Below are 72,089 nucleotides of genomic sequence, written 5' to 3'. Positions count from 1 at the left end.
CAATCCATAAAATTAGAAAATAATTCTCCTCAAGATGGAATATATATTCTTCTTAACTGAAGTTTACAAACAACAATTCAAGATTATGTTTGCTTTTGATATTTAAGGCGAGCTTCAGATATATACGAAATTGTAGATAAATGATAAATGATTAACATAAATATCTATCACTGATCCCAATTCATATAATTCAAATAATGCAAATCAATATATTACAAATAAAATAAAAATGCCTCCGGCATTACTCCTCTAGGGAATTGCGCAATAAAGCCCAAACTGAATGGAGAATCTTGATATTCGTACTCAATAAATCAATGTATATAGATATGTTGTAAATTTTTTATTCGTTTTTTGTTATTTATATTTTAATTTTTATTTGATTTATTTATTGTAATAATTTATTAACAAAATATAGATCTGAGTGCCTTTTCCACTCATGTTCATGTTAACATTCTTGCATACTAATTTCCCCTCTGAGTTCACTGAATATACGTCCAATGTCTGCGATATGCAACATTGCATCTAACAATGTAAAGGACCTGTGTAATATAAAAAAGAATGCCGAATATAAATAATATTTTCCCGTCTCTGGGAGGTTGCCTGAGTGGACCAAATATTTGAAATCAAGCTAAAAAGTCTACAAATAATAAAATAGTTGTGAATTTTTAAATAAATTTCACTGCAATAATAGCAGAAGATGATGCACTGTCTAAAGAGCTTTTGTCTGAAACATTATATGTACATATATATACATATATTATATAATATATAAAATAGTATATTATTTTTCTTCTCTTAACGTTCAATTTGATGGGTAATGCGAAGAAATCTGACTCTGCTTATTTTTCAAAGACGTGAGAGTATACTCAAGATACTCTTACGCATTTCCTATGATAGATAATCGTACGTAAATTAACAGCTACAGGGGAATATAGTTGAATGCATGCTGCTCATTTGAGTACATATAAAGCTTAATTGGATTTTCTTGCCATGTCGACGATGCCAAGGTAGGGTCCAGGTGCAGGAGGAAGAGCAGAATGCGGAGCTGGGTACGGCAGCAGAGCCAACCTCTGTCTCTCAGCCAAAAAGAAGAATAAAAAAAATAGCCTCAGGGTTGATTTCAATTTCTATTTTCTTGAATGTTCTCTTATATATTTTTTTTTTGTTTTGTATTGTTTTTTATATGATTATTATTGTGCTTATTACGATTTCCATTTCAGCCGTGTGGCTAGGGGAGTCGCAAGGCAACGCCCACCTTTTTCTTGCATATACTTGAATATAATTGTGATCGGGCTCGTTCCGGTGTCAGCTTTTCCTCAACAGCAACAACAACAGTAGCATATGTTTGTATCTATGTATATAGTATATATACATATATATAGGCACATATAGATGGATATTTATGTGCATAAATAATATGTTCCGGGTCTTTGAATCTATCGCACCTTTTGCATTTAATGCAGTTCCTCTTGCAACAGTTCCCACTTTCCTCCATCCTCGCTGTTCTCTTCCTTTGTGCATATTTTGGGCATTAGGTTATTTCTCCTTTGTGTCTCTAGAACGCTTTGGCTAGTCGGGCACCCACTGAGAAGTTGGGTAGTCTGATTCGATGTGAAGGTATGTGACACAGCTAGGGTATGTTCTGCTTCATATGATTGGTTTATTCTGAACTGATGCCAACGTAAGGATCGATTGATATTACAACTCTCTCAATCAGCATTTACTCTCAGTTGGCGTATTGCCTCTCAGTTGATGTACATATTTAACTGTAATACACTAACTGAATGAATATCTGAAGCAAAGAGCAGGCCTCTTCACAGGATATCTCCTAGTCGTTCACATCCAACCAGATGCGAATTCAGCTGAACCATATCAGGATGGGGGATGCTGTGCGAGAATTGTCCGCGGCTGTAAATTGCGTGACGATATGGAGTTTCTTTTTACGATAGATTTGTGTTTACACTCTCCAGGCTTTCAATAGACTCCGTGTGCATTAGCTACGCGTATTTTTTGTTAAATCGTAATCATTTTTTTCTTTTTGCTTTTAATTGGAAATAGAAAGTACGCTCTCGTTTAATATATTTATACTTTACTTATGATTTGTATCAGGGGCATAGCGAGGTTGTTGATAAGGGACGGGGGCGCTTTACGTCGAGCATTGGCGACGGCATGTAAATTTCAGAAATAAATGAATGCACTGAAGGCATTTATAGCTCTCCCATGTGGCTTGCTAAAATAGATTAAATAATAATAATCAACCAGAAAAACAATTATATATGAGTTGTTGATTTACGATTCATCTTAAACAGATTGACGACTCTGGGGTGTCCCACCTCACACACCTCCCTAGCTATGCCTATCATTTGTTTTGCATTGAATAAGAGGATGTAGAACTAGATTTGTTAATCTGTGTATATAAGGCTTTAAGCCGAGTTGACAGAATAGTTAAACTTTGGGATGAAAACTAACTGAGAGGATCCAATGATTATAATGAGTGAGTGATTAATCCTGTTCAGTCTTTTGCGTCTTTCTCTCTAACAGAGTCCTTAGAGAAGTATGTTAGAGTCGGAGTGCAGTTTCAAATAATACATATGTTGTTGGTCATTTATGTCTCCGACTTTCGACTATAAAATAATTATCTAAAAAATTATTTTCGATTTTTATTTAGGACACCTCTGTACCAGGTGACCGGCGCGGTAGATTGGTGAATATCAGATGATATTTTGAAGCCATGGCGTTGACTTGTCATCCATTTGGGATCTGTATACTCAGTATTTCGTTTTTAATTGAGTGTCTTTAAACCCTGCCTGAACCAATTGAAAATGAGAACTGAGAATAAATTGGTATTAGGTCTTGGCTTAAGTAAGAACAATGTTAACTCTTATATTTGTAACCTGTGCCAAGTGTTTTCTCTCGATGGCTCGGCTAGTTTTTACATTTTGAAACGCGTTTAAACAGTTCCGATCTATCAGAACAAATTTACAAAATGTAAATATGCTTATCATGAGAAAGGAAGAGACTGCGCCATAAGAGGTCTTATCTCAGTCAAAGGAATGATCTACCTTTTCATACCTGTGCTCCCACTTTTGCTCCGGCAATGGCGAATTGCCGCCATTTTGAAGAGCAATTATAGCAACCGCTGCAGGGGCAAGCCAAACTGGTCGTACATTTAATAACAAATACCAATGCAAGAGTAAGAGATATCCTGTAAGTGAATGTGACTTGTGCTGGTATTGATATGCAATTTAGTCTGGCTTCTGCTTATTCTTTAACCCACAACCATTATATATGAACCTGTATGAAACCTGTATATATCATATACGAGTAGCATCGTATCATGCATTATTCATCACAATATTTATTTATTTATTTATTGTTACAAAGAATTGATTCTAAATAACAAGTTTTAAGCCAGAGCGACGAAGGCCTTCAGGCAACATCACAATATACATATATCAGAATTATATGCTTGAGGCGGATAATCTCGGAATTGAGAGAATTGTATATAAAATTTTGCATTTGCCGATCGTACACCTCCTTTATTTCAGCTATAAGGAAGCTTAACTCTACATTCGGTCTATTCTCATGCAGTAAATACAGGGTATTTGGAAACTCGGAATGCATTCACACTTTGTGCAACATCAAATATGCGGTAATAAAAATTAAGCTGATGTTGAATTTGAAATTCAGATGCCAGTGTCGACGGCGACTTAGCCAATTATTATTAGTTGCCAGCAATAACAGCGGCAACAAGTTGCAGTTGCAAAAAACGACACAGAAAGAGAGAGAGAAAGAGAGAGAGAGAGAGAGAGAGGGAGAGGGAGAGGGAGATGGGGAGAGTAGCTCTGACGACCAACAGTGAACAGAGCAAAAAAGCTAATAGGACCGCATTCATTAAATCCATTTAATGTACAGAGCGGCAAATTATTGCGCTAAAAGAAAGAAAAAAGAAAAACAGAAAAAAGAAACAAAAACAAGAACAGAAAAAGAAAAAGCAGAAAAAATATACAGCGTACCATAATTGCAGTTGGCTGAACACCCCAAACTCCGATGACGGCCATTAAAATGGCCAACAAATTTGCCTCGGCCGAGGGATGGGTTAGCGGCCTGAATGCTGCCTGGCACTGGCACTGGCACCATGTAAAGTGGCCCGAAACGAAACGCAGAGCCAAGCAACTGCAAAATGCAAGAAAAAGAAAAAACATATAAAATGAAAACCGGTAGCAAAACCAGAGAGGAAGAAAAAAAGGAGTCGTAACAAGTCCAGCTCCACCTTTAGCTCCAACTCGAGGCTTCTCTCAAACCAGGCCAGGTTTTACTCTCTCTCTGCTTTAATTACTTTCGTGGAAAACACGCGCGCCATTTTGCTGCTGCTGCTGCAGCAGTAGTAGTAGAAGTAGTAGTAGTAGTAGTTGTTGTTGTTGTTATTACCAACCATCGTGGGCTTTTCCAGCACCAGCAAACTGTAATTTTCGTGGAAATGTTACTTCTCTTTTGGAATCGTCAAACAATTTGCAAGCCGCATGCAACAATATCTTCCTCTGATTCGTTGTTGCTGCCCCTCGCAGCCGTCAGCTATATGTGATCATTAATGAAATGCGCCAACTATGGAGCAGCAGCAGGAAGTCCGACCACGCAATGCCCCATTGCAGGTGTAATGGCAGCTAAATGGGAGCTTCATCGAATTTCCCATAATTCATGGCTTGCCGCCGTCAAAAGATGTCATTGGAATCCGGTTACACTCGTAGCGTATCGTAACTGATCATTGGGGCAGGTCCTCCCATCAAAGAGATCTACTAAGGAATGTCGAGTGTGGCATCTAACTCGTACACCTTTACTAGAAACAGAATTAGGACCGTCCTTGGCTCACACCACTTACCTAGTCCAATTCTATGGGGCAGGGCCAGCCCTGGCCTCGACCAAGTAAATTGTCGGTTTGCATGTTGAGACCACATTTTCCACACCTTTAATTCACACTGTGCGCCATTGGCTGGCAGAGCAAATGACCGAGTGTCGCCTCTGGTCCTGCAGACTGGACATCCGACAGCCGATGTCGACATCGATCTCTAATGGAACTCATTTCTTCTACTGTAGCTCTTTCACTTGATTACAAGTAGCTAATTGAATAAGCATCGGTATTTTCACAGTCCTTAAAAAATGTCTGCCGGTGGACACAACTTTAAAATAATCTATGGGTTTATAAAAATCGTCATTAATGTTCATGTCTTCATCTAAAATATTTACATTTTGTTCGATTAGGAATTTAAGCATTCGCATATTATCGATGATAATAATGAGAATAACAACAGAGAGATGTATTGAATAATAGTTTACTATATTGCTTATACAATATATATGGAAAATGTATCTTTGTAACTACCACGCCTTTAGTAGGAATGTTGGGAAAATATTGATAGTTTACATATTCAATATTTCAAGTTCCTTGCTTCAATAGAATCGAAAAGGTGTCAATTGAAATACAGATAGACGTACGAACGGATGGACATTGCACAAAATCAATATACTTTAGGAGCAGGGTATTATTGTAATAGTAATATTAATAATAATAGTAATAATATCTATGCCAGCCATGTCGCCACTCTAGACGATGCGAGCTTGCGAATAAACCTACTCCCTCTGGGACTGCGTTACACCTTCGAAATGGGCGTTATCTTTCATTAGCTTTCAAGGTCGAGACCTTGCATGTACTTCAACAGCGCTCGGCCCGCATGTTAGTTCCATGACAGTCTCTACTTCTACTTTCCACTGTAAAATGTGAAAACAGAAAAAGGCTTTGGAGAAACTATGGTTGAAGTTTATAGAGGATAATATAATATTCGCCACGTCCATCCTTTCCTCTTCACGCTGAATTCAGTAAAATAGAGTGTGCATTGCGGAGCCTATTGCATTTTGTTAATTCAGTTTTCCCAATTTTCTGTACTTACTCTCAAAAGTAACCGTTCCTTGTAAAACAGAAGGATCTCTTACTATCTCATGTCTCTAGAGAATACTTTTCATTGCTATAATTTTCACTGTTCATCTGCTGTTCCTTTTATGCATTGCATCATATTCCTTAAGCGATCCCAGCCAACTCAGAGAGCCTGTTGATAGCTGAAGCTGTCAATAAAGATTGGCATTAAAATCCTATCTATGAATATCATTTCAGTAACATTTGTGATTACAGAATTTTTATTATTAAAGCTATGCATGATTATAATAATAATTAAATAATTTTTATTATTAATTGATATATATTTATAATGCTTCATATACATAATATACTAGAAATGATTTCAGTATGAGAAATAATTTTTGCATTTTGTATATTTCATGAATTTCTAAGGATTATTGATCAAATTAAAGTTCAGTTGGTGTTGGCATTGTTAGTTCTCTGGGGCTACTCTGCCCCACAGTCACATGCGAAAATTCACTTGTAATGCGTTGACATTATTATTCAGTTGCGCAGAAGTAAATTGTGGAGTGTGCGGAGCTGAAATTTGAAATGGAAATTGGACGGCAGTTAGAACTGTTGGCGCACCCGTTAGACCAGAAGGAAAATGGAGAATTCAAACGAAACGAAATAAACCTGCCATTAGCCTGGCTCTAATTGGGCTTATTATACTATAAGCAGCTGGTTTTTGTTGTATTTCTTATTTCTACATACATACATATATGCATACTCTCCGCTCTGGCTCGAATTGAGGCATTTCGCGTTGGGCTGACATCAAGTAGCGATGCTACGGCCCATGTTATAGTCAAAATGGCAGCGAAAGAGAGGGGGCTAGAGGAGCTAGATCAGAAAGACAGAGAGAGAGAGAGAGAGCAAGCAAGAGAAAGAGAGAGGGAGAGCAAGCCAGAGAAAAAAATTTTGAAACGCAACAGCGCACAGCGTTTTGCGATTGGAGAGTAGAAGGCGAAAACGACCCCGCGTACTGGGCCAAACAATGGACAACGCCTTCAACGTGACTGATTGCCACATGGCACGGAAGCAGCGACGCTGATGACGGCGACGGCGACGGCGACGACGATGGCAACGGCAACGGCAACGGCAACAGCGACTTGGCAAACTCAAGCTTCAGTCGTCGCGTCGCCATTGCGCAGTCGCCGTCTACGTCGAAGCCAGCGCAATGGCCGCCAAAGCTGTTTCTCCTGTTGTTGTTGTTCCTCTTGTTACTGTTGCTGTTGCTGTTGTGTTGTTTACCATTTTGTGCGTGTGTCTGTGTGTTTTATTTGCTGGTAGCATGCAAACCCAGCGAGCCACTCCCCGCAGCAGCAATCTTTCACTTGCCGCGACCCATTGTTAGGCCTGCAACCGCAAACTGGTTGAGCTCGCTCGCATCTCCATATCTGGCTGCTGGCTGCGATGCGACTGCCTCGACGACTTCTGCTGTTACACTTCAAGCAGCAGCCATTGCGACTGTTAACAGCGCTGCTGGCAACACCAAAGATGCTGCTGCACACTGCACTCTGCACTTTGGCATGCACAGACTAGCCCATGCAGTTTGATTGCAGATTGATTGGAGCAGCTGGAGTGCTTATTGTATATTGATTAATTTTACTCATTAGCTGTGGTAGATTTAATTGAAATAAATCCTTTTTATAGCAAGGATTTAATATTATGATTATTCAGATTTCAATTGACTGACAATGTTATTAGAAATATAGAAAATATTCGAAAAATAGAGACTAGAGTTTCGATTATCTCTTTATTGGCAAAGACATCATTTATCAGTCAATGAGCTAGGAGTAAAACCAAAATGTAGAATCGCAACGAAGATAGCCTAGAATTGATCAGTTTGATCGTCGCAGCCCCAGCTAAGAGCGCATTCGAGCCAAGTCGCAGTCAATTAATGAACTATTAAATTTAGAATGTTACTCAATAAAAAGATAAGTATCAATATCTACTAGAAGCTAACTGCTGTATGCCATATGAGTTGAATTCAATTATATGTAAAGATCATGTTCGAACAGTTTATTAGCACATGTTATACCTACATATATAGAGTGCTACCTAGGGAAATGAATCGATATATACCATATATATATTCCACTTACTATCCATGATGTTTTAATTCGAATGTGTTTTATTTCCTGTTTTTGATCCTGTATAAAATATTTATGTTCCAGTGCATCATCTTTTCTTTTAGATCTATTTAGAACATTTTCTTCTATGATGTCCTATATGGAAAGATTCTATATAGATCTCAGATTTAAAACTTCTATTAGAATATATTTCTTTATATTTTTTATTATAGAAAATATTCCTTATGTATATTCTGTCTTTGTTTATTGTAGCTAACCCGAGGAATTGCCATTCGACGTCATTTACAAATTATAATTATTTCTGGTCTCTTTAAGATAGAACTCTTCTTTATATAGATAGAACATATTTGTTGTCATAGAATTAGTACTAATTTATAGCTTTCTAATGAAAGTGTATATGAGCTAAGGCAATGGAGCAACTATTCCAACATAAACTTATCAGTAATATAAATTTAAATATGAGATGTATTCCAGATATGATCAGTCGAACAGACATTCTATCATACATACTTAAACTTAATAATTTGTATATAAAATGTCCTTTAGTTCCCTATTACCTAATCTAATAAGGAGAAGAGTATCTGCGGGTCGTGATGATGTGCTCGTAATTTTGCTATGGCTGTTGTTATTTACATTTTTGGTTAATTCGCGCGGTTGTTACTGCCGTTGGTCGTGATTGCAAGCTGCAGGCGCTTTTCTGCTGTGCCGAGGGTTCGAATCGTTCAGGCTAGCAGCAGAAGAAAAAAAATTATTATTAGGTGTATCTTATCGACAGGAAGCGATCATCGCACATTCGCATTGGCCACGCTCGCTTCGACCAGCTTCCGAATCTCAAGCAGTCTCTCTCCGTTCCACTGCCAACAGTCGAGTCGAGCTGGACAACCCTTCATCACGGCTGCTGCTGCTGCTGCACTTGCTCCACCAGTTCAGTTTTGACTTTTTCAGATTGGCATTTGCAGTTGCTTATTAAATGCATTTTGTTGTGTTATTAGGCTCCGGCATTCGTGGAAATTGTTACCTACTGCAACTGGTTTTATTTCTCTTTCTTTTTTTTTTTTTTTTTTTTTTTTTTTTTTTGCTGCGCATATTCTTGCTGGTCGCATTTGCTACTGCAGCTACGGCTTCTGTGCTGCACTCATAGCAAACATACGCCAGCAATTTGGCCGGCCAGTTTCGTGCTGCATTAGGCACAGATAAAGCTGCACCACAGCTCGGGGATGTGGCTGCACGTATTTGCCATATTCATAGTCATTTCCCCATGTCAAGAGCCACTTGCTATCTATTTATGTCGATTTCTATTTGTTCTTATGCTGCCAACTCAAAAGTTGTGCTATTTGACCACATTTGAGAGAGCTTGGCTTGAAAATGAAATGCATTTCGATAGGAATGCGGAATACTAAGACCAATACTCGCATAACTTTGATAGTTTATTAATGATTTGCACTTTTCATATCACCTCAATCAAGCCTTCACTTGAAGTTTACCTTAATCCAATATTTGCCTAGGCCCTCTGTCTCTCTCTCCCATTTCAAAGATTCTGTCAGCAAGAATAATGCCAGTTAGTATATGGTTTCCAATATACATCAATACCACAACCATTCCTTGCAATGTTCTCATCTCCTTGAAATTTTCGACATTTAATACTCTATAAATGACAAATCAGTTTAGTTTCAAGTCTCGCTCTTCTTCTTTGTATTCAGTGCCAACGAATTGTGATTTGCGAAATGTTATCTTGGTTTATTAATATCAATAACAAATTTTAAATCTCTGGTTCTATATTTCGAGTTGATTTAAGCAATGGGCTCAGTGTATAAAGAATTCATTTCGCTCATAGTCTCATTTTTGCAGACAAATGAACTATAGATACCGCTAGCCCATAAAGAGCACCAAATAATGATTTTCGTGGCTGTAAAGGCGCTTAGACAGTTCTATAAAAGCTAGCGGAATATTCTCACTCCAACGGCCATAGTTCTGTCTATTTACGTACTCACAGAACTAAAAATCGACTTTATTATGTTGCAAGCAATAAAATGGACGAAATGTAAGATAAGTTTGAATAACAGATAAATTATTTGGATGAAAATAGCAACGATTTATTAGCGTTGCTCCGGTGTAAGTCTTTATATGTAAACATAGTGAATTATCAACGCTTCAAATATATTTAATACAAAACAAAGACAATGTCAGCTATTTCAATGAGTCAATTAAGTTCGAAAATTTATTTTTACAAGATCTTTGAGATAGTTAAAAAATAATTCGATGCGAATTATCTACTCTTGAAACTTACTGCAGTCTTCCCATGCTCATTGCATGCTTGTTGTACAAGAAACGTTCCGAAATTGTAATTTTTGTTGTTTTATTAACTTATAAGCGGTTTTGATCTGCGCAATAGGAGGCTGAAATCGCAGTTAAAACTATATATCATCCTCGAAACAGAGCACACCTATCTATATTTTCTATTTAATAAAATGATAATATTTTGATTATATATAGAATTGCGCTCATGAGATCGAGCGTGAAATTAGAGAAAGAGCGAGAGAGAGAGAGAGAGAGTATGCGACAGAGACCAGAGTCAAGACGCGCACGCGCTGAGCCTTCGCATAGATCGATCGATTCAAAGTAGCCAACAGTGATGCAATATTTGTGTGGATGGCTCAAGATGCTTAATTAAATTATAGGCCAACTGGCAATTGTATCCGTAGGGGAATTCTTGCAGAGAGCAAGGCAAGCAGAGCATTATTCGATGCGCAGCAGCTGCAGAGAGAACTGGGTGCCAGCGCGAACCAGGTCGCTGCAGGATGTGTGAAAGCCGATACTCGCGCATTGTTTTGATAATTATACGGTGCGCCGGGAGATGACGAGATTGTGATGAGGCAGATTGCGCATTGGCTATTGGGCATGTGCCGAGGCCATCATCCATCAAGGACTAGAAATTGACTTCCGCTCGCCAGGAGCGCAGACGCACAAAGCTTTGGCACCCCGTGCAGGATGCTTTGATTATTCGGCTGATGGCAGCGCTTCCGGGGCTTGGCCTATAATTATATTAGTGCGTTCTCGTTGTTGCAGGCGTCAAAAGGGTGCTATATGCGACGTCCTGCCCGAGTCCTGTGCGCAGCCGTAATTACAGCGAGAGAGAGAGAGAGAGAGAGAGCAAGCGAGAGCTGAGTCCTAGCGCAAGGGAGAGAGTAAACCTTTGAGCCTTTGCTAGCTCGCTTGCGCCCCTTACGCTGTGATTCGTTTTGTTTTGTTTTTTTTTCCTTTTTATAGGTAATTTTTGCACACTTCCGGTTTGACATGTGACAGGCAACGCGTTCGTCCTATATTCAACAGTACGGGGCACGCATTCAGGCACACACACACACACACACATGCACACACGGGGGCGTTGCACGCCCGCCCGTCGAATGAATCGCTGCACAAATGCAAACGCGCGCAAGAAATAGGCCGGCTGCCAGGCCGACAGCCAGGCAGCTAGCCAGCCAGCCAGCCACTGGGCGTTCACCAGCTGGTCCTGGATTCGGAGTCCGGGGTTTGGCACCTCGTCATCGCCAGTGGCTTCTGCCATGATCATTCGTGCTCGCGCTCGCTGCCACGCCCGTCCCGCCTCTGAGGACGCCTTCGCCAAATGTGCTTTGTGTTTGCTCTCAATGTAAGCGTGTGTGTGTGTGTGTGTGTAAGCGTGGATAAACATTCATAGCACTCCTCGTTCATTCACTCTACATTACATTCAAATTCATGAGGCTGACCAAGCGTTTACTTAATGTTCCGGGAATGTGTCAACGTCAACTAATCACGTTCCGAGTCCATATATAATCCTTTTTCTCCTTTCACACTCACACACACACGCGCACACACACAAACTAAGATTCATAATCATAATACGATTTCGGGCAGGATGGGGCGTGCACCAACTGCTTACCATCTAGTAATTGTGTGGGCGCTTGGTCTCTGATGCGCTTATTATATGGATATGAAAATAGAGCTAAGTTGAAGGAGTGTCGGGCAACCGGGAAGCGGAACTCAAACTGGATTATCATTTGCACTTCAGAAACACAATTGCAAGGATCAAATTCAATTTGACAAAATATTTTTCTAGTATCTGTGTAAGCCTTTCATAAAACTGTCAATCAGAGAGCAGACCAACTGAATGAATGAACTGAATGATGATCGAGGCCTGATCCTTGATCCATAATGCTAGTTGATTCGAATGCGAATTAAAGTACAGAAAATCATTTTAATAGTGTGGATTGTATGGAAAATGCCTCATTTATCATGTGTTAGCTATTCCATCTGTTGGAAACACAAAATATATCATATAAATTTATGATTTATATAATACATAATATTGTATACCAATAGACACATTTCTGCTCACTTTTCAAGATCATGAGATTAGATAAAATATATATCATGTATTGGAAAAACATATTTTTAATATGAAATAACCTTGCAGTAAAAAGAATTCGGCTTAAAAAAAGTTCAATCAATTGATCATCGCACTACAAGACGTTTAATTGGTTTTCCATCTTCAAGAATGCCAAACTAAAATACGTCATCAAAGACTCTTCTATAAAACAAAACACTAAGTACTCATGTCCATGGTATATAGTTCATTATCTCATTTCGACTATATCCATCATTCTTTCATCAAGCTTAGACTAATCTACACTCGCATATTTTAAAACATTGCCTGTTTTTGAGGTTTTTTGAGGTCCTAAAGTTTCTTATTGAAATGAAATCCAAACTATATAGTAAATATATATTCGATAATCGAGCAGGATTTTCATAATTCAATTGTAGTAAATTCGTTTCTTGTTAGTTTAAATGAGAATGTAGATCTATTATAATAAAAACCTGATAAATTTTATATTTTGCCTATAATAAATCAAAAATTGTGTAAGAATCTGTAAGGTTATCTCCTCTTAAGCAGTTCCCTAACCTTAACAGTTGCTAGGCTGTTAAAACTTTGTGGTTAATTTTGTAAAAATACCTTATGTAAAATTGTAGATAAAGGAATAATGTATATATATGTATATATAAAGTATATGTATGTTTATATATAGCTTACATATCACAAACATGCTGTGCAGCTCTGCCGACAGCCTCATGTTAAGTTGTCTTTCAATTAAGTACTGAGCCGAACAATTGGCAAGGCAAAATAATGAGATGATGATGTTGAGGATCCAATTGCACGTAGATCATGATCAGGTGCGTGTGCAGGGAGGCAGAACAGACGCATTAACCCCTTTGCTAGCTACGCAGAGTCGAGTCGCCCGGTTTGCCGATCTGCCCTTTGTGGCAGCAATGTGCGTGACTGGTTCCCAAAGATGCCCATAATATATACCATATACATATGCATAAACATTCATGTATGTGAGTGTGTGCACATATATTGATTGAAGGGAACTGGGACTGGGCTGTGGGTCTGGCGATGCAATGCCAATTGCGTCGGTCATGCCGTGACACATTTTCTATGTCTATGACAAACTCTGCTGACGTGCAATTATGGCTGAAACAATAGACACGCATGCGAGCGAGTGTCTCGAGCTGGAGAGGACCAAGTGCCAGCTAGGTAAACACAATGTTTTCCGCTTATACCCTGTAGCCATTGGCAGAGGTAAGCTGAAGTGGGCATGACTCTGCTCAGCATACCCCCCTCACTCTCTTTCACACTCTGTTTCTGTCTCTGTCTCTCTCGTTGTGCGTTAAGATGAGCAACTTGAAGTGCCCAAGGACAGGGTATCTTTTGGCTGGGCATTCTCGAGCGGCGCACTGCATTTCCATTACACTATTACATTTCATTTCATATTCAATTTGCAGCTACGAATGCACGCCAACTATGACAAATGCTTTTCGTTTCTGTTCTCGTTTTTTACTACAGCCAACCGCAAAGCGGAAGGCAAAGAGTGAAGACGGAGATGAAGTCTGTAAGCCATGACGGCGGCAGCACAGATGGCTGATAGATTTGCACCTCTTGGCCCGATAGCAATCGCTTAGCAGCACGCGCAGCCCAAGACCTGGCCAACGGCGAGCGAGCGCCCAGTGAGTGCCATGGCGCTGGTGGGGGGCCAGCGGGTCGGCCACATGCCAGACGAGCAGCTGCTGGCCAATCATCGGGCGCAGGTCGCACGATGGGCAGCCACAACAAACAACCGTTGGCTGGGGCCGTGCTCGACTCTATCGACTCTGGATTGAGCCTGGCGTTGGGGGCGTGGGTTATACGGGGCGCCTCTTTTCCTCTCCCTCACTCCCTCTCTCTCCCTCTCTCTCTCCCGTTGCCTGTCTCAAACTATGCGTATCCATCAGCAGCTGAAAGAAAAAAATTTAAGAGAAACAAACTTGAAAAAATGTGTTATTAACTTAACCGCGTAATTGCAGCAACAACAACAATGTTGACCAGGCGCTGCATAGAAAGGGTATATGTGGGCGTGGCAGCCGTTCCGTTGACAGTTTTTAGTAGAAGCCATTTTTGTTGGCTTTTGCTTGCTTTTTTTTTTTGTGTTTATATTTTGTTGTTGTATATTGTTATTGGATTCATGGCTATTTATTCATGGCTCATAACATATACTTAAACCCTGTTCATTGTCTCATTCGCATTTTTCATTTTTCATTTCTCATTTACCATTTGATTATTATAATCATGTATGCTATTATAGCCACATATACCCACTGTAAGTAAATAGAAATGGGTATCACACAGAGAGAGCCAGATATATAAGTACATATAAGTATATTAATTAGCATGTGTTCTCCTTCTATCCATCTGCTTGGTATGTCGATTATCCTCTTTTTCGATCGGGAGCAATTGGTATATGCTGATTATGTGAGTACAGGGTATCTGGTAGCCGTACACCTCTGTTCTGTTCAACTAGTGAAATATCTACACAGCACGCACGTTCGTACAGAGAGCATCATTTGTTGAACATGGCAACTGGCAAAACACAATTTTGTCATAAGCATATAATAAAAGTATTTATTATTAGTAACTAGCTAATAATACTCTGGCTTGATGTCAAGTTTGGTCTATTTAACTTAAATACAGGGCCTGCACTTCAATCTCCAGACAAATATGCATGCTCCAGTCGGGTGGGCTGCACTGGGTCAGAACGTTTCCAGCTACATGTTCTTATTATATCATCTGTCGAGGCGGAGTTTCGCTTGTAATCAGCGAGAGATGTTTGATTTGTTATGTTAGATTCGTTCAATTATATAATTCGGATAATTCATTCAGGTTCTTTGCATGTGTTATGTGAGCAACTAGATTTGCTGGCGGATGATCATAAAGAGGCGAGTTCTTTCGGCAACTGTGACATATCTCAACAATGAAGGCTTTGTCTATTTAGCTTATTATTTATTGATTGTAAGCTATGATAGTTCTGAGGAAAAGTTCTACAAACTCTCACAAATTAAGGAACGAATGGCCAAGATGCATATACATTAGATGCATATACATTAGAGAATTGTCATATATTTAAAATGAAGACTTTCATTCTCAAAAGAACTTAAAACCTTTTTCGTACAGACTTTGACATATGTACATATACAAATGTAATTAGATGGTATTATTTGTGTAATATAAACGAAATATCTAGACGTTTGTAAAGTAGTGACCTAACATTCCTGATACGAAGTTTTGTATGTTTCTAATTTAGAGCAGCAAACTGTAAAATACACAGTTATTTGTCTTGGGCACTCAAGTCGATTGAGAATTATAGATGTTTAGCAACTTAAATAATAATACAATATGTCTCCTAAGACACACTATTTCCTCTATCTTAAACAGATTCGATTTGGTTGGAATTTATTTATATAAATATTCAACATGAATTAGACAAATTAAAAAATAAAAATTGAAAATTTCTTTATTTATCAGTAAGCATTATCAATAAGCAATATACGTTTTTTCATAATTAATTTAAATACACACATATGTAAGTATGTATATGTCTTATTTTAAGATATATCAGAATCGGCCTGAGGTAACATTCAAATTTTAAATTAAATTATTTTTTTCAATTTATTTGATTATTAATTCAATTCCTTTGGTAAGTCCAAGACTAGTTTCAGTCAATTTATGATTACTTTCCCCCCAATTCATTGGTAATAGTAACAAATAAACTTCAATGAGCTGAGATGAGCTCATCGTCGATCGATTGCTGATGTCGGGTATTTCTAGAAGAGACAAATTTAATATTTATTATTTTATTATTTAAACTATAGAAAATGTCTTTTGTAATAATATTTCTTACATTTTAATAAAAGAGTCACATATTTAGGTTAATTTCAGGTTAATTTCATATTAAAGTAGTTTTTTTTTTGTTTTCCTTTAAAACGTTTCTTTGAAGTTTACCGCTGCAGCCTTTGTAATTCAGCTTCCGTTTAATATTGTTCTTAGTCTATATAGACTCCCAGTCACATACACATGTCTATATATTCTACATAATTGTGCAGCAATTTGTCTAGGATACCGATACGATACTTTGCGTTAGTCGCAGAGTCCACAGCTCGGCTCGTCATAATAAAGACCTGTAGGAAGTTGTCAATAAAAAAGAAAAACGCAAACTGCCGCATCGGGAAACAAAGCCGATGTGAAGAGAGATAGAGAGAGAGAGAGAGAGAAAGAGATAGTCACCATTTGCCAAGTCCATTGCATAAAACGTGCCATAAATTGGAAAAATTGCAATAACAATGAACAAAGTCAACAGTGGCCACAGGATTCAGGCAGGCCGCCGGCAGCAATTGTGAACAGGATAAAAATGTGCCTCATACATGTAGCCGAATTGGAAATATGAAAACCAATGAGAGAGTGAGAGGGGAAGATATGGAGGAAAAAAACACATAACAGTCAAGCATTGAATGTTGCATAAAAGTTATTGTTTGGCCAAGTAATGGATACGCTCTCAATGGGAGAGTCGGTGGCAAGGCGAGTGAATAGAGAGATGGACAACTCCCGGGCAGGGGCATTCACACAATAACAATAACACGCATAAATGTCAACTTCATGTAACTGACAAACGGCTCTGGGGATGCGGTTGGCCTTTGCCAGTTGTTCGGCTGTTTGTTGTCCGTTGTGCTGATCCTTGGTGAGGGCACAGCATGCGACACAATTTATCAATTAAATAATTTTGCCAGCTTACGGACTCTCCGTCCCAAGAAGAATGTTGCCAACTTCCCAAACGAGCCCTTCAATTACGTACTGCGCGCTGACAAATTCCCTACAATTCCCCTTACCCTGTCCCGCACCCTGCCGCTACTCGTGCTGCTGCGGAGCTGCGGAGCGACCCTCGTTGCCGATCGGAGCCCTCGGTAAGCCCGGCGAACAAATACCGCTCATAAATCCTAGCTAATGATTATAATAGTTGTCAGTTTTTCATACTCATTGTCGCTTTCGAAATTTGCTGATCGATTGATCGCCGAATGCTCACATGGATACCAACAGCCGCATGCCATGATGCCACACAATATCTCTGCCATGTGTGCTGATGTCCTTCAGCCGATTGTTTGTCTGGCTAACCACAAAGCATCTCGGCAGGCTGGCCATCAGGCTGGCAGGACGTCAGGCTGACTGGCCTTTGTTTCAATCAGAAAATTCCAATAAAAAGTAGACTTCATTCAGATGTATAAATTTACGATCATAGCTGTTATAAAATTCTTGTAAAATTATTTTGAATAAAAGAGTGGAACTGCTTTCAGGAATTAAATGCATCATATGTATATAAATTAGTTGTTTATTTACTCTATGTTAAATAATTTCGATACTAAGCCCTCCACAAGAATATATTAAATAACGTTAAAGCTGGTTCGAAAATTGGAACTTTGCTGTCTACTAAAACGAATGCGAAGAGACCCATGTCTGAGAGGTGGAAGCGGTGCTGAGTAGTGCAGAAGATGCTCAGAGCTAGCAGAAAACTTCTACGGACTCTTGACTAAAGACATGATAAACAAACAATCCGCAACATATCACTAAGCACTGTATTTCAATCCAAGATATTAGCCAAAACACTCAACAAGATCTTTCAAGGCTCACACTTACGACAAAGCTTCAGGGTATACCCTGAACCCATTGAAAATGGGAAATCAGGGTATAATGGTTTTGTGAAAAGTATGTAACAGGCAGAAGGAATCATCGCAGACCCCATAAAGTATATATATTCTTAATCAGGACGACGAGCTGAGTCGATATAGCCCTGTCCGTCTGTCCGTCCGTATGAGCAAAAGGATCTCAGAAGATATAAGAGCTAGAGAGCTGAAATTTGGCATGCATACTCGTGTATACCATAGGCAGTACAAGTTTATCATATTTTTTCGATGTCATCCGATAATTTTTTTAGAGAATAATCGAAAAATCGACATTGTTTTTCAGCCTAATTTGAACACTTTTAGACCTGGAGACTTCAAATTTGCGTTGTATATAAAGTTAATAGATACAAAGATTTTGTAATTTACAGATTTTGGATACCACGCCCCATTAGAGACTTGTGCTTTGGAATGTACACACATTTTAGCCATATAATTACGCTCTAAAAGTTTCATTAAGATCGTATGTCTACAAAAGAAATTATTCAAAAAATAAATTCGTATAATATTGCCCATATTGGAGCGCAGCCTAAGCGCTGTCGCTGCTAACTGCACAGTCAGCAGAGCGCGTGCGTATAAGTGCATGTATATGTATGTGTGCATAAAAGAAGTCCAGAATGAGTCGAGCAGTCTCGACTGGAGCCTTCTTACTTGTTTTATGTTCATGTTAATGTGGAATCCTTTACAGCTGCTGAAATCTTCGTTTATACGCACACGCGCGTTGCATATCAGCAGCAAAAAAGAAAACATTTATTTTGAATAGAAAAAGTATATAAATTAAAGGTTTCCTCTCCTAGACATAAATTGTAAAATGAATTCTTTGGTTGGAAATTAAGCGACATTTCCATAAAACACTCCAACACAATATTGTATGAAATGATAATTTCACAAATATTATATCACAGTTTCTGTCTTCTTATTAGACAACATCCAACAGCCATGGTGGATCAGCTTTAAGAAGAAGCAATGTCCTTTCTTGAATGCTGCCCAACTCAATAAAATTCCATCTACTTAATCGATTAGAAATAAACTTGATTGACACGTGCCAAAGAGAAAGAGAGAGAAACAGTGAAAGAGGGAGAGAGCGATAGAGAGAGAGCTTGTTAGTCAAGTTGGTTATTCTCGCTAAAAAGTGAGACGGTCCAGCCTGCGGACAGACAAACAGTTGTAAAGCACTTGGCCAAGGGAAAACAATGCAAATGCTGTCGCCGCATGTGGTCCTTGCCGAGATCGAGTCGATCGAGTCGCTCACACAAAGCCGAGCGAACAATAAAGTCGAAAACTCTAAATTGAAAATCGCGCCTGATGTGTTTGTGCGTTAATTTGGCGACGCTGTTTTTAAACTTTTTAATTGATTGACAATTTTCACATTTATCGCTCAAATAAACAGAGCCGAGTCGAGGACAATTACGACTTTTTGTTTTACCTCTGCAATGCATATTGTTTATGTTTTTTTTTTCTCTCTCTCTTTTACTTTGTCAACAATTCATTCGCAGGCGAATTCATCTGAATGACGCCCCAGATTTAGCACGCATCACTGCATCCTTTCACATTCGGCCCGAGCAGCCTGGCCGGCCCTGACGCTAACTATTGTAGATATTATTCGTAATTCGATTTAATATTAAAAAGGCTTATATATTTGTTATTTCTCAACATGAGTCTGGCAGGCGAGCAGCTCTCTGTATATGTCTTCCATTTCCTTAAGATGCTTAAAATTGAACAATAAGTAAATTGGGAATTCTCTTGTATTATCAGGGTAAAGTAGCTGTAGCTGGTCGATGAACATAGTTAAGTTTCTCTAGAGACTCAGTACGTAAATGATGATGAATTATAATTATTTATATTGATAAGTTATGTGCAAAGTATTAAAAAGAACACAATTAATCGATATTTGAGTTGCAGAACAGTGCTTATATTTATGTAATATTATAATATTCAATAATCTACAATGGGACATAGAACTGTGGAGGAGGCTGCTTTATACAAATATTATATTTCCGGGAATTCGTAATGTTTACACTTTCTCACTTATTAACATATACGAGTATTCCAAAAACAACTATAGACAAAGACAACTCATCTCACATCATAATTCATGAATGTATTTAACTCATAAAGATAGTCAACTCAAAACAGCGTTAAAATGCTGTGGTTGTTCTTATTAAAGAGTGAGAAGCAGTATGCGCTCTTCACTTATGTATAGTTTACTCTGATATTAAATATTAGAGATTGTTATTCATTCAAAAATCATATTTTTTTCTTCTTCCATCAATACTAAGTTGGACTTTGACTTTTACAATCTGAGATCGAATTTCTTCCTGTCAACAGAGTTCATATAGAGCATTGAGTGGATGAGAAGATGTGAAAGAAGATTTTTGTCAGTGGGAACGGGAGGGAATTTTAGATGAGATAAATAAAAATAGATTGCATTGATATATTGTTGATGTATTTGTATATCGCAAAATGAATTCAAAATTTAATAAATATGTAATTCGATATGATAATAATTATTGAATACTTTTTTTATGTTGTTTCCCATACTTAGAACGAACTCTATGGATGAGTCTTTGAAAATATTGGTGCTATTTATGCAATACTTGATGGGATGAACTATATTAGAGTACCTAAATGTGATAATATAAAACTATTATTCAAATAGCTCTATTAGACAGATATTTATCCACTCATTGAGTCAAATAATAATTAAATAGGTAACCCTAAATATAATATGTATATTAATACAAATATTCAAGTATTAATGAAAATAAGATTGAAAGTATTGAAGGTACATATAAATGATTTGATTTCGTAGAACATATTGTTTAATCACATTTAGCTAATACATACATAAATCCCAGAAATACAATAAAATACCGATAATTCGATATGACAAGGGGATCAGCTTTTTTTTCGATTTACACAGAAATTCAAATTATCGAGAATTATTCACAAGGAATATCTTTCAAGGAATTATAATATTTTTTTTTTCGATTTATAGTGATTTAGCGATTTAGCGGTGTACAAATTATCGAGACTCAACTGTAGTTAATGAAAATATCATTAAAGACTAAGTGCTCACCGAAGTAGAACTAGGACAAGGACCAGATACCGCTCAAGACGTACTTAAAATCCATCAAATATTCTCTTGTGGACTTCCTCATAAAATGTTTGCGTGCAAGGAATTAATATTATCTTCCATAGCTATTAAAAACATATTTAATAAATTACTGTCTAGATCTGGTTGTCTTAAATATAAAAAGTGTTCTGCGCTCTGTAAATATATCATCAAATTAAAATACTTTTTTTCGCATATCATATGTATACAGAACTGTCTCTTGCCACAGAATCTCATTTTCATTAAGTTTTCAAAAAGAGCCCAACATATTGTCAATAAATCTGACGCCGTAATTTCTCAAGCTCTGCCAGCAAAATGAAAAAGAGTCTTTTGGTTTTGCGGAGTGGAGTGCGCAAAAGCCGCAGAGACATATTGAAAATTATGTTAATGTGAGATAGATTTTCAGATAAACCAGATCAAGTTATATTATGTGTACAAAAGTTATCTTTTCTCTAAGTTAAGGATGCACTGTACTTACTCGAAATGTTGATAATTGAGTGCAGGGTATCTCTAGGTCGAGCTTGTTGTTGTAGTCCATGTCTCACTTAACGTTTCGGTTTTAAGTGTCCTTGCATAGCGAGAGCAACCCGTGGCGCTTCATTCAAAGGAACTCCCGCTGCGCATTTTAATCTCATTAACTGTGGCCCTTCTTGCTTTCGTTGTTGTTGTTGCTGTTGTTGTGGTTGTTGCTGCTGTTGTGGTTGTTGTTATTGAGCACAATACATTGTTGTAGTTCCACCAAAAAGCAAATTGCATTTCTCATCCTGGGGCTATTGCCAGTGCCAGTGCCCTTGCCATTGGAGCTAGCATCGTGTCGCGTGCGCGCTAGATTTATTGGTTTTCCCCTCAATTGTTTAATTAAACTAAAAAAGCAATTGAAATCGAGAACTGCGCAATAGTTTGAGAGACACTGAATTTCATTACGACGAGTAGAAGCTACACAAACTGAACTTATCTTTTAACTTGAATTAGCAAAAACTACTCACATATCTTTAATCTTTGGTCGTTGTTCCTAAAAAAAGAACTGAAAATCGATGGATGTGGCCTAGACTACGTTGTATTTATTATTAGTATTACTACAATATTATTTTGTATAATTCTTACATAATATCCCTGATTTTGCACAGACTGCTTGACATGATTATTTATATGAATTATGAACATACATATATCTTATTTTATTTTTATTCTTATTAATGTGGGATTCTTATTAATGATGATGGGATAAGTAGAAGATAAAGATATGTTTATTCTAGTAGGACGTCTCAATAACTCCAGCTGACTTTTGTGAGTATGCTTCGTTTGCAGGAGATTCTTGAGCCTTGTTACCCTATGCTCTTATCAATAATCTTGCATAATCTACAGCACTGTATCCCAGCTCAAATGCTCAACTGCATGGATGTGATAACTTCCTCTCTTAACTGTTAACCTGATTAAAATTAACATTAACAACCAACGTTAACTAACTTGTGGAGTTATGTGGATAGATAATTAGAAAAATGTATGAATGAATCCCACTCGAGACCTACATATTTAGAGACATTTAATTAATCTGAAACCTGTGTTAAACTCTTTGATTTTTTTTTATTTAAGAATGTATTCCTACTTAGACTACAGAATATTTCCAGTTTGTTAATTTTGTACTAAAAGCATTCTTCATTAAATATAGAAATCGAAGCCGATTATACACTTATTGAAAGCAACTGAATAAATATGCAGCCACTTTTCAATACGCCCAAGACGTATGTATATATTGCGTTATTGTTTGGATAATTGCTCTATTTGCAGAGAATTGAGGGACCCTTAGAGCTGGCCGAAAGGGGGAATACATATGTACGAATACGTCCTGTTTCTACTTTTAATAATACGAACTGCTGTTCGAATCGTATGCGGCTAAGTGGAGCGACATGTTGGGAATTGTTTTCTAAGTTCGGTTTGTGGTGCATTTGCATGTGGCGCTACGCTTAATAAGTTCGTTAACAAGTCTTCAAATGGCAAATACATATGTATTATTACAAGTTAATGTTTAATTTGAATTGTCTAACCTATTATTTGGGCCAGAAAGGGTTCAGCGCACATACAATGTGTGTCTGAGTGAGTGTGTGTGTGCATATGCAATGAGTAGAACAATTTTCAAACTTTTCAATATGATAACTAAATAATTATGCGACAAATGTAACTGAAAACTCAGAGCTGAGAACTCTGAAATAAAGGTGGCCAGAATCGAATGGCAATCGAACCCTTTTTTCGGGAGGCGCTATTCAAATGCCAGTTAATTGTAGAGCCAACTGGCAGCCGCTGCACGAGGCTGCACGCAATACCCAATTCTGTCCACGCCTTGCCACGCATATCTCGACCATCCACGCTACCTCGGCCGTAGATCGATAGATGGATGGATGGATGGCTGGCCAAAATCGAAATTACATTTAATTACTTACGACAGCCTGGTGGCTGGTTGCTGGTGGTACGATAACACAACGATCTGGATCTAAGGCTGCCAACTGACAGGACATGCCGTGCCAAGCCAAGCCAAGCCAAGCCAAGCCGAGACGAGACGAGCCGAGCCCAGCTATGCATGCATGCAGTCGAAAGAGTTAAGGTGCGGCTGGCAGTCAGCTAGTTCCTTAACCTCAGAGCAGCAGCCTCAAGGACCAGAAAGGACACACTTGTCAGTGCAGCGTCAAGTATCCCTAGACAATTACCTTCATTCTTGTACAGACTCACACACACACACACACACTGACATATACACACTCACGAAAGCGGAAAGACGTGACAGAGGCCGAGATGATTATCTGCTAGAGTTAAATTCGATACCGTCTATTAGCCTCGTTATTATCCCTTTGGCTGGCAGCATTTGAAGTGGTATCGTGTGTCTCAAAGCGCGCCAGCACCAGCAGAGTCCTTGCTTGGGTGCTGCGGCAAACAATGAACCTGTCCGCGTCCTGTGCGCACCATTGATTGTCGATCATCGCTGGTTAGGCTGTTAGGCTGTTGGGCTTCGGCCATGCGGCCGGCTCCCACGCTGCGCCAATAGTTTCCATAGCACTTTGTGCCCATTGATGAAATGGGAGACGAACAGGGAGACGCGCCAGACAGACAGGAAGCGCTGCACAGGGTGTTCGCTGTTCATTGTGTTCGCATTGTGCGGCTTATCATTCATCAGTTGAACATTAGATGCCAATGCCAATCGCAATGCCAATGCCAATAGCAGTACCAATACTGATGCCTATGCCTATGCGAGTGCTCTGTCTAAGGTTGTCATCCAATATCCGTTTACAGTTTCAAGTGATGCAAGTGCTACAAATGTGACGGGATCTGGTTCAACTCTGCTGCCACCTGTGCTGCGATTGTGTTCGGTCGCCCGTATCCCGGTGGCTGAATGTTTATCAGATTTCCTGCACACTCGCCAGTTCTCACAATTAGCTCTTTAGCCAGTTCCAATTATCAAACGACGCCCTCCGTTTGCGCCACGCCCACCTGTCAACATGCCATTTGACTTGTCCACGGCGAAAGCTAAGTACAAAGTAAGCACAACAAATTCAAATCAACAAAAATGGAAAAAATTGAGCACATACAAATATTAAAAATTCATTCCAAATGATAGAGCCCCATATTAATGCCAGCTTGTCTCCAGGTTTATAATTAATATTTTTAAAATGAAACGCATTACAATTAATTCCCTTGAATTTTTTGTTTTCTCTTTTTTTTCTATACCGTGAGTCCCACTGCAAATGGGAATTGAGAGTATATTGGTTTGGTCGAATGTGTCTAACAAGCAGAAGACAGCGTGGAAAAAAAATATAAAGTATATATATTTTATGATCAGGATGATGAGTTGAATCCGTCTATCCATCTTTTTATCTGTCTGCCTGGTTTTCCATCCGTCTGCCATCAGCCCATTTGCCAGCCCGCCCTTCAGTACAAGCTTATCATTTAGTTTTCGATAACTCATCCCAGTTCCCAAATATAAATAAAAATCGATCAGCTTACATCGTTGTTTGAGCATAACTGGAATATCAAAACAGCACCAGTCTTAATACTTTCTATGTAGATCCGAATAATGAATATAGAGGGTCTGTATTTTTCGGATTGTTGATACCTCTCCATGCTAACACCAAATTCGCAAACGTATTTCGTATTTCAAATTCTGAAATCTTGAATACAGAAAAATACATATTTATAAACGAAGCATAGAATATGCAGGGTTCAAGGTATCTCCTAGTCAGGCACTACCGACTAGAGCACTCTTACTTACTTTTATTTTTTCGTGTTCTGTACCTAGTTATGCTCCTTGTAACCCTCCCTTGCACCACAGTTTGCGGTTGAACACTGCTGTCGTGTAGATTATTAAAAAAGAAAAAGAAAAAACGAAAAAAAACGACAGTGCTACTCCAGTAACAAGTGCTACAGTTCTTGGCTAATAGCAGAGCAGCTCAACAACAAGTTCGCCTCAGAATATACATATGACTTGCGGTTAGCCGAACCTTGAAAAGTCACTGAAAAGATTATGAGATAAGACTGAGATATGCTGTGAGCAGGGCTAAGCTGAGCAACCCAATCTCAGCCTCAGCCAGCTGACAACAGAAACCGCAACGTCTCACAGCAAGGAGCAGCCTTCGTATAGCGAACAGGTCCTGGGAGTCAGAAGGCATTTGCACACAGCCATATCAATTATTTACACTTAACAGTTGCTAACAAGGCTCTCGGCAATGCTGAAAAGAAAAATATATATCTATGTAAAGTCAAATGGGTGAATAATTACAAGCCCATTCCATTTGACATATATACCGTACAGATAACGTGGCCCTTCACTCCTTGTATTCTATTCTATTCTATTTAGCTGAGTCGAGCCTTGGGAACTAGAACTGACTGTGGCTAGATGCAGACACAAACTAACAACTGCAGTTGGAATCGATCTGGACTTCAACTTTATCCATCGATCTACTTTAAACTGCTCCGAGTAAATCCCATCTAAATTTGCTTAGACAGCATTCGGTCCCATCCAGTCGTTGAGAGCAGAGCGTATAATCGCTGTAATGAAAGTCATTTGTCTGAATTCATTGAGTTGGAATAATTTCACAAAAGACAGCAAGACTCGAGACTCTCATCCTTCTTCTGCCTGCGGCGTTCGCCCTGTGCCTGCCAATTTACACTGTTGTCGGCTAGTTTAAAATTTTCCACACGCGTCGCTCGTAATTCGAGTGAAACTGCGAGGAAAGGGCAGCGACTGCCAACCGTGCAACGGATTTAAAGTAGCCTTCCTCAACTTCATTTGATTTCCACACTCCCAATGTTGCAGGAAACCAAACATATAGCGATGACGTTTGCGTTAGACAGAGATGAGTAGAGCTGTTCAGGAGTGTCTGTCTATACATTTATATTAATATATCCTGACTGCTAAGGTCTATGTTAAGATTGCAAGATAAAGATTTCGCATAGTTCACATCATTTTACTATGAGCAAAAAGCTGGTCTCCCTAACTTCTACATGACATAAAATTTTTTGTATCAATATATCAGACAGTTGTTCTTGAACATACAAAATAACATGACAATTACTAAATTTTGCACAGTGTAAAATTCCTTTCCCTCGTATGCTACGTTGCTTAGGCATTTATATATAGGTATTAGACCCAGTAAAAACATTGTAGTCATATGAAATACAGTGAGAAATAAGTTGAATAAAATAATTCATTGCTGTTTAAATACAAATACATTCATGTCATATGGCCTATAGAATATAGTCTATAAAGTCTATGAAGTCTACAAAGTCTATAGTTAGGATCTATCTAGATCCAGAGAAAGTCTGTAAAAAGAGCCTATAAAGAGAATCTAGAGCGAGAGTGCACAAAAAATCTAAGGAGACAGAATTTTCTAAGAGATAGTTCACAAAGAGAGTTTATAGAGAGTTTATGGTGAGTGTGTATAGAGAATACATGTAGAGAGGGTGTACAATTAGTGTCCAAAGATTCTGAAGAGGGAAAGCACAAAAGATAATGTAAGGAATCTCTCTATATATCATTAGACATGTTGCTTAACTGAATCTAATATTGGCTTCACGTTAAGACAGCAACAATTGATTTTCATTGATTTACAGAGTAATAAGAATTCAAAATGAACATTGTAAGCAATCAATAACCCCAAAACACTCAGAAACTCATTAGAACATCCAAATTTATAACAAAGTGCACAACACTTACGAATACATACATTTATATTTGAAGGAAAACTTGAACTAAGTTCGCTTCAGGCCGGCGATGTCGCATATCGACTACTTGTGAGATATACAATTGCACAGCTAAATGCCATTGGCCAATTATGTCGAAGGATAATATAATACAATATTTGTGAGTGGGCTAAGTACAGTGGGCATGAGAATTAGTTGAACAATTGTCATATTTTTGAGCAGCTAATCAATGCCTTCGGTCCTTTTAATGGCCACTTACAACTTAAATTTACATTTGTCATGATACGGTTCATGGCCAGAAAGGGTTCTCCTGCTCTCCAAGTGGCATTTAGACTTCATTTCAATGGCATTGCCCAGTTGTTGTCGTCGTCGTCGCTGTTGTTGTTGTTGTTGTACGAGTGGCCGAACTGCCTGTGTCATTGGCTACACCTTGTAATTAACTTTAATGATTTAATTTGAAAATAATCGCCGATTGACTATGAGCATTAGATATTTCGATTTTATTGTTCGATTCGCCTTCTAATCGAGTGCCGCATATGCAGCTAATTTAAACGGCCCTCATGCCTCCAGCTCCTTCTGTCCAGCTAATCGGTCAGTATCTTGAACTCATAATACATACGACTCGACTTGAATGGATACCCATATATTGTACATACTCATATTGTAATTGTTGTAATGCTTGTGTGCATGAACAGTCGATTCTATTATGTCATGTCTATATACATACATACATATCTATTTATAATATTTGTAACTCTCTCCCTCTTTCTCTACCTTGCTGTCTAGCCACCTTGTGACGAAGATCGGGAGTTACTAAAATTTACTATAAGATATAATTATTTAACATATTTATAATTATGAAAATAGATTGCATATCTGGCAATCAAAATGCTTTCCTTATGAAAACCGAAGCACAACTGACTTAGACTTAGACACACCTTGAGCTCTGCATAGAAACTGAAAGCAATCTAAACTTCTCTGTTCATTATACTTTTCCCCATGAGTGATTGTTTAGCCTCTAATTCAGCCTTCTATAAAATATAAATTAACAAGAATCATTTTCCGAATAGAATTTAAGGTTTTTAAAATAGTTTACAGTATGTTAACTTGACTCTGTATACGAGATAATTATAGAACGGAAATATCGATCCTATACTATGTTTCTCCCCTTTCCTTTTAGTTTTATTAAGTTAATCTACAACAAAATCTGTAAAAATAAGTATGAATACTCTAGTCAGGAAGGATAATACCCTAACCTTATATATATATATAAGATATATTAGATATCCTAAGCCCTGCGCAAAGCTCGTATTGCCATCTGTTTACTCGGAATCGAAATCCCAATTATTATGTTTTTCGGTATTTCAGCTGCGTTTGAAAGAGTTAGATATAATTGTCGATAATTATCGATAAAGAGGTAGTGGAATGAGCATAAATCCTAAGCTTGTCTATCGGTAAAGTACGCAGAGTTTACACTCCAAATTAAGCTCGCTCAGATACAAAATATATATAATTATTGGAATCTGTCGGTTATGTCTTCTGATTTTGCATGGGCTCAGGTGGAATTAAGTAATTTATTTATATAAACTTGAAATTCCTTGTAACTAATGCCTATTCCACTTCATAATAGGGATATTCCAAAATTTTATTGTTAAGACATGATTATATTACAGCATCTTAGCCTAAGTTGACTCATACAGGCACTCACAAAACAATATTTAAGTAGATGTTAATATAAATAAATTTATATGTAAATATATACCTACATATATGTACTTACTCTGTCTCAAGACGGCAATACTTCTGTCAGTTACATATTTGAGATGCTTTTCACCAGAGAATAAAATTGATCCATTTGAAATATGTATGTATGAAAGAGAAAGAGAGAGAGAGAGAGAGAGAGAGAGATGGAGAGGGTATAAACCAAAAAGCGGATGGAATTTGAGCATAAAGCAAGGAAGAACTAAAAAATGCCGTGAATGCGGGGTAAATAAATCACTGCCATAAATTAGTTGGCTTTTAATTACGATTATTATGCTGATAATAGACCGCATTTAACGCGCGATAAACATAAATAATCGTGTCAAATGCAAACAGATGTGGAAATCCCGACAAGAGACAAGCGAGAGACAACTCAGCGACAAACGACAAGCAGCAACAACAACAACAGATTACGCGCACTCATTCAGCAGCAGATTCCAAATTTTTGGTGCTGCTTAATGAAAACAATGTGTGAACAAGGAGGAAGCACCCGCAGAGCCAGAGGCGAGCAGCCATTAAGAAATTTTTGAAGTGCCAGCGACACCCCTGTCACTCCAGCGCCCCAAGCGACACATAGTGTTGACACTGGAGCGACGGGCGAGGAGGGAGCGAGGGAGTGAAGGAGGAAAGGAGGCAGCAGCTGGTGGAGCAGCATAACTAACAGCTACCAATTCCAAGTCTCCCACACTCTGGCAGATCTGTCGAGCGCCTGATTAGCGGCGCCTAACGCCACTTAAATGATATATGAAAATCATAATGATACACAAACAAACACACAGTATATACATATTTACATATATACATTTTATATACTCATCTGAGCTTTCTCAGATTTAGTTGAAGAGCTTCGAGTGCTGAGCGTTTTACACTGTTGGCAAACAGGATTTAGCATCCAAGCATATGCTGCTCCTTTTGAGCGCCCATTTATCATCTACAATGTCCAGTGCCATTGACGCTCTCTGTGTATGTGTGTCTGTGTGGTTGGGGTGGGGTGGGGTGCGTCTGGGCATGAGTGCGGCAAGCCGATGCCAAACGCATGCCGCCTCTGCTTCTGTGTTTGCTGTTTGTGCTGTGTACTATTATAATTTTTATTTACAACTTTCATGACGTTCTTTTGAAATTCGACCATACAAATGGTGCTCCAGCACAGCAGGAGCAGGACTCGACAGCCGTTGAGTGGGACTCGTACATCTTTCACTTGACACCCGAGCGAGACAGTAATTTACTCACTGTGTGCGCTGTAAGAGCTTTAAAGTATCTGAAAACAACTTGAATTATTTTCACATTAGTTTTCAAAATTTTCTTTTTTTTCTCTTTTGATTATATTAAGCTGACGAGCGTCAACCTCTGTATAAAGCCAGTGAGTTATTATTAGTAAGTATAATCAGAGTGGATCAGATATATATCTCAGAAAAATTCCTATTTCAGTTTTAATGTGCTATGAATAAAAGGACGGAGAATGATTAAAATAACAGTACTCCAAAGACTTTAAGGGATTTCGTAATCGTGCAGTCGAAGCTAAAGCTTTTTAAATTGTTTTCTTCTCTTTAGCTAACATTGAAAGAAATATATATTTATTAATATTATTAATTATTGAATAGATCTGAAATAGGTATTTGTTATTGTAGACAAAGGTGATAAATGGCATGATCGAAAATAATTTTATTGAGCAAAAGAGAGTGGCAAAAAAATAGAAAATGTGAATGAGAGTGATATTGAGGAAGCTGGACAGGGAAAAAGAGGGTAAATAGTACGAGAGAGACAGGAAAAAACACATTAATGAATTGAGGAAAACAATGAAGGAGAATGAAATTTACATAGAAAGAGAGAGATAGAGAGAGAGAAGGAAAATGAGAAATCCAGAATGAGAGAGATTGAAAAATAGAGTTATTGAGAACTAGAAAAGAGAGAAAAGAAAAAAGTTGAAGGCAGGAAATGAAAAATATCAATGCTCTTCTAATCGACATCGTGCAAGTATAGTCTATATCTCCATATGCACTAAAGCTATCTAGTATTGACCACTTCTAGATCCACTTATTTAGTACACCATCTAAATGCAAGCTGTCAATTAATTGAGATTTGCACTATGGAACTGCGTTGGTCTACCAATACAAGAAAAAATGCGGTTATGTGTATAAATTCTATTGTGGGAAATAATCTGTAGTCAACTGGGTTCTCCCTGTTGTATTTAAGGGGATTCATGTGTCATCAAGTATTTAACCTTTGACATACCGAGAGATAACCGTTATTTGTTGTTATTTATTATTTATGTATTTATGTATTTACGGTCGGGCATTTTCAATTCATTTGTCACCCGCCACCAGCCACCCACCTCACCAGCCACCCAATCCGCCCACACTACCAACGCCATTGAACGCCCCCTCGGGACAGACAACACACACAGAACATAACAGCCGAAAAATAAATGCGCAGCTTAATCTACTCATAAGAGAAGCAAAGGAAAAAGCAAACCAAATCAAAAACAATCTGCACATACTTCAATTTCAATCTGCCCTTACCCCAATTTCCCGGCGACCCACTCATCCTTGATGGCATTTGAGCATTTGAGCATTGAGCTGACGTCGACCCCAGGCAACAAATCCACGGTAATAAAATTTAAATCACCCAAATAGCAGCCGGGCCCCCATAAGTAACTGGCGTAACCAAAGCAAATAGCGTAAACCGTAAAGCGTTTTTCTACCCGTCGCCTTTTTTCTACGTTTAAGTCGTTAACGACAAGGTTGGGCAGGCCGCCTCCGTTGACGCCCACAATGCAGCATTCCGACCGTCAAATGTTAAATAAACTGTCAGCCCACCCACCCAGCGGCCAAAACATCCAGCCCAGCAACCACCCGCAATCCACATGGCTCAGATCGGAAGTGTACGGCCCAGCATCCCCCCATGCAATGCATCCCCCTGCGCTCGCACGTACGTATACGAAGCCCGTTATCCCGGGCTGCTGCTGGCAAATTGATATTCATTGAGCCCGAGTCCAAGGGACAACAACACCATCAACAACAGCAAATGGTCATAACTGAAAGTTTTGTTACATTTATTTTTAATAAAATTTTGTAATTTTTTTTAATTTATTTTAAATATTTAATTTACATTTTGTTGTTTGTTGACAAAAAAAAAAAGTATTATCTATATATATGGATACATATATATGTATATATAACTGCATACGTGTGCACGTATGCACACTCACATACATTCGCGCATACATACACACATATACAGCTTAAAGTTGCTAAGTAAGTTTGATCTCGCTAAAGAGTTAAAAACTAGTCAAGCCCTAATTGTTTTTTGTTTTTGTTTCCTCCATTCACGTATACATATATGAAATGTAAGTGTAGTTAAATTCAAATACAAAAAAAAAAAAAAAAAAAACACATTTAGTTGCAAAATTGTAATGCACTAGCGTCTTAAATATAGTATGCATAGTTCGTATATGTATATTCATATTTTAAGTGGATAAAAAAAAGTAGTTTTTATTTAACAATTATTAAGATAATGCATATAGCGGGAGAAGAAGCACTGGCCACGCCTCCTAGCGCCTCCTTCACACTTGTCATGCATATTTAGCGTTCGATTGAAGCAAATCATTATTGTTTAGATTTACAATTTTGGTTTATTATCCTTAGTTTTAGAAATAATCGCTTTTGTTTTGTTTCTTTTTTTGTTTGTTATTTTTCCTTTCTTTTTCTTTTTGTTTTTCTTTTTTGTTTTTGCATAATTGGACTAGAAATATTATTTTAATAATATATAAGTTTAAACTATTTTTTGAATTGCTCACATAATGTTCAACAAATAATAATAATAATAATAATTGTTTACCTTTCATTGAAATCAGATTAGTTTTCATTATTCTTTCGATTCTTCAATTTTCAATTCTAGCTTGTCATTGTGTTAAGCATATTATATGTATATATATATATATGTATATATATAACTTTTGTAAACGCTGAGCATATTAATAAATCCATTTCTCTTAATAATTGTTTACCTAAGAACTATGAAAAAAAAAACTCTTTTTTGTAGCATACTTTATATCAATAGCAATAATTTTATGATTGTAAATTTGAGGATCGTTTGATATATATATGAAACTATATTCGTATAGACATCTAGAAATACATTAAATACATATATACAATAGGATATAAGCAGGACTTTAAGATATATATATATATATATATATATTATTTCATTTTTATTTTAAGAATTAGCAATTTGTGTGTGTGTTTTTTTTTAGTTGGTTTTCTTTTGTTAATTAAGATAGCGGAAACTTGTATTTAGCATTTCTAAGCCTTTTATGTACACGTAATATTTATTAAAACATACTAAAAAAAAAATTGCTTAGCTTTTATTTATATTTTTGTTTAAAAAAAAAATGCGAAATCCACAAAATAATTATTTTTACGAGTGCGTGTGTGTGTCATTATTGTATTAGTGTGTCGAGTGCTGTGCCACGCCCACTAATTATAGATGCGCCCAATGGTGGTGCACATTGAACTGCGTCCAGGAACCCATTTCTGTTCAATTGGTAAACAAAAAGGGTCCCAGCGATCCTCAAACCATCGGCGGCTTGATGTCTACCAGGGCGCTGTGGTCCAGACGCTGATCCAGACCGGGACTGGGTGCCGATGCGCCCACCAGGTGATGGTGATGGTGGTGCAGATGGGCATGTGGATGGGACTGCTGCTGCGAGAACTGTTGCTGCTGCTGCTGCTGCTGCTGTTGCTGCTGCTGTTGTTGCTGCTGCTGCTGCTGTTGCTGCTGCTGCTGTTGCTGTTGCTGCTGCTGGTGCGCCGACTGATGCGAATGCTGCTGATGCTGTTGCTGCTGATGTTGATGCAGCATCACCGGCGAGCCGCCCGCGGCGACCATCTGGTGCGGCGTGGCCAGGTGCAGACCGCCGCCCAGCAGGCTGCTGGACGTGCTGGAGGCGCTATGCGCATGCAGCGAGGTCGGGGTGCCGGGATGGCTGCCAGCTCGATTGCCGCCGGCACCGGAGCCAGAGCTGCCGTTGCCGGAGCCGGAGCTGGCGGAGCCACCCCCGCCGCCACCACCTGCGCCCGTCTGTTGGCCACTGGACGCGCCGCCCAACCCGTTCGACTCACCCGACTGATTGGCTGCCTCCTCAGAGTCGCTGCACGACTCCGAGGAGCCCTTTTTAATGCCATTCGGCGCCGTGCCATTGTGCGTCTTTACGTGCTTGGCCAGATGGTCGCTGCGCATAAAACGCTTGTTGCACACGGGGCAAGCAAAGCGCTTCTCGCCGGTATGTGTCCTCAAATGCCGCTGCAGCTCGTCGGAGCGCGTGAAGCGCTTGCCGCAGAACAGCCAGTTGCACACAAAGGGACGCTCGCCGGTGTGCCATCGCAGATGCGCCTTCAGATGCGACGTCTTACCGTACACCTTGCCGCAACCCGGAATATGGCAGGAGTGGATGTTCTTCTTGCGCAAGTGAACGCCGGCCGGGCCCAGGCGCTCCGCCTCCTGGCAGTTCGGGCAGTCGCAGGTCGCGCGGCCCGCGTACCGTCGCTGCGAGCGCGGAGAGGGCGTGGACGGGGTCGAGGCCTGCGGCGAGGCGGCCGTGGCCGCCGCCGACGGCGAGCTGTGCGGCAGCGAGAAGCCGCCCACCCCCTGCCCGGGCAGCATGCTCTTGTACGTGTCCTGCAGCAAGTGCTGGCCGGAGCCCAGCAGATGGGCCGTGTTCGACAGCGAGTGCGAGAGCGCCGAGCTGTAATCCGTGCCAGCGGCCGCGGCGCTCGCATAGTTGGCCATGGTCGAGTGCATGCCCGCCGCCGCTGCGCTGCCCATGTCCAGCCAGCTGCCGGCAGCGGCAGCGCTGTGCATGTCCCACCAGCCCGAGTTGACGCTGGCTGCCTCGGCGGCCTTGTGGGCGGACGCAGTCACCGCGTTGAAGGGCCAGTCGTACGGGTGGCGCGAGTAGACCGACCCGAACGCAGCGCCCTCCACCTTGCCCAACAGCCCCTGGTGCATGTGATGATTGTCGGCCACCATGCTGCCGGACGACGTGGACGTGTTGGGAAAGTACAGGTCGCTGCCGTATGCAGACGCCGAGGTGCCCACGGCCGCGCAGGACGAGGCGAGCGGACGACTGTAAGGATATATGCTGAAATTACTCACAAGTTGTATAAAGCATGCCGTTGTCTAGCCAACGCACAGTGGTCCACAAGCCGCCAGAACGCTAGCTGAGCAAAGGCCGCACGCAAGCGGACCCTCGAATTGCATGAAGAGGAGAGGAGGAGCCAGTCAGTCTGGATCCGGGCTCACTCTTCGGTGTGCTTGCTCATCCTTGGCTCAGCCAGATTCATAGGCATTGGACCACTGTGCGCCGTCGTGCTGCTTACCTAGCTGTGATGTTTACCATAGTGCTGCTGTTAGCACTGGACGAGAGGCTGCGCGATGTTTGCCCGCCGCTGCCTCCGCCACCGCCGCCTCCTCCGCCGCTGCCGCTGCCACTGGAGCTGGACGAGCTTGCCGCCGAGATGGCGCAGGGCGAGTGCTGGCCAACGCTGCTGCTGCCGCTGAGGCTAGATGCACCACCGCCGCCGGGTGCGTTGCTGCTACCTGCTGCCGGTGAATTGGGACTCTTCTTCCAGGGATGGAAACCCTTGCCGACGGCCGCATCGGCCAGCGGCGGCGGTGATTTGTTCGACAGCTTGTTGCACTGGGCGGCCAGCATGGCCAGCGGAGTGCCGCGCAGACTAGGATGATCCTAAAAAGAGCGTGAAGAAATTGGGGTACCGTCATTAAGTTGGGTTCAATGCAGTTGCCATGGGAACGGCTCAACTTCCTCTTTAGTTTTCTTAATTAACAAGCGCGTCTTTCGCTCGAATCTGAAAATTGTTTGAATTCTAATTAGTTATGCTCAATTTCATATCCTGTGTTGCGGCTCCTTTTCAGCCAGCACATCAACAGAGACGGGCAAGATTCCCAATCAGAAGGAAGCCAAAAACAAAAACAGAAATCCAAAAACCGTTTTAATGCCACCGACGCAACGTCGGCCCACGAAATTAATTCGCAACGTAAATCATATCGGAGATTTCACATTTTAAATGCCCGTTAAAAGTCCGCGCCTTTACGAGCTGCATTTCTCAGTAGGGTTCAGCGGAATTCCAGAAGCTCTGTAACCGGAATCATTCACGACATTATGTATATCAGCGTTTCAGGGGAAGTGCTCAAGACGTTTAAGGTCTTGGCTTTTATAGCTTTTAACTAACTTTAGTTACACACACACACTCTCACACACACACACGCACACGCACACGGACACAACATGTGCTGTGATTTCATTTAGTTGACTTTGACTTCCGCACAGCTGGGTCTCTCTCTCCCCCTCCCGCGCTCTCTGAAGAACAATAGGATCTCATTTGTGATCCTGGCTTTGTTCAACCTGCCCAGAACGAATTGCTGCTGTTGGCCTTGTCTAGCGATGCGGCAACATCCCCTGGGCACTTGTGCATCTATCTGGCTAACACTTCCAATTACTGTCCCTAGCTGTAGCCAAAATTGCAGTGTGATTGACGACGGTCAAGGATCAGCTCAGCCTTACCTGCCCAGTCTCAATCTGTTGGACGACGGCGGCTTATCCTTTCGCTGATCCTCGTCACACACATTTCGCCTGGCAGCTTCAGCATCTGTTTGATGCCCCCACCCGAAATTGTCAACAGAGCCGCCACAAATGTGATCGACTCGCGAAACTCAGCCGAATCCGCTTTGTCCACCCAGTAGTCAAGTGGCTGCCTGGCAGCCTGCCTGTCTGTCTAAGAGCATTAAGTCTGTGTTTTACAGTTCAGCTGTACCGTTGCTTAGCGGCCAATTTAGCGGCTAAGATTAGCTGTAGGAGGAGAAACAGCTAAGGCGGCAGCTAGCTAGCCGTGGCAGGCCGCAATCAGGCTGGCGCAGATTGAGGCCGCGGAAGCTGCTATTTGTCGAATAATTGCCGGGGTCGCCCAGCTACCCACAGGGAGCGCACTCGGGTTCATAGCCAACTGCAAATCGATAGCCGGCCCAGGCCGTTTCCGCATTGCTGCTGGCTGAGATTTCAGGCAGAGAGCGCCGATTGGGCGATTGGGGGATTGGGCGACTGTGCATTTCTGGTAGCCGGGTCGAAACTTGTTGTGGCACGTTTATAGCGATGTCGCTGTGGCTGCTATCGCCGCGCAATATGTCAGAGAGGTGCCACTGCCCCGCTGGCAGTATAATGATATTGGGGCCAGTCCAGTCACCGTGCAAGAGCACAGAATGAATGGTGGAAAGGATGAGCCGTGCAGTCAAAACAGAAAGCCATCGTCGCGACGTTGGCCACCGAACTACTTTGGCCCCGAATCCGAGCAGAGCCAGAGCCAGAGCCAAAGCCAAAGCCAGGCCAGGCCTAACCCGCACCGGAGCCAACATAATTGGAGCAATTTCAACGTCGTGCAACTGCGCACATGGCTCCCTGCAGAGTGCAGAGTGAGCTCGAGTGTGTGGCAAGAAAATTATACAAAATGATATCGGGCAGGCAGTAAGCCAGTAAGTCAGTTAGTTAGTTAGTTAGCTAATCAGTTAGCCAGTCAATCAAGTCTCTGCAAATTTAAATGCTAGATGATTTGATTCATCGATTAGCACAGCAGCTAAAAGCCAAGTCAGAGTTTGTCCGACCAGGTGACTGCTCTGTACCCGATAAGACATTGGACTAAGTTACTTGCTTTATGGGAAAAGGTCAGCTTTGAGTCTGACAACATCCAGCTCCAATGCTCGAATATAGAAGAACTGACAGTCAGGCAGCTCACTTGCTCTTCTACTGTTAGTGGTATGGTGCTGTAAGTGAGAAGTCCCATGGAACTCAATTCAAATAGAAGAAATCATATCACGAGTTAGCTATAAGTAGCACTCGATGAGAACTACGCTCTATAGATTAAATAACATCTAGGATATTCACTGATTCACTGTTTAAGTTACTGTTACTGTTACCTACCTCCACCTCTACCGCTCGAAGGTAGTACTCCGCTCTAGAGCTTGAATGAAGTTATCCTCTTCCGGGAGCACTAACAAGAAAGTCCTCTTTAGGCCAATTAGACTTGAAGTAATAACTGTCTCTTTCACTTAAAGCCAATGCAGAATGCCAAACTCACGTGAGCCCGGTGCCTGCCAAGGAGCTACACCTACGCTTCATCACTGTCCACCCTCTATTGTTTGGCACGGTAAACAACAAGTGCCCCAATTCGAATCGCTTACAATATTTAACAATTTGTTTAGCATTTGTGCGCCATAGGGGGCGCCATTGGCGCCAGGCTTTCGTTCCGCGGCCATCCAACATGACCAAATTAGCGCGGCGAGCCACTGCAACGCCCCACGGCTTGACTGTGGACAGAGTTGTGGATGTGGATGTGGCCGTGGCTGTGGCTATGGCTGTGGCTGTGGCTGTGGCTGTAAAGGTGAATGCGGCTGCAGGGGAAAAGGGCTTAGGCCGATCGGAACCGTACTTAACCGGGCCAAATTGAAAGGAGACAGACCTATACCTATAGATACACAAACACATATGCAGCAAACACAAAATGAATAATAAATTGTTTTTCAACTTGATGTTGTTGGGCCATAATAACAACAACAACAACAACAACAACAACAACAGCAACAGCAACAATGAGCTGTCCATTATCTCGGCTCTCGCTCCCTCTCAGTTACTGACGGTCCCTCCTCCACTTAGTTTCTCCACTAGCCCTCTGACTGCGACATCAAAGAGAAGCGCGTCTGCCCACAACGAATTTAGATTTTTGTTCTTTTTTTGTCCATGTTTTCATTTTTACTACCGCTGCAGTTTGTTGCGCTCGTTACTCTGCAGTTGGTCTAAGTGCGCCATCTCTCTCCCACTCGCACCGCTCTCTCTGCTGCTCGTTGCCCGCCACTCACACCGCTGTAAATCATTAGCAGCGACACCTGCTGTGAAAATTATGACACCGCCTCCGATTGATGTAGCCAACTTATTGCCGGCTATCGCACAAAAGGTGCTGAACCTGCAGCGCCGTCGTTGATAGCGCCTGCTGTGATCAGTTTCCCGGTTCCGACGGTTCCGACGGCTCCGACGGTTCCAGTTGCCAGATTCACCGATCCCCGCCACCTGCTGCGCCAGCCAAATTTGTTTAGCTCGCGCCTCTCCATGCTCGCCTTTGAGGTTCCGTTCGGGAGCCCTAAGGGTCAAATGACATTTAACTATTTTAATTAGCCACTTCATATGCCGACCACCTGAGATAAGGCCGGCCGCAGCGGGCACCCAAGTGAAGTGACAATTGCCCTGATTACCAGCTAAGAATCAAGATAAGGAGCATCTACAATAATTGATGGGCCTCTAAGCGATAGGACCATCCACGTGTCTGGCCCAATTCGAGCTGAGCTTGCGCTCTGAAAGAGGCAAAGGCAAGTCTACTGGCCAAGTTAGACCAAAGTTTCTGTGTCTTTGTTGCTCCTCGGCCAACTTTTACTATCCTGTCGCAATCGAATGCCATATTTCAAGTCGCAAAGACGCGCACCTTGTTGCTAGCCAATCAATAGAGCTGAGCCGTGTGTTCAATGCGCCATAATTTAAATGATTTACCCGGGCCATAAACAGTCTCAAAGCTGGCCAGCTGTCCAACTGTCCAACTGTCCAACTGGCCAATTGGACGACTGAGCAACTGGAAAGTGCAGTAAACGCCACTCGTCTCTAATCGAAACAGGTCGTTAATTTGGGCGAATGTTCGCGGCCGTAACGGCGCCAATTGTCTAAATAAAATAACAGCAAACAGTAAAACTTGAAATTGTGGCAGTGCGCAGACATGAGAACGGGCTAACGTCGGGCTACTCGAATACGCGACTCGCAGAGCGGATGAGGCTTAACTGGTGTGCGCACCGGGAACAGGAATGGGAATGGGAATGGGAATGGCAATTGGAGCCTACAGACAGGGATTGGCGGTCGGGGTTCATAGGCAATTAAAAAGTTCATTGGTTTTATTCAGCAGGATAGGCTGGCTGCTTGGCTGGCTTGCCTTGGTTTGACTTGAGTTGAGCTGGCTCGGCGGCTAACCAGAAGCACGAACATTGCTATCCGCCTGCCCCTGGGGGCAGGCTGTGAAGGACGCGACAGGCTCCTTTCGAGCCTTTGCCATTAGCATGTAAAGTGTAAACTAATGGCTTTAATTTTGGTCGGCTGGACAGCAGCGTGGGAAAAGCAGAGCAACTTGCCCGACTGCATGAAGCATGGAGCATGGAGGATGGGGCAAGCTGACGATGAGGCATATCGAAGTGCTGCAGCGCTTAACTTCTATCTAAGAAGTTTATTAAAAAGAATCGCACAGAAGTTGCCTGGCCCGTCCAGGCCACGGACAGGACAGAACAGGACAGAACAGGACTGGACAGGCGGCGGCAGTAAGCTCAGCGCGAATCAGGCAAATATTAAGTAGCCTCTGCGGCTGGGCCGGGCTGGGCCGTTGGCTTGCCAACTTTGTCTGAGGGCCGCAGCGTAGTCCTAAGTTCCTTGGAACTGGTCCAGGCTGCGACGGCTCCTCTCGCCATAAGTAAGCCATACGCAAAAACTCATTAACAATGACGCAGCCGCCGCAAACGGGCCTCAAAAATAACAATAACAGCAACAGCAACAGCAACAGCCACAGCCACAGCAACTAAGGCAACAAAAATTAATGGAGTTTCATCATAATTTTTTGTTTTTTTTTCATATATATTTTGTGTTGTTGTTTTGTTGTTTTTTATCTGCCAGCCAAAAACGACCCATTTTGTTGTTGAGGCTGCTGTTTTTATTATTTATTATTTTTGCGAAATCTTAAAATGCGAAGCCGACTTGAGTTAGTCTGGGGCAAAGATAATTACAGCTATGGCATGGGCTCAATATTCGCTGCACACACACACACACACACACACACTCACACACAGCTGTAGCTGGGCAGCGTGTTATAGCCATAGCCCGAATTGATGAAGTGCATTAAAGTGTCTTTATAGTGCGGCAACAACTTTAACCCGAGCCCGAACATGAACCCGAATTAAAATCTGAACCCGATCCCGATTCCGATCCCTATGAACCATCGCATTAATATGTGCCTTTAATTTAGAGGATGCGGCGCACTCTATTGCCAGTGCCACCCGCCTCCCCCTCGGCCAGAGGACATTGGCCAAATGGCGCTGTCTTAAATGTCATGATTAACTGACCGCTCATTAAGGCCATATGATAGAGATAGTCTCCTTCATCCTGATGTGGGGTGTGCCTTAGAGCCGGAGATCAACCCTCAATGGGGTCAAATTTAATGTCTCTCATATTGCAATTAATTTGAACTCTTGGCCGGCGCGAAGTGGGTGGCTCGTGGCGCTGATTGAGCGCTGTCTGCAAGTAATTGGGGTTGCTTCCACTTTTCAATTATGCGCCGCAGTCGCAGAGGCGTGAGTGGCAATCGCTGCACAGCCAAGCTGACTTTATGGCCAACGCATTTTACGGTTACTCACTCTGATTTCCCCATCGAATTGCGCTCTAACTGCGTAGCTGCGAGTAAGAGACCTGTGGAGAGCTGTGGAGAGCTGTGGAGAGCTGTGGAGAGCTGCCGAGAGTGCATGAGACAGAGCACAGTCAAAGAGATTGGATGAGAGTCACCATTCGTAATGCATTCTCATCTTAATATTCGTTTATCTGTTTATTTATTACTTATATTTCATTTACTTCCTATATACAACATTGTACCATTCTATTTGCTGGCAACAGCACCGACCATAGATGGGTTCTCTATAGATTTCGGAAGAGTTTTCAACTCTCTTCTTTGACCTCGGTACTATTTCACTGAATGTTAAGGGCGAAGGGCTAGAAGAGCTTAACTGGACTAGAAGAGAGTGACCTATGCCGTTATGTTGAGCCTCTTCAGTTATCCGAAAATTATATTAAGTCCGATAATACTAAATTAAACTAAATTGCCTTGGTTTATGAGCAACGAAATTCAGTTTCGTAATGTCTTAAACCATTTAAAGTTATAATGATAATAATTTTTCATGATTTACTTCACATTCGATTTATGTACTCTTAGGTGTTAATAAACTGTGATCAAATAAAATTCCTATTTAATGAAACCAACGACAAAGCAATAGCAATAGCAATGGTCTTGTGCATTGATCTCCACACACATCTCCACCTCATCCTCTCTGGAGTGGATAAAACTGGAACGAATTCTAATGAAATTCCTGCACAATGATCTGCAGGGCGACTGCACTCCAGAATGTATATCCCGTTGAGTCTTAATCTGGAGCATATTTGTATACTACCAAAAATACACTGCAAAGCAATAACGACCCGATATGAAACTTATTTGGCAAGCCCTTGAAATATTCGCAACTTTGTAGAAAGTTCAACAAATTTTGATTAATTACCAAAAAAATTTTGCGCCCTCCGTCGCAGACTTTATCGGCTTTTGGGCCAAGTTGTAATGCACTTAGAGCCTGCTTAAAAGTCATAATCATTGGATGTCCATCAAATGTGGTGCAGAGGAGGAGCTGCTCAGGCAGCGCAGCTCAGACGGCAACAAATTCATCGAGTCATTAGCTAACAACAAAAACAACAAAAGCAATTTGGCAATTTAGCCCCTTAAATAAAAAATGTTTTAGTTGCTCGTTGTTGACTGTTGGCTGTTGGCTGTTGGTTGCTGGTAGTTGGTTGTTGGCTGTTGCAGGTGTTGTTGTTATTGCGCATTTAAGGCCTCAAGTGCTGGCTGAAGCGCTGCTGAAAGCCGAAGGGAGAAGCCGCCCCATGCCAAGCTCTTGGCAACTACCCCGCAGGCTCGCGAGCCAAGGCCAATAATTAAGTTGAAGTAAACGGGTTTATTAGGCAGCCAATAATTGAATTGGTTATTAGGTGGCAACAATTGTCACTCATCTAAAGGCAAAGATGCTTACACACACAAATGTAGAATATACTACATACATCGAAATGGAAGACATTCGAGATATTTGAATATTCCCTCAGCTCATTTGACGCCGCCAGCTCCAGCGTGAAATTGAGCCTCACAGAGAAGCTTCTTAAACCAGTTGCTGTATTGTATTATGCATGTATATATGTATCTTCCTCTTCTTCTTCTTCTTCTTCTTCTGCTTCGGCTTTTGCTTCTCTTTCTTTTACTACTTCTTTGTATTCACATATGCTATAGCATAATTATCAACTTTAATATTATTCTTTATTTATGCATCTATGCGTTGCTTTAATTGCCGCAATTAAATTAAAAAAGAAGAAAAACGAAGAAGAAGAAGCAGCAGCAGAAAAAATTGTAGTTATGTTCGGCTCGCTGCTGTTGCATGTGGCCCAATGTCTGGCAGAGTGATCGCCCGCCTAATACCCTGTACCCACAGCTTGGGCACCCAAATCTATCAGCGATTCCCACACCATTTACAAGTGTGTCTTCGCGCCTGCAATTAGCCTAGGCCGCGCTCACAAATGCATGAACTGGGCCTCTTTAATGATCGCAGCTATTTCTCAGCGAGACTGGCGGCATTCCTCTCTCTTCTCTGCCTCTCTGCCTCTCTGCTTCTCTGCTTTGGCACCTGGCGAAGAGTTACCTCTTTATATCCCATTTCAGCTGATTTCTATCTGTCCATCGATCCATCGCCTCTTCGTGGCTAACAAGAGCGAGACCAACTCGAAAAAAAAGAGCTCTTTTTTTGCTTTTGCCATTTTATCATCGGCGCATGCTAAGCAAGTTAACATTTCTGAAACTTTTTAAATGAAAGCTTAATTTTAACAAATATTTACACAAACAGATAAAAATCTTTTGCTCATTTTGTTTATAGTACGAACAAATTTATACGTCGCCGCAAGCTGTCGATGCTCATGTCGATGATCAGGCAATCATGATCATGACTGCGACTGGTTCTTGAACTGAAACCGAAACTGAGACGTTGCCGTAGCAGGAGACGGAGCGGGAGAGAGCGAGAGACCTGGGACTTGCACGGGGGCTGACACTATATAGAGGTGAAGCTGCTTGAGAGCGGACAGAGCCACTTTCTTAGACAACTCGACAAGTTAGTCAAGTCAAGCCAAGTCGAGTCGAGTCAAGTCGAGTCGTTGCGAGTCAAGACAAGTCAAGTCGACTCGAATCACTCAATACTCAAGTCGTAGCAGCTTTATTGAGTTCGTCATCCATGTGGCTAACACACACACACGCACACGCACACACACACACGCACACACATACACATCCATGTGTAGGTGTCCAGAGCTGTATGTCTTTATTATCATAATGAGGCTGATTGAATGCAAGTTGATATCGATATTTATGGCGCGCCAATGTGTATATTGGCTCTGAGCGTATGGGAATTCTCGCAAAGCACTTTACAATGTCGCATTGATGGATTGCTAAACGAGAATAAAGCTGGTTTATTCACTTATTAGTGGCAGCAATTACCGCAGGGGTGCTGAAAGCTGTTTAGCTCAGAGGCGAAAGCTGTTGTTGCAAAAAAACTTTCTACAATCAGTGGGAAGCGGCATGGAAAAGGGTCGCAACTGCAATATAATATAATCAAAAATTAATAAAAGTATAATAACATGCTGCATAGCCAGGAATCGGGGCGAGTTTTACAGTCTTCAACGATGGCTCAGCCATAGCTAGTCAATCATTTCTAGTGTTGACTGTACAGCGCTCGGCAAATGGCCATTTGGGCGGCTGCACACGCGGCGCAATGAGGCCAAATGATTCAATTGGCGCAGTAGGAGCGGAAGGTCAGAGCCGCATCGGCTCTGAATATGAGCGAGGCGTAATGAAAGGAGAGGCAGGAGGTAGCTGCCAAATGGCAGCGCATTTGATGGATGGCATGGGATCGAAATCGCTCGATGGGATTGGACGGGGATGTTCTCAGCCGCTGAGAAGCTGTGAGAAGGTAGTGCAGGCCGGAGCAGAGCAGAGCAGAGCAGAGCAGAGCAGGGTAGGCAGCCAGGCAGCGAAGCAGTTTAAGTTAAGCTGAGTTCCGGCGTCCTACCCTCGGCCAAATGTGCAACTTTGTAGCAAATTAGCAACTATCCCAAAACATGAGCAAACACACAAATGGAGAGCCCTTTGTTGAATAAAAAGTGCCGTTGCGATTATCACCGCAGGATGTCCAGGGTGGCCAGGTACCAGCCGGCGAGCGGAAAAGAGATGGCAACAGTGTAGTGCAAAAAACGAGATCAGCCAGCACTCTCGACACCGTATATGCATAAATAGAATAAATCCTCAGCCATAAGATCATCCGCTTTGCGCGCACAATGCCCGAAATCCTTTAATGCGCCAGCCAAGCAGCGCCTGCTAAATAAACACAGCATTGTGCCGGGCGATTGGCCAAGAGCGCTGCTCTAAATCTGCTGCCTAATGAGCGATTTCGGTCAAGTACCTCATACAGGCCGGAGCCTCGACAAACATGCCACACAATGGCCATTATCCCCTGCCACTTGACCAGCCGTGGCCAGCAGAATGGCAACAATAGCCGACATGGTCTTAAATAAACAACCAAACTGCGCTGGCATAGTTGCATGGGCCTAAAACAACAGCAACAACAGCAGCAGGAGCAGAGACAACAAACAGGCATGAGTCGAAAATTCCTAGCCGCAATTCTGGCAAATTTCGATTTTCGTACATATTTATACACATATATATACATATTTATATGCATATGTATATGTATATGTATATGTATATGTATATGTATGTATATCCTCAACAAGCCGAAAATCGTTAAACGTTTTTCACTTCAATCTCCAGTGGCGCAGGCAGGCGCAGACGCACTTAAAAGCTAGTTTCCTGACACGCCCCCTATATCATACATCGGAATTGGCGGGCCGACTGGAGTGGCTTACTATATACTATATCGCCGACCCCACTGCAGCCGAGTCCCGTTATCATTAAAGCCACGCGAAAGTGTTCTAATTGTAAAACTTTTGCCATGCCAGCCGAGCTGAGGCGAGGTAAGGCGAGGTGAGGTGGGGACTGGCTCTTGTTATTGCAGTAAGGCTGGCTGACTGGCTGACTGGCTGACAGTCAGTCCGCAACCGCGTGTTTGTGGTAATTGCAAATTGCTGTGGCATGCAGCTGCAGCCCCTCGACCAAGTCAACGAAAATCCCCCACCAAGCGGGCTACGGCGCGGTGTATAGCTCGGCTTTCGCGTTTCGAGTTGGGCTTTAAATTAAAAGTGACAAGTATTTACTAAGCGATAGGTCTGTCCAAAAACTCACATATGCATGCACGGCACGATCGCCTACGAGTCTTCAAGTCGATGCAGCCCTATTGCACGGGCTGAAGGGGTATTGAACGGCTTGCGTTTTGGGGCCACAACAGAATGGCCAATTCATTTGTCCGATCGTTGCGTGACTGCAGCCATAATACATATCCATAAATCAGGCGCAATAATATCGCCGCATTGTTGCTTTATTCGCTCCTATTTACCCGGAGTTATTAAAATAAATCTGCAGCCGGCGCAGGCTGCGATTATGCAGCTAATCACATTTTAGCCCGCTTCGTGTCATTGCCATATAAATGCGTATCACATTTGTCACACTGTCACGCCCCGGCCTGTCGCCACAGCAAAACATTGTGCATCATTGTGCTAAACGTGCGACAATGTGTGTTCAGCCAACAGTAGCCAATCCGCCATCCACAATCGGCAATCGACGCGGATTCGCGGGAAACAGGCGAGGATCGAAGGCGTCGTCTGCAGCAGCCGAATGTGTTTATAATTGGATATTCAAATCAACGCAGAGCCGGGCTTAACTTGCTGATAAATTGCAGAACGCTGCATCATAAAACCAGTAACTGATATTACTACTGCTGCTGCGGTTGCTGCTGTCACTGCCACTGCCACTAGCGCAGCAGCAGCGGCAGCAGCAGAAGCAGCAAGAGAGACAACACAACAGACACTTTGACTGTCCGTCCGGCTGTCTGCGCACATGCCTACCTCGAGCTTATTTGATTTGGCCACATGAATATATGGGACTTATGGCCCAGCTCGCAGCTTGAACTGGATCTCGGACTCTCGACTTGGGCAACGCGCCCCGCTGCGCGCTATCCAGTTGCTTTGGTCAATACACAAAACGCTGTGGATTTTGTTTTGTTGCTCTGCTGCTGTCTGTGTGTCTCAGTCTCAGTCTCAGTCTCAGTCTCTGTCTCTGGCTTGGGCCCGCTGGTGCTGCGACTGGGGCCTCTTTTGCATATTCATTTAGAGTGGTAGTCGGCAGAACACCAGTAGCCAATTACCTGGCAGTTAAGGTTGCACCAATTCGTTTAATAATAAATAATTAAACACATGCATATGTGCATACAAAGCCTCAGCGCTGAGCCAAGTGGCCGGCCGGCCGGCCGAAAGGGGAGCTCGATCGGCTTGAGTTGTTCAACTTTATAGCCAATTCACAAAGTAATCAAAGAGTGTATATTGCTTACATAAACTAAACACGAGATAAATGCCATAAATTGTCAAATCTCATTTTCATTTTTGGCACTCTGCACAGTGTATTGCCCAGTCGATGTTAGTCGTCCACTCGTAGCCATGCATGCTTGTCTCATTTGATGTTTATGTGCACACTGACCACCAAAAAGCAATGCTCGACGCCAGCTGTTGAATTTGATTAATGGCCGTGTGACAAAGCAAGAGCTGTGTGTCTATTAATTATATTTATAGTTTTTTTTTTTTCTCTCTATTTCAAATTTTCAATATTTGTTCAGTGAACGATTATAAAAAAAAAGGTATTTACTTTATAAATATACATAGATAATTAAAAATAGCGTGCTAAAAATTTAAATGCAACTAAATTAAAGGTAATATAAAGCAGCGACAATATGAATTATTATAGAATATTTAAGTTTAATATTTAATTTTCATATTTAACTGTCAATTATATTTCACTTATTGATTAAATAAGCAATTATTAAAATATATAAATTAATTCATTTTGATTGAATTCAAATTATTATTCGAGAATACAATTTATAATTGTTTAATATACATATTTGTATATATTATATACACATGTGTTTATTTTGAAATAACTAGCAGTAAGAGCAACATGCAATTTGAAATTTGAAATTTTGAAAAACAAACAAAAATTATTTGTTTTTATTTTTATTTATTTATGTTATATAAATATATTTAATCCATTTGAAATTTAAGAAGAAAATATAAATAAATACATATGTATATCTGAATACAAATTAAAATTAAAATTTAGCTAAGTAAAATATATTATATGCATTTTACATCATATAATAAATGAGACATAAAATTCTTATTCCATCGTGTTGCCAGTTTATGATGATAGTCATCATATTATAACACATTTATATCTCCAATTCTTTTAATTAAGATCATTATTTAAATGAATTGTGCACAGCCTAAAGAGGACCATTCTTATTATCTATGTATTGATGAGAATGTGTGTGATATATTATCGAGTATATCGATAAAGAACATAAGAGTGGTGCCAGATAAAATTTAGCTAGCAGAAAGAATAATCGGTTATATCAATCAGCTCTATTAAAAAATCTCATTTAGAATTAAATTGGAATTTTCCTTAAGTCAATATTTGTTCTACACTCGAGCAACTGATAAAAGCCGTCTTCATGATTTCGATTCAAATTGAAATGAAAGCCGACAGTGATTAATAAATCAAGCTGCTGCTGAAGAAGATCACAAATTGACGCTTGCCTCTCCTCTGTCCACAGCTGACGACCTTCCCCAGCAGCCGGTGGCACCGTCAAGAAATCAGCATAAGTCGTTAGCTGGCCATTGGGAAATGCTAAGCAAGGGAGTTATGAATGCTGTTTAATGACTCAATGAATTAAAAATGTGTGTTTGCCATATTGTTTCGCGGAGTGTGACTATCTATTGCCATTGTGGCTGGCGATTGGCGTTTGGCGTTTGCCTTTTGGTGTTTGGTGTCGCTATTGTTGTTTTATTGAGCATTTAATGGCTTATTAACAAAACGCAAAAGCACGGCAAACAGCAAACGGCAAACGGCAAACGGCGATAGACAGACAACATCAATTAGCTGGTTGCGGCAAGCACATTAAGATAGATGGATGTATATTTTTATGGAAAGTGCAAAACAAGCCATAAAAAGGCGCCATCAATGATAATTTCTGATTGAATTCCGTACACGACAGCCGCCAGCACGAAAAGCCGAAAATTGCCCATAAAACATTGTATGAACGAGTCTAAAGGGCGCTGGCTAAGCACTTGCACAGACTAGCAGATACCCTAGGAAATGGTGCACAGATCGACGATTCATTCCACTCCACTACGGGCCGCATATACTACCTGTCTTGCTGGACTAGCTCAGGTATGTCCAGTGTGTAAATCTTGAAAATCGTGTCAAGCATTGCATTGCAGTTAGCCATTTTTGATGACTAGCCCTCAGTGTTGGCTAGGCCATCTGGAGCTGGGGCCGATAATGATTGTGAGGGCGATCGCGAGCCGCAGAACTACGTCATACTTCGGCCGAAAAGTCATCGTTTGCAGTGCTTTCTATGCTCAGCACTTTATAGTTGTTTTATGTTTTTTTTTTTTTTTTTTTTTTTTAGGCGCAAAGTGGAAAATTACAACCTGCACACACGGCAAAGCTTATGTAAGCAGAGCCCAGAGGCCTGGGACCCAGCCAACGACTTAAGATCCGAAACTCGAAACTCGATGCTCGAAACTGGAGAGCGACAAGCAGCCAGCCGAACCGTTTGCCGGGCCCCAAAAATTACTGACAGTGTTCCAGACCACAGCAGCGAGCAGAGGAAGAAGATGGGGCAGCAGCAGAAGAAGCTGTAGAAGAACGTTTAGGTTTTCATTTTGGGCTGCAAATGCCGGCCCAAACTCGCTGCATCAGCCAATCTGCAGGCCATGTTCTCTGACGGCTCTAACGAATGTGGGAAGATCGCTGGCGACGAGTTCAGAAATACTCTTCACATTTCTATACACTGTGCTACAAAGTGAGGATATTGGCTGAGGATAAAGAGGATTGACATATGGATACATATAAAGAAGTATCTATTGATAGACAGAGATAGCTTAAGGTTCAATATGAAGTCTTTGGTCGCAGACTCATCTAAAGCCCCTCTTTACCCTGAACTTGGCTTACACTCTTAGGCCAAACCTCTAGACTTGGTCGAGTCAGAGTCCGTAAGCAGCTGCAATTGCGATTGCCGTCAGCGCTGATTGCCAGCCAAATTTGTCATGTCAACATGAGCACAGCAGCGATTGCTGTCAGACGCACTTGACAAACAGCATGGCGGGTCAGAGGTTTTCCTGCGATTTTCCTCAATGGCGAGCCGATGGAGTAAACGCTCTGCGCTGGAATTTAATTCATTGGATACAAATTGCTGCTGCAGTAGCAACTGCTGCTGCTGCTGCTGCTCTTGTTGCTGTTGTTGCTTTTGTTGTTGTGGCTCTTTGTTGCATGCAATTGAATTTTTTCAAACAAGCAGCAACAGTAGCAACAACAACGACAATTTTCACGTACAGATTTAAATTGAGAAATAGTTATGTGGCAGTCGCAGCGACATGCCCATCAGGAACTATAACCGCAGCGACAGCAGCAGCAGCAGCAGCAGCAGCAGCAACTTGGCAGCAACTGCTTCACTTGGCTTGCAGCCAATAGTGGGCGTTGCACAACATTTCGTTACGTTTCAATTGCATTTGCTGCATATATTGTCGCCATCATTTGAAAATAGCGCGCATAAATGTGTACACATTGATAGATTCTGGCATGCTAGCAATGCTGCTGCCTACAACAACATCATCGGCGGCAGCAGCGGCAGCGGCAGCGGCAGCAATGGCAACTGCAACGGCTGCCACGTTGCAACAGCAACAACAACGCCCACTTTTGCCCCCCACTCATGGCAATTTTTGTCGTTACCAAAGTGCCTTTAAAATGAAATTGAAACTGAAACGAGTTTTGATGTTGTTGCTGTTGCTGTTGCCGTTGCCGTTGCTGTTGCTGTTGCTCTTGGCTCGCTGCATTATATGTAGTTGCCTTGCAGCTTTAGTCCAGCTTCGTGCCGTGGCAAATCAATCAATTTACGGGCTATCTTGGCATATTTCTGCTGTTGTTGCTGTTGTTGTTGTTGCTGTTGCTGATGCTGGGGATAATCGGTGCGCTTCATCAGGCTGCAAACATGAAACATGAACATCATCAACGCCATTTCAACGCGCGCCTTGTGCTAAAAACGAAACCTAATTTCGGGCGTAAGACTTAACTTGAATCGAGCGCAGTCAACTGCGGCTCCAAGCTCAATGTTGCGACTTGTGCACAAGGACAACGTGACCCAAAAAAAAAAAAAAAAAAAAAAAAAGCAGCAGAAAAAAAAGCATATAAAATGCTAAAGTATACGCTCGCCTGGTGGTAATCACTGCACATACATCTCAACCAGCAGGCGTAACAGCAACAAGAGCAACGGCAACGGCAACGGCAACGGCAACATCGGCATCGGCAACAGCAACACCAAAGGCAAGACGACTCATGTATTGTGCTGTTGCAGCCATGTCGCTGGAGTCTCGCCTTGCTTGATGCACGAATCGCTTGCAGCCAGCAAAAATGTTGCTGCTGTTGTTGTTGTTGTTGTTGCTGGCGTTGATAATGCGCCCAGCCTGACCTTATGACTACGCTCAGGCATTAGATTTTAACTTGCCAAGTCATGCACTTGCTGTTGCTGTTGCTGTTGCTGTTGCTGCTGCTGCTGCTGATGAACCGAAAATGTGGCATATTTGCGCAGGGGATTTGCAACGGCTAGAGAAGTTGTAGACAAAGTGAATTGTTCCAACAAATCTTTATCAAAATTCAATTGATAAAATAACAAATTCAATTAGATTCCCCACAGAGAAACGGGGAGAGAGAGACAGACAGAGAGTGAGTAAGTGAGACAAAGAGAGCGTGTGGCATGCAGCATGCAATTTTGACTAGCTATGAATAATGAGTCGCGCATGCAAAGCGGCAGCTACCAAGCGCTTTTGCATGCATTTGTCAATTTAGCATGTCATCAAACATCCTTTCAATTTTGTTTGACAAGAGCCGCCGCCGCAGACGCAGCAGACGCAGCGCTGAGCAAATGTCATGCCACATGTCTGGCCGGCAGCCATTTGCATGCCTCGCTAGTGTGCAACGCAGCGTTGCAACTGCAAACAGCAGCAAGCTGCATGCAGCAAGCAGCAGGCGGCATGCAACCCCAGCGACAGCAGCCGAGCCAAAAGCAAACGCGTCGGCGTTGAGGATCGCTTCACTTGTCAGCGCGACGGACTCAAAGAGCGCATTATTAAATGATTTTAACGACTTCATTTAGTGTTTAACATAATATTTACAACTGTCATCGCTGCAGCCAGAGCAATATATATTGCTACTTCACGGATTTCTGCTGCTGCTGGTCCTGCTGTGCATGTTGCTGTTGCTGTTGCTGTTGCGTCAAGTGACAAAGCGTTGAAAGCTATAAACCGTAAAGTGGGTCACAACATTTTTGTTGCTCATTGATGAGTTACTTGAACGGAAATCGGAAGTTGAGCTGCATGTTAAACAATGATAAATGCTGAATGGATATATTATATAGGAGTGGGAGTGGCATCAATACTGAGTAGGAGTACAAGTGGAAGAAGTAGAGGTAGAAGTAGAAGTAGAAGTAGAAGTAGAAGTAGAAGTAGAAGTAGAAGTAGAAGTAGAAGTAGAAGTAGAAGTAGAAGTAGAAGTAGAAGTGAAGTAGAAGTAAAAGTAGAAGTAGAAGTAGAAGTAGAAGTAGAGTATAAGTATAAGTATAAGTATAAGTATAAGTATAAGTATAAGTATAAGTATAAGTATAAGTATAAGTATAAGTATAAAGTATAAGTATAAGTATAAGTATAAGTATAAGTAGAAGTAGAAGTAGAAGTAGAAGTAGAAGTAGAAGTAGAAGTATAAGTATAAGTATAAGTATAAGTATAAGTATAAGTATAAGTATAAGTATAAGTATAAGTATAAGTATAAGTATAAGTATAAGTATAAGTATAAGTATAAGTATAAGTATAAGTATAAGTATAAGTATAAGTATAAGTATAAGTATAAGTATAAGTATAAGTATAAGTATAAGTATAAGTATAAGTATAAGTATAAGTATAAGCATAAGTATAAGTATAAGTAGAAGTAGAAGTATAAGTAGAAGTAGAAGTAGAAGTAGAAGTAGAAGTAGAAGTAGAAGTAGAAGTAGAAGTAAAAGTAAAAGTAGAAGTGAAGTGAAGTGGAAAGTAGAAGTAGAAGTAGAAGCAGAGTGAGAGTGGGAAGTAGAAGTAGAAGTGAAGTAGGGAAGTAGAAGCAGAAGTAGAAGTGGAAGTGAAGGAAGTAGAAGTGAAGCAGAAGTAGAAGTGGAAGTGGAAGCAGAGTGAAGTGAAGTAGAAGTAGAAGTGAGTGAGAAGTAAGTGGGGAAGTAGAAGCAGAAGCAGAAGTAGAAGTAGAAGTAGAAGTAGAAGTAGAAGTAGAAGTAGAAGTAGAAGTAGAAGTAGAAGTAGAAGTAGAAGTATAAGTATAAGTATAAGTATAAGTATAAGTATAAGTATAAGTATAAGTATAAGTATAAGCATAAGTATAAGTATAAGTATAAGTATAAGTATAAGTAGAAGTAGAAGTATAAGTATAAGTATAAGTATAAGTATAAGAATAATCATAAGTATAAGTATAAGTATAATCATAAGTATAAGTATAAGTATAGCATATAAACAGCATGTGATTTGTCACTCGAGCTCTGTCGTCACGCAGAACCCATTTCTCTTAGCAACTGCTCGTCACAGTGCCGCACTTTATAGGCCATAAATCAATACGGATATGTGTGTGTGTATATATGTGCGACGACACAAGCGCAGTTGGTTCCCTCACAAATAAATCATGGCATTTTCGGTCAACAAATCAGCTGGAGCAGAGTCATAACAAATGCAACTTACTTAACAAGGAAAGGAGAAACGTACAACGAGAAATCCTATTCACAGTTAATAAATATAAAAGTTGGAGATATTTAAACACTATGCGTATATGACATTTGTAAAATATTTGCAAGCATGCGGAAAGCCAACGAACAACACACTAAACAAGCAACAACACAACAAACAACAGCCAACAAGCAACAACTTTTACGAGCATCCGTCGCGCTCGTTCTTTTGCTCCTCACGTCTGCTCGCCTCGACATTGAGTCTGTCTCTTCCGTCAACAGACTTCAGCACCTACCAGAAATATGGCCACATAAAATGACATGAAATGTACAGCGAGCCACTTAAATAAATCCATAAGAATCTAACTTGGATTCAGTGTAGCCCTCGGCCCATGGCCCATGGCCCATGGCCCGTGGTGCCTGGTGCGTCTGTAGAGGGAAGAGCATAAAGGCATCTAAGCCGCCTAAGCAAATAAGCCCACAGAGCTGCGCACATAAACAGAATAACAGCAACAAAGCCAAATCCGTTATGACAAACAAACTGCATCACATCAACACAATGACACCTACAGTGAACACTGTCCGTCATGTAGGTCGCCTGAGCCGCTTAACACGCAGCAGATCCTCTCTAAGCCCCTTTGCAATAGGAGCCATCTACGGCCTTTGGAAAGCAAACTCAAGGCGACTCTATTTCTGTTACAGTTCGCCTTGTGTGTCTCTGTCTTGTCTCATGTCTCTCTATCATTAAGAGTGTACAAAATGTATAAGAAATTATGAGAATCGTAATTGGCTGGTGATGCACAAAGGAAGACAACTCCTATTCCGTTTTCCTTATATAAATATTGAGTCGATGCTGCCTGCTGAGCTGTCAGTTTCTAAGTCTTAGTATTATCTTCATCCAGTATACATATATTTTGCTGATGTCAGAGTAACAAAGTCTGTGGTTAAATATGCATTTGTACGTACTATAGAATCAATTGGATTATGTCTACACTAGTCATCACACTCCTAGAGCATATACCTTGCTACATCACGATAGCGCAGTCTTCACGATCATCTTCGATATTGAATATTTTCTATACCATTCCAGCTATAATTCAACAATTTTACTATGATTGGACTCTAAAAATTCAGCAATGTGTATATAACTGATTGAAGATTAAAAATATATAGATATCATCTATAGTAAACCAATCATTCATATCAACTATTATATATAATGAAGCTAAGATTCTATAATCAAACAAAGAGGAGACTTTGGCTCATATAATATTGAAAATATTCAACACTTATATGTTACTAAAATATTGAATAATACGAAAACTACTAAATTCCACTTCACAATATATGAACAGTAGAGACATTAACTAATAAAATAGAGGCAGAGGAGCTCCCATCCAACTTAAACATCAACTCAAATATAAACATTTCCAAATTACGTTCACATAGTTTGCCTAATTAATAGATATTCTTACTTAAGTAAAAGTATACATACAATTTAGTTAAAGAGATCAATTCACTAGCCGAACAACTACAAGATATAAAGCAAAAGCGAAATGAAATTGAAATTGTTTACTTGTAACTGTGTAACATGGGGCCAAAACACCAACCATAAATACCATGAATGCCATTCAATCAGCTCGTAAAGGGTATAAGAACTTAAGAGACCAAAAAACTGTTATGCATTTTAGACACGCATCCCGAGCAGACAGACCCAACAGACCCGCCAGACCCAACAGACTCGAGAGACCCGCCTGAACCAGGCAGCCAGTGCCCATCTCGATTTTATATCGATTTCGAACAAAAACAAAACCTGCGACTGCGACTGCGACTGCGCCCTTGCGGTATGATTATCACAATTATCTGCAATTCAGACCATAAATCATTTTATTCTGCAGCAAACGTTTTAACGTAACCCAATCTTGCTTAGCTGTTGATGTTGCAGTTGCCTTTTTGATCGAGTAATACAGCGAATAGATGCATATACATACATATATATATATATATATATATACATTTACCAACTGGCTGGCTGGTTGGCTAACTAAGCTGCATTGCCTTGGCTTCGCCATATAAGGCAGCTCGCCGACATCGTCGTCACCAAGTCGAAAAGCAAATTTACAGCACGATCAAACAATTCAAAAAGCTGTTTCGCATTTGACTCCGTCAATTGATTGCCCGCCGCGGACACAACGGCCCTCCACCTCAGCAGCTCACCTCCTCCATTCGATCTGTAGAGCTGTATATATACATTCATATATATATATTGATTAACTTATGAACTTGCATTCAAATTAACGCTGACAAACGCTTTGACTTCGCGCCAATAAATTGTTGATGCATTGGCCGGTTGGCATTCGGTTGCCTGCAATCGTCGCACGGGTCAACATGAAAATTGCCAGAAATCGCTTGCTTTCAGCCTGGCCCGGACGGCTCTGAGAAAGTTGCTAAGATGTCGACACGAAAAGACGAATAAGGGAAGTACTTAAGCTAAAGCCTCGGCAAATTGATCTACACATTCACAGAGCATAAGTGTAGGGTAGTACAGTGTGGCTCTCAACGAAAATTGGCAAATTTCACTGTAAACCATGAAAGCAAACAAAATGTGTACAAATATTGCAAACTTTGGAGCTTCGATTTCTAATTCACATTATGCTGCTCTTAGACTTAAGGCTATGGCATTACGACTTCAGGCAAAATACTTGGAATAGTGCAAAAGATCAAGTAATAATTTATAACAAATGCAGCCTATTTGGAAGCTGAACAAATTATGCTACGCCCAGGCTCAGGTCTTTAATAAAGTGTGGCACGAATCCAATTCAATGTCAAAACTTAAAATTGTTTCAAATTTATTGTGATGTGGATATGTGATTCGGATTCTCTAAGTACATCACTAAATAAAAAACATCTGAATATTTCAATATTTTTAGATAATTATTATATTATATTTTATGATTTTTCAAAAGTATCCAGTAAAGATAATGTAACCATTACTTTTAAACTTAGTATCAAGTTCAATTTCTTCAGCCATTTTTTATACCCTGATTTTAAATTTCTTTTCAATATGGCGATGAATGATGCAATTCCATACCGAAATGTAATTATATAAATGTAATTACATTGAAAAACATTTCGCAAGGCCGTTCATAGCTCAGAATCAGAACCCTTGGACATTGGCTTAACAATATTCAATATATATGTCTATATATACATATATTCATAATCTGTTGGTTGTGGCACTTTATCACCTGTAAGGCGTTGTCAACGGCAGGCAGTTCTAGCACTGCGATGTCAGGTCAAATGAGCACTAAATATATAATGAATGGAGTAAAGCATAAAAGGCGAGTCCAAGGTGCAACGACCACGGCGCAGGGCTCTGAACTGAACTCCGCTGGGGCCCATTCAGCATGTTCAAAGTACTTGCCACTCTGGCTGGCACCATAAAGCGTACACGTCGTCAGCTCGACAAGCGTGTTTAATTAAAAGTCCACTCTGTCCATATATCATGACATAGCTATGTACGTTGCTGCTGCAGTTGCCATTTGTAATTGCTTGGCATATCTAAATTATGCACTTTAACTATTAAGTGACATTTGTTATAACCAGTCTTTGCAATCCTTTAGTTTTTCCTGTTTATTTTTTGTTTTTTTTTTTTTTTTTTTTTTTTTTTTAGCTCAAATTGCATTTGAAAATATGAGATATGCTTAACAATTCTTCACTGAGCGTGTGAGAAGTGAGAGAAGTTATCGCGAGTCATACTCTCAAGTGGTTGGGACTCAATTTTGAATATGCTTAAAGATTTTCCGCAAATCGAAATGCGTTATACACAAATATTATATATTTCAGATCATTTTTATACGCATTATGGAATACAACTTTCATGAATAGCATAAGGAGAAGTCTAAGATTAATATGCTGGCAATAGGCCCGGACTTAAAGCCAACTGCGCCCCAGGGTCTTCAACAATCAATAACAAATTAAACTGAATAGTAACAGCATCAAAGAATATATTCTCTGAAAAAATATTCATAGCATTAAGATGAACTCATATGAAGAGACGTAAGAAAACCGTTTATTCATATTTTTGTATAACTATTGCAAATGAAATTCATTGAAATTTATTGCCAGCTTCAATTCTCTAAGCGGCCATCGCCTGACTGATTATTGCTTTTTGTCAACTCACTTTTGATGATCTTTCCTTCGATTCAAGCTGAAAGCCTCAACTGCCTATCGATACTTATCGCTCCTACAAGAGCTTGCAAAAAAAAAAAAAAAAAAAAAAAAAAAATAACTGAGCTCACTTGCTGCCGTCAGTTAAATTGCTTCACTTGACTGTCACAGGGCTTTCAACAAATCTGATTAATTCCATTATGCGTTGCGTATACGCCGCGATTGCCAGCCGCCTGTCAGCGTCAAATTGTCCGAGCCGCAGTGACGTTTTACGCGGTGGCAACTGACGGTGACGAGCTGCAAGTCAGCAACAGCAGCAGCAGCAGCAGCAGCAGCAGCAGCGACGGCTTGGAAAACCAATTGAAAAACGCTCGCGAGCGGCGCCTTTGATGAGCCGAGGAGCGAGCGACCTTGTACTGCGCTCTCGCTTCTACTGCACTTTGTTCCTTTTGATATGCCTGCATTTGACTTTTTAGCAGCATCATGCCACCTAAATTTCTAGATGACGCAAGTTAATTGCGCTGCCGCTGCCGCTGCCGCTGCCACAGCCCATTGTCAAAGGTGAAAATGGTCGGACAGTTGCACAAAGCGAGGCGCATTCATTAAGCCAAATAATATGAGGTAAATATGTCGAGCAGAGCTGAGGAGGAAATAAGCTAAGAGTCGGGCCCTCCGTAGGGTGAGCCACCACGCCAATACTGAAAGAAATTTTTGAATGAAAATCAAGAGAGACTCGAAATTGATTCAGTAAAAGTTTAGCTTATTTATGTGAAATATGGAATCGAAAATTTGAAATATGATATCGACTTTAGCCACAGCTTAGGAATCTTATTTATCTGGGACTGTGAATTCTTACTAAAAAAACACATTCCATTCGAAATAAATCAGAGTGGAAGTAAGTTGATTTTTTAGAGCGGGTTGGATCGGCGTATCAATTTGTATTCACAGATTCATCTTGGCTGTAGAACTAAGCCAAAGATTACTTTAAGATATACATATGTACATATATTTTTTATATACATATATTTATATTTTTGTTTTGATTACTCATAATTGTACGTAAGACTTAGGCACTTATATATATTTATATATATATATTTGTATATATATGTATAGGCATTTACTCAATCAGAAAAGGACAATTCAATTCATTTTCAGGTAGATCTAAGCAGCTCCGATGCGTAACACCTATTCATATTAAATTTTCAAATAGGTCTCCTATGGGAGTCGCAGAGCTCTAAATAAAATTGTATAAACTGAAAATCAATTACGCATTATTTGAGCTGTTTGTATTGAAATAATTTCTCACTGTGTACAGAATAGACGAGTCGAATGAAAAATATAAACTGACTGACTGACTGACTGACTGACTGAGTGGGTATCTGCTGACGGCGCCTGCTGTTCGGGGCAGTCAGGGCTACCGATGCCCTGCCGCGGAGCGACGCCCTGGCGCCTAACCGTGTTGAAAACACAACAAATTAGTCAATGACGCGGCGATCTTGCTCCAGCTGGCTCACAGCTCGCTGTGCATTTGTATTTTCATTAATATATTATTGCTTAATTTCTTTTGTTATGCTGATTATGCCGACAGACAGTGCCCAAGTCCATACCCATACCCGTACCCGTACCCGTACCCAGGCCCAAGTTCAGAGAGTGGTTCGAGTCAAGTCCAAGAGATGTTCATGGGAAAAACAGCAACAGCATTGCATGATTTTCAATAATTTAACAGCCGCAACTTGGACGCGTACCGTTTTACCGCTTTGCCTTTGCTGCCAGCCTCCGTCCGAGTGTCCAACTGTCCGGCCGTCTGACTCTCTGAATCTTCGACTGAAACACATGTTGTGCTTTGTTTCAAGCATAAATGTTAATTTCAGTTTGTCTTGGTAATTTATCATATTTTTTCTTTTCAATATTTTTTCTTTTTTTTCTGTATTTCGCGTCGCGTCTTTAAACGCCTTTAATTAAAACCAATGCGCATGTGTAACTTTCTTAAACAGAGCCTAAGATTAGAGCGCCGAGCAGGGCCGCTGCCGAGTCTAGAGTCGAGTCTAGCCGAGCGCTGGCTTTGAACTTGGCCGACAGCACGTTTGTAAAATGATTGATGTGGTATTAATTTTAATAAGCGCCTGCCCGCTCCATCAATATGCATATCGGGGCCCCAGCTCGATACCGAGCGAGCAGCCAGCTACAGCTCGTTCTAGCCCCGTTTAGAACATTTTCTTCGGCGGCTTTACATTTTGAATGACGCACGTAGTTTCGTGGCGTTTACACTTTTTGCTTGTGGCACAGCCTGGCCATGCCCCATGCCCCATGCAACACACTTCACTCCACTGAGGCATCACTAGTAGTCGCAGAGTGCGAGCGGCACGGCAGCTTAGGCGAGTTCCCAACAATTTTGCGCCTATTTGACCGGATGGTTGATGGCCATCACTGGACGTTGCCAACTCTATTGAAAGTGTTATGCAATTAGGCCAGCCTGCCAGCCGGGCTAAAAACTTTATCAATTTCGGTCAGCAGGAGTCCCGAATGCCTTGCGATCGTATGCAACTGCAGCTGGATGCACTCAGAGACATAGGCCAAGTAAATGTGGTGCTGTGATTTTTACAGATCATTTCTCTGTCTTTACCTTTCTCTATTCATCTGTAAATATATGTAGCTAACTTTGGCCCTACGAAAAGAGCCAGAAAAAAACTTATATATACTAGAGTTTCGCAAAACTGGATTTGTTCGTTCTTTTACTAAGTTTTAGGTCCATACGATGCAAGTATAGTGTCTTATGAACATCATTTTTATTGTAGCTTGTATATTCTATATAGCTAAAGCTCTATTGACAGCTTGAAAAATGTATATATGATATGAAAAATGTATATATGTATAATAATTATTATAATAATTCTTTATTCAATTACTCTTGCAATACCAGCTCGATATCAACTCTAGCCGTTGTAAACAACGAATTCCTTGCAAGATCTATTTTCACATTCAAGATCTGTAAAAATCGTTCAATAAATCGTCGTCCTGTGATATATACGATAGATGTATGGGCGACATTATAAAATAGCCATATCTTGAACTCTGGTAGAAGTACATGATAAGCATTTTCACTTCTTTTTTTTTCAACTAACAACTCTAGATTTTTGCAATGTTAATAAACTGAATTTAGATGTTTTTAAATTAAGCCAAAATATTTTTCGTCTGATATTATGATAATGCTAGCCAACTGTGTATTCTCAAAGAAAAAAGAAATCTCAGATAATTTCTAAATGCAAATACAACAAAAATATAATATTTGTATATAAATTTAAATATTATTTAGGGTTCGTTTATTTCATATGTAATTTTTAGTTGGAAAACTGCTCTAAATATCGTTAAAATATATATAATCCGCATGGGAGCTGTGTGTATGTGTGTGTGTGAGTCTTTTCTCTATAATCATCATCATCATTAGGAATTTTGAAATTGATTTCGTTCAAGTAGCATTGCCTTAGTTTCGATTTATGTTTACGTTTCACAGGCGGCGCGATCAAAGCAGTTTGTTAACCATCGACTATGAGTATTTGGCAAAATCATCATTAATGCCTGTCAGAGGAGGACCAGAGTGTAGCAGATTGAGCAGATACGCTGACGTGAGCTGAGCTAGCATTAGCGATTGACCTGATGGAACCCTGAGTCTACGGCTTGGTCCATATCTCCGATCTGCCTTTGTCGCCATTCGATCGCAGATGCAAATCACATCAACTTTGACTTTGGCACCTCGAGTCACCTAAGTGAGCTCGAATAATTGATTTCAGAAGCAGCGCATACCTGAATGCCCACATAATTGCCATGTATCGCCTACCTGTATCTGCAACTGTATCTGTATCTGTATCTGTAGTTGTAGCTGTAGCTGTATCTGTGGTGTGCGTAGCTACTAAGCCGTAGCGTGAAATTCGTTTGCACACAGAGCGCGACGCGTTGAACAAGCCGCATCAAATCAATTTCGAAACTGACTTCAACTCACACTCAAACAGGGACTCAGCGACTCATCAGCAGCATTAGATACATGCTCTTTTTTTGTTTTTTGTTTAATTCATGGAGTCTCGTTGATCGGCGCACAGAGAGACAACAAAGGAAGCCCTGCCCATCATGGGTGACTGAGTTTTCCAGCGCCTGCCCTGATGGCCTGCCCTGGCGTGGCCCTTTCAGCGCTCTCGTACCTGGCGGCATCCCGGCAATTGCCATGGCGTTTAACGGCGTTTGCTGCCGCTGCGGCATTGTTGCCAAAAAACAACAACAACAACAACAGCAAAGAAAAATGTTGCCATTGTCTAAGGTATTGTGAGGCCCATTGCCGTGTAAGTGGTTGATTTGCCACAAACTCGCTGAGACAAACTCTGACAAACTACTGACAAATGCCAATGCAAATGCGATAACATAGCAAAGCAACAACAAACAGTAAACATCAAAGTATTATAAATAATAATACATGTATTTGTCTGCTTCAACACCTGAGCCGCTTTATCTGCCATCGCAATGGCCATTAAAACTATGTAATCTAATTAATTAGAGCTCGATTGTATCTGTGCCCGCGTCAGAGCCATTATGATAAAGTTAAAAATATCATCACATTTTATAAGAAACGTGTGTATGCACAATTATACACATACATAATTAAATAGTTGCAGACAAACATACATGCGTGTATGTACTTGTGTATGTATGTATGTATGCATCGTGTATTAATATGCATTAGGTGAATGGGACACTTTTCTATGAAGGCTAATTTGTGCATGACATGCAAAACAGGCGTACGAACTTGATCGAATCATGTCAAGATAAATAAATATCTTTGAGCGCTATATATAAATGTATACTATCTATAAGTTCTAGATATCGAGATGTACACAGTAGATGCATGTGAACCATATATGATACGATACTAGTATATTAAGACAGTTGCCTTTTGTGTGCTTAGATACAGCATTAGCATATGCTATACATTTAGATTTACACACACATACAAATAAATGTATATGAAGCATATATGCTCTAGCTTTCATTTGAAATTTAATTTTCGAAATGAAAAAGCAACTTGAGCCTAAGCAAAGGCGCCCATTTCAAGTGAACTGCTTGCATATTTAGATATAGAATTAGTTATATAAAATATATATATGCCATTGTATTATGCCAATAATATCACGCCTCAAGCGATAGCGTAGCACAAAAATCTCCTCGCTCATTGAATGACAACGAAATGTTTTTGATTAAATATTTAGATTAAATACATTTGTATTGTTTGTAGATTTCAATTTGGTTGCATATGCTTAACGCCTTACATTGGGCGTGTCTTCATAACGCTCAAAGCCATATATAGTGAAGACTTTTTACTCGCCTATTAATTTGATTCTACGTCTTTTAGCTAATTAAACAGATATGCATCAAATACGAACGACAATGCTTCGCTTTGACATTCTCAAACATTTTTTAATGCCAGACACGATTTCCATTTTCGCGTAAATCCACTTGCATACAGAGAAATACTCATATTAATAAAATAGGAAACGTTGATGAAATGTTGTTTTTAAATACCCAAAAATTGATGTAGAAAGTTGGGCAAACGAAGACGAATCTCATAAATTAGAGTTGGTACTTTCATGTATGCAGTGAGCTGGTTTGCATTGAGACATGGAGAAGACGTTTGCTCTGGGCCAATTGCATTTATAGCTGAGCATCAGCACAAAGTGTTAGCACGTCTTGAAGCTAAGAGCTAAGAGCTAATAATTGCTTAAGCTTCAGAGAAAAGTTTACTAACAAATAGGTTCCTAAATATTCAACAATCAATCAAGGTCTCTACCGGCAAAAGTTCGAAGAAGCAGAAGTTGCCAATTAGAATGTATTTGCTTTGCTGGTAGCACTTACCGGATTTACCTGTGGTTTCTGCAAATGTGTCGCAATGTTGGTGATGTTCATGCCCGCCATAGCCGGAATCTGTGAGCCGTACAATTGGCCGGCGGTTGGTGTCATGTCCGTTAACATTTTAGCTGCTGCTGCTGCTGCGGCGACAGTGGCTGCTGCTGCTGCTGCGGCGGCTGCTGCGGCTGCTGCGTCGGCTGCTGCTGTCTTTCTTCCTGTTGGTGTTGTAATTTTGAGGCGTGCGCGCGAAGGGATTTGCCTAGGAACCTAGATTATTCCAAACAAAGCACACATAAAACAAAGTCGCTCGCTGTTCAAAGACGCCCAAAGACGAGGCCACAATCTCAAAAGAACCACACACAGAGAGAAACACGCGCGCTAGTCGCAAACAATAAAAAATATGCAACAAAAAAATAATATTCTCTTAAGGATTCGACTTGCACTTTTCACTGTTATTCGGAGAGATTTGCATTTGCTCTTCCTTTTGATTCTTGTTGTTGTTGTTGTCGCTTATTAATTTATGCTGTGCAAATACTTATTTCCGTAACTGTTACTGTCACTGTCACTGTAACTGTCACGCTTTCATCCGTGACTGCAACACGCTGGCGCCAGCCTCTGATCGTCACAGGCAGCGAGATCGAATCAAATGCAAGAGATGCGAATACAGTTAGAACTGAAGCAAAACAATAAACCGCGTGGGACAACTTACAACAGAAAAAAAATAAGCTGAAGTTGGATTTAAAAGCACTAAGACGCACTTCAAACTGTATGTGATTGTTGTTGTTGTTGCTGTTGATATTATTGTTGTTGTTATTATTGTTATTGTTTGTTATCGATGTCGATGTCGATGTCGATTTCGATGTCGATTTCGATGTCGTTGCTGATATTGCGTTGTGCTAAGGCGTCGGCGGCGACGTTGGCGACAAGGAGGCGTCTGCACTAACAAACAAAATATATCCGCGCAAAAGTTTTTAGCGTCGTCGCTGATCGTTCAAAGGCTTGCAACTGTTTCACGCGATGCCAGCGCAAACAAAAAGCTTGGGCCCATTCCCGTTTTGTCGTTGGCGGCGACTGCTCCGTCAACGTCAGGCGAAGGCGTTGTCGTCGTCGTTCAGCTATAGCTATAGCTATAGCTACAGCAACAGCAACAGCAAACAGCAGAGGGCGCGTCAAAACAAGAGAGAGCGCGATTTGCAATTGTTGTATTTGTGTGTTCTGCTTGTGCGACTGTGTGCGGCGCTGGCAAACTGAGACAGCGACAGCGACAGCGACTGCACTCAGCCAGCAAGCCAGCCAGCCAGTCAGCCAGCAAGCAAGCAATCGAAAACCGCAGCCTCGTCGACGCTACGCTCTCTCGCTGCCAAAGCAGCAGCCATTCCCATTCATCATGACGCAGTTACACCTAACATTGGCGCAGCTCTTGTATGTGTGAGCGCACAAAAGAGACAGCAATAAAACGAGCCACCACCGAATGCGAGCTACGTTTATGATCATCACAGTTGCTGTTGCTGTTACTGTTTGCTGTTTGCTGCTTGTGCCGGCGCTGCTGATGATGATGTATTAGCTAGCCGGCGAGCAGAGGGCGCCGCTACTCTCTCTCTCTCTCTCCCTGTCGCTCTCTGCGTGTGTTTTTTGTTGCTGGTTTGGTTCATTCATAAAAGCAAGCAAGCACGCGCTCAAAACGAGTTTCGTTTGGCGACGCCCCGTTGCGTGCGTGCTGCGCGCCGACGCGATGGCAACGACCAATCCGAGCATTGTCTTACGCTGTGCTTGCCCTAACCTATAATTAGAGCAATGGCCGCTGTGCGACAGAGATGGCTATACAATTGGCACGCGCGTGCTCGCGCTAGCGCACCCTGTCACTCTGGCGGGCGCAATAGCGCTCTGCTCCTCTCTATCGGGAGAGCAAAGAGAGCGCAACCTCAACTTCTAGCCCTTAGTAGCTGCCTGCAATGGAATCCCATCGCGTGCATACGCCAAAATGTTGCGCATTTTTATCCTATGGATCCCATTAATTTATTTTATCCCTTCATCCATTGAAAACAAATGAATAGGGTATGTAGCCATAGCAAATAGTTTATATCTTTTGCTTTTCTTTTCTTTTCTTTCCTTTTTTATAGCTACCCCCAGTCCGCACCCATTATAAAAGGAATATCTTTTTTTTATCAGAGAGAACCCATAAAAGTTCTACGGCAGTTGGAGCTGCAGCAATGTTTGTGTTTTGTATTTTCTTTTTATTCATTTGTGCTTTTATTTACTGGTTTCGCGAGTAAGGTAATCCGATGCTGTATGGAGGAGCATGTCCGAAAATTATTTGCAGCATGGGTTATCTTGGCAATGCATAGGTATAGTGTGTCAGCTTGATGTCGTTATGTCGATCTATGTGTTAACAATCAGAAACAAATCAAATTCAGTCTTCTTTAATATATCTTATCAGCTCATGTCTTTCTATTAGTTTGAGCTTACATATAAAAAGAGTAGCCTTTCATTTTAGTATGTGTTCACATTAGAGTGTCATAAATATCACTAAAAAATCATTCAAGTTTTCTGTGTTTTCCATCATATGAAACTGAGTAAAGTAGAGCCACAACCCCTGTGGAAGAATACATATGTATGCATGTATTTGTGAATGGAATTGTATTTGTATTGGGGTTACTTTTTTCTGGTTTGTCTTGTTTTTTTTCATACGAAATGTATTTCAATTCGAAATTAATGCAACTGGATTCCTGACCAAAACTGAAAATTTATTATTTCTCCCTTTTTTTCAAAGAATACAATTAAGGCATAAAAAAACGTTATATATACTCATAGAAATATGTAGGATACAATTAAAATCTAAAATGAGTATGGAAAAAATTATACATTAATATAAAACAGACAGGAAGTAATACTTTCGTTTCGGATCTAAAGGCAACCAGTTGAGTTGAGTTGAACGAGCGATTCCTATTTGACTATGTGGTATTTTAATTAAAGATTTTATACGAACTGGATTACCTTGCCCTATTAATAGTGTAAAAAGTATCACAAATATATATATATTTTTATATTAGAAATATATGCCTTAACTTTCTTTGTAACTTTCTTTTGTTAGACATTGGTGCCATTCAATGTAGAATTTCAGGATATATTGATGTTGAGAAAATATATGCATCACGCCGAAGAAGGTGTGGCAGGCGGACCTCAGTCGACTAGCCATCTCCATCCGTCCGTCCATCCGTATGAACTCAAAGATCTTATAAGTCATATAAGCCAATATATATACATTCACACATTTCTGTTTACCATACTAGTTACAGGCGACTTTGTCGATAACTCCCATATCCTAATTAACGTAAAAATAGTTCTTAGCAGGGCTCATGGGATTTCCTATTCGGAAAGTCCTGACTGAAGTACTCCTACTTGTTTTTCCTTAACTTGTATAGGCTAGCTACAAGTTATATGTTTTGCATATGATACATAAATATATATACTACTTTACGTGTTACCAATTACTCAGTATCCCTAATGTCCTTAATCAATAACAATGCACTTTGAATGCATAGCGAATCAATCAAATTTCAGCTGAGAACTAAAGTCTCAAGTTGTGAACCATCAGACGTGCACGGGGTGTCAATAGAGACCCTCTCGAAACCCCGATTTAGCAGGCGCTAAACGTGTCTATATGTATATCCTGTTGTGCCAATGTGCAGACAAACATACATGCACATATGTATATATCTATACATTCGTGTGTGTGTAACTGCCCAAGGCAGTTGTCATATTTCCTATACATCAAAACAAATCTTCTTGTTATACCCTGAACCCATTGAAAATGGGAAATCAGGGTATAATGGTTTTGTTAAAAGTATGTAACAGGCAGAAGGAGGCGTAGCAGACCCCACAAAGTATATATATCCTTGATCAGGGCGACGAGCTAAGTCGATTTGGCCCTGTCCGTCTGTCTGTCCGTCCGTCCGTCCGTCCGTCCGTCCGTCCGTCCGTCCGTATGTATGAACGCGTCGATTTCAGAAGATATAAGAGCTAGAGACTTGAAATTTTTTTTCCTAGGTCCGTGTATATCACGCGCATATCAAGTTTTTCTTTATATATCGATAACTACTCCCGATATTTTATTATCGATCAAAAACCTTATCGAAAGCTAGTTTTTTAATTATATCTCCTAAACCTTTAAAACTAGAGCTTCCAAATTTTTAATATAGATTTATATGTATTTTATGTAATTTCGATTTTTGTTGTAATTTACCCCCCACCCCTATATCCACCCCCTCACCATCACCTTTGTAAAAGGCGTATTTCAAGTACTAGAGACATGTGCTTTGGAATGTACATACATTTTCACCATATAATTACGCCCTGAAACTTTCATTAAGATTGTACGTATAGAAATTAAATTATTCAACAAATAAATTCTTATAATGTTACCTACACTACAGCGCAGCCCAAGCGCAGTCGCTGCTTACTGCGCTGTTTGCAGAGCGCGTTCTAATACGTGTGTGTGTATGTATGTGTGTCGAAAAGAAGTGCAGACTGATTAGAATATCAGATTAGAGGGTTCAGGGTATCTCCTAGTTGAGCAGTCTCGACTAGAGTCTTCTTACTTGTTTTTTATAGAGCATTCTAGGAAGAGTAGACAGAGTATGGCATAATTGCTAGCAATTGACTACAATTTTATTACTCTGCAAACTTTGGTATTATTTATATTTAAATTGTTTAGATACTAGTTTAATTAATTTACAAAAGTGTTTTTTCCTTGCTCTCGCCAGTGACAAGTTCATCAGCTGCTTTGTATATATAGTATAATGGTACAGTATGTTTTCCAAATATCCAAACAAACACGAGCCCAACAACAAAATGTGTAGAAAGTGCCGAAACACTTTTGCCTCAGTTGTTTTCTATTCAAGAGAGCTGCATGCCTCATGCCTCTCGCCGCTCGCCGCCGCCGCATGCCGCACATGTTTCTCGATGTTGTTGTAATTGAGCCACACCCCAAGTGGCAGCTGCTGCATTTGAATCTAGCTGCAGCGCCGCTGCCTGGACAAACAAAGAGCCAGCGAGCCATGGGGCAAGTTGAAAGTGTGCACGGCAGCACATGCCTTAGCTCCAGATTCCCTCAGATTACGCTTGCCCACGGCCCGAGATAAGCCCTGACTCGGGGTGCCCGCATCTTGCGACATTGCCAAATGACTGCGCGGCAAAGGCAGAATTTGAGGCGCCGCCAGTTGCTGATTTGGTGCCGCGGCGGTCGGGTCTCATTAGCTGACCGACAGCCGCCCACCGAGTGGGCGGGCGTGAGTGGGTGTGAGTGGGTGTGAGTAGGTGGCTGCATGTGCGTACGACGCACGCCTTATTCAGACGAATCCACGTCATGTACTCTTTGCAGCTCAGTTCCTGTCTCGCTTTCTCTTTCGCTGACGCAGCAGAAGTCGCTCAGCGGAGGGTGTTTAAAATATTGAAGAGCCTCCGATGGCCTGGCCTAACCCAAAGCCCCTCGTCTAGAATAACCACACACAACATTGTCGTTTAGACTAGAAAGCTCTGGTACAGTTTCCGCAATGAATGACTAACAATAACGTATATATGATGATCGAGATATATGTATGTATATAATATACATCTTTTCGATCGAGCTCCAAACTTTTACCTCTTCAAAGGTGTTTTCGCCTCGTTAGTCAAGCTCTACTGTATGTATGCGCATCACAGCCATTTGCTGGCCTTGTCATCCATTTAGTTAAAATTTTAATTATTCAATGCAAACCGTCTGCAATCGGACTTCAACTTAAAGCTGGGCGTGTCGCGCCCACAAATTGGAGCAAATGCTCCCTTCGACGTTTAGCGCTTGCCCTTATTATTATGGCTGTCAACGATTATAATGACACTCTTATTGTTGCGCTTAATTAAACCATTTGCAATTTGCGCAAGTTGCTGCACGGAAAGTTTCCCAATCAAAGAAAACACCTGGCCACGCCCACGCCGGCTGGCCCTAAATTGAACAATGTATTTCGCTAAAAATGCTTTCCGTTAATTGCGCTTTTTCCCATTTTTTATTATTATTTAATTTTTGTTTTTATTAAGTTCTCGAATTGAACTTTTTTTCCGCCCACCTGAACGGGCACAGATGACAACCAATTAACAGGTGTCCAACCCAATTTGGCCACTCAAAGTTATCGAGTTAAAAGTTAGTCACTGTTCCTAAAAACATTTTAATAACATCTGTTCATCACTGAGATTCACTTTTCATATCCAAACTAAATTTATGATTTTGCTTGCTCAGAGATCATTTTAGATTTTAGATCACAATAGATTAGTAGATTATTTAATATTTACATTAGATAAATGGAAATTTAATGTAATATTATTTAATTATTATTCATACTAACTTAAGTATAGATTTGTGTATGTCCTGCAACTAGTGTTCAGACTTTATTGTCTTTTCCACTATGCTAAATGAAATTTTTATGATATGTTGATATGTTTTTTGCAATCTTTAAACTGTATGAAATATATGAAAATATTAATGCAGAACAAAAATCTCTTTAAAACCTGTATTATGCTATTCTGCCTGAAAAGTCTCCAAATAATTGAAGAGCCCTGACCACTTGACTCCTGAAACTTAGAATAAGAAGAAAGGTTTTTAAATAACGAATTCCTAGTCCATATTAAGTCACTTCGAACTTATGATTGTAAGACTGAACTCGTTATATGAATTGAATTTGAAAATATTTTTCTAGCTCAAGTTTTCGTTTTACTATTTCTATATAGCCACATGTACTAGAGTTTTGGAGAATAAGAAGATGAGACTTTAAGATGAGGTGAATTATTGCAATGTCAAATGTGATGGTTACTCAATTATTCTGAATCGTTTGATTTCCTTTTATTTTCATACTTTCAATAGGGACGAAAATTCTGGTACCCAGACAAACTTTTATAAACAAACTTATACGGTTATAGTGCCATCCGGGTATAAAGATGGTCCCTTGAGCGTCGTTATAGCTGGATTCTACTGTAGATTCCAATAAGTTCGCAGCAGTTTTTTGCTAGCTCTGAGATTCTGCTGCATCACTCAGTGGCGCTGAGAATTCTGAGCAAAGTGGGAGGTATTTGGTTTGGGTGATATTTTAGTTTGATTTCGATGGCTCGTCGTGCATCCGAATAAGAGTATAGTATAGTATAGTAATAAGAGTATACTTTTATTTTAAAAGTTTTGTTTTCAATTGAGAATTTGTAACCCAAACATTTTCTTCGTCATATTCTCAATTGTATTTGTGACCTCGTATTTTCGACAAGCTACCCGCCGGCCGAGTTAGCATTTGATTTCGAATTAGTGAAATGGTGCCATCAAATAATTCGCAAAAGAGACGGTTATTAAATAATGATGTAAACTGGATACAGGCGAGTTTATAGATAGAAGAAAGCCAAAATAAACTAATTCAACACTTCGAGCCCTTATTTGAAAGTGCAATGGCCCAGGTGCAGGACCTTAAAGAAATGCAAATACATATATATACATACATATGTCTATTTGTGGGAACCTATATAGGTAAAAGTTCTAGTTGAGTAAAATGAATAACAAAGCAGTAGCCAAAAGCCACCAGCCAACCGCAGTCCGTACGCAGCCGTCTGCTAAGTGTGTAAGTACACAGACACAAATACACATACACACATATATATGTATATGTATGTATGCACATGTGATAGAATATGTCTAAATATACATATGTATGTGTGTATGTGTGGCTTGGTTATACGGGTATTCTTTTCCCGAAAGGGGACTCGCTCTCCAAATTGCTAGGCGAGGGCGTGTCACAAAATCGTAAATCACTTTGAAGTGGGTCGTAGACGTTCAAGCGGCGTTCGAAACTTACGCTAATACAACAAATGGCAACAGCAACAACAACAACAGCAAGAACAACAACAACAACAACAA

General features: G+C 40.7%; 1 protein-coding gene across 3 annotated transcripts; it reads right to left on the bottom strand.

Annotated features, from left to right (window-relative positions):
- Positions 1-33,097: 33,097 nt before the first annotated feature.
- LOC6584900 (transcription factor Sp9) lies at positions 33,098-65,405 on the bottom strand. 3 transcript variants are annotated; one of them, XM_032732267.2, is made up of 3 exons: positions 64,181-65,405; positions 35,566-35,933; positions 33,098-35,327 (listed from the first exon to the last, which is right to left on the bottom strand). In XM_032732267.2, the coding sequence occupies exons 1-3, from the start codon at positions 64,286-64,288 to the stop codon at positions 33,758-33,760; spliced, it is 2,046 nt and encodes a 681-aa protein (XP_032588158.1). In that variant the 5' UTR covers positions 64,289-65,405; the 3' UTR covers positions 33,098-33,757. The 3 variants fall into 3 exon arrangements, with proteins under 3 accessions (XP_032588158.1, XP_032588159.1, XP_032588157.1); XM_032732268.2 differs by having other exon boundaries at positions 33,098-35,312; positions 64,172-65,404; XM_032732266.2 differs by having other exon boundaries at positions 64,172-65,403.
- Positions 65,406-72,089: the final 6,684 nt, after the last annotated feature.

Source organism: Drosophila mojavensis, unplaced genomic scaffold (assembly GCF_018153725.1).
Source record: "Drosophila mojavensis isolate 15081-1352.22 unplaced genomic scaffold, ASM1815372v1 contig_136, whole genome shotgun sequence".
Taxonomy (NCBI): Eukaryota; Metazoa; Arthropoda; class Insecta; order Diptera; family Drosophilidae; genus Drosophila; species Drosophila mojavensis.
Note: the sequence above shows the minus strand (reverse complement) of the source record. Positions and strands in the feature narration are given on the sequence as shown.

Bases quoted from the DNA above. Each gene is read 5' to 3' on its own strand.
- LOC6584900 (XM_032732266.2), bottom strand. From the start codon at position 64,288: ATGTTAACGGACATGACACCAACCGCCGGCCAATTGTACGGCTCACAG. The intron at 35,934-64,171 runs GTAAGTGCTACC...CGCTCTTTTTAG, and splicing joins AGAAACCACAGGTAAATCCG to GATCATCCTAGTCTGCGCGG. The intron at 35,328-35,565 runs GTAAGCAGCACG...GAGTAATTTCAG, and splicing joins ATGGTAAACATCACAGCTAG to CATATATCCTTACAGTCGTC.